This window comes from Garra rufa, chromosome 15 (genome assembly GCF_049309525.1).
Source record: "Garra rufa chromosome 15, GarRuf1.0, whole genome shotgun sequence".
NCBI lineage: Eukaryota > Metazoa > Chordata > Actinopteri > Cypriniformes > Cyprinidae > Garra > Garra rufa.
In genome coordinates, this window is record NC_133375.1 from 43,822,852 (window position 1) to 43,894,940 (window position 72,089).

Consider the following 72,089-nt stretch of genomic DNA (forward strand, 5'->3'; position numbering starts at 1 on the left):
TTGGATATTGCTACAAAAATAACCATGCTACTTACGACATGTTTTGTGTATATTAAATAAATAAATATATCTCAAAGGACTATTTAAAATGAAATAGGCAAAGCAAAAAGGTGATTAGTAATGGTGATCAATCAAACCACTGAAAATATTCACACGCTTGCTTATACTTTCATATACACACACAGTCCAAAATTTTGAATAACTGCAATTTAATATTTTTGAAGTCTCTTCCGCTCACCAAAGCTGCATGTATTTGATCAAAAATAATGTAAAAATTGTGACATATTATCAGAATAAAAAATAGCTGTTTTCTATGTGAACATCTGTTAAAATAAAATTTATTCCTGTGATCAAAGCTGAATTTTCAGCATCATTTACTCCAGTCTCACATGACTCTGAAGACAAGTAATGCTGAAAATTCAGTTTTGATCTCAAAAATAAGTTACATTTAACAGATATTCACATAGAAAACAGCTGTTTTAAACAGTATTAATATTTCACTTTTTTTCTTTATTTTTGATCAAATACATGCAGCCTTGGTGAGTAAAACCACAAACTTACCACAAACTTTTAAATATTTGTTTATCACCATTTCATATGAACATTTCTTTATAACTTTTGACCTCAAGGTGGCATTTAATGAAATTAGGGTTAGGGTTAGGCCAAACCATTGAGAAGTTATAAGCAAAAAAAAAGCCATTTTTCATATCTCCTGGCCACTAGGTGGCACTGTACCAAAACACTGCAGGTAGCCTCAGGTCATGCTTATTATAACACACACCAAGTTTGGTCTCAATACACCAAACCGTTGCAGAGATATAGCCTCACATGCATTTTTGCGTGCTTTTCGTAGAATTCGTTTGCGCGTTATTCGAGAATGGTTTGACTAATCAACTTGAATTCTATAACTTTTTGCCAGCATGGTCTGAAGATGATCTGAGCCAATTTTGTTGAAAATCAGACAAACCATCTAGGACAAGTTTGAAAAAGTAGGTTAGAAATAGAAAACAACAACCACGATTTTTGAATTTTTTAGCATTAAGAAAGTGAAATTTGGACAAGTGGTGGCGCTACAGAGTTTGAGTTAGAGACTCCAAACTGGCTATGGTTAATATCGAGACTGTCCTCTATTAGTGTGCCAAATTTCACAACTTTACGGCATAGACTCAAGAGCGGAAGAAGAATAATAAGAACACTAATGGATACAATCGTTGCCGTCACACCTGCGGTGCTTGGCCCCTAATTCTAATAATACTGAAATTTTTAATGCTATTTCAAAAACAGTACTCAGATTTAGTTGGGACGTTTGGGAAACATGAAGCACTACATCTTTACGGAGTAATGCTTGTGTGTTTTCATGGTTGAAAAGCAGCCACATTCCCAGGAACTCTGAATAAATTCAAAAGAGTTTGAATAGGAGCAGATTAGAGGAAACTGTACGCCACCTTATTAAAACGCCATAAACACACAGGCACACTATGTGAATATAATTTGTAACATTATAGATGTCTTTACTGTCACTTTTGATTATGTTAATGTATCCTTGATGAGTAAAAAGTTTTTTTTTTACTTTTTAAAAATGTTCGCACTGAAGACTGTAGTAATGATGCTGAAAATTCAGATTTGATCACAGAAATAAATTACATTTTAACAGATATTCACATAGAAAACAGCTATTTTAAATAGTAATGTTTCACAATTTTTCCTGTATTTTTTATTAAAAACATGTAGCCTTGGTGAGTAAAACCACAAACTTACCACAAACTTTTAAATATTTGTTTATCACCGTGTCATATGAACATTTCCTTATAACTTTTGACCACAAGGTAGCGCTTAATGAATTTTTTGGCCAAACCATTGAGAAGTTATAAGCAAAAATAGCAATTTTTCATATCTTCTGGCCACTAGGTGGCACTGTGCCAAAACACTGCAGGTAGACTCAAGGCATGCTTATTATAACACACACCAAGTTTGGTCTCAATACACCAAACCGTTGCGCAGATATAGCCTCACATCCATTGTTGCGTGCTCTTCGTAGAATTCGTTTACGCGTTATTCGAGAACGGTTTGACTAATCAACTTGAATTCTATAAATTTTTGCCAGCATGAGCTGAAGATGATCTGAGCCAATTTTGGAGAAAATTTAACAAACCATCTAGGACAAGTTTGAAAAAGTAAGTTAGAAATAGAAAAAAGCAACAACTAAATTACGATTTTTGAATTTTTTAACATAAAGAAGGTGAAACTTTGAACAAGTGGTGGCGCTAGAGAGTTTGAGTTAGAGACTCCAAACTTGCTATGGTTAATGTTGAGACTGTCCTCTATCAGTGTGCCAAATTTTACAACTTTCCCGCAAGCTGTTCTATGGGCTGCCATAGACTCAAGAGTGGAAGAAGAATAATAAGAACGCTAACGGATACAATCGGTGCTATCGCAGCTACGGTGCTTGGCCCCTAATTATAATAGTACTGAAGTTTTGAATGCTATTTCAAAAAAAGTACTCAGATTTAGTTGGGACGTTTGGGAAACATGAAGCACAACATCTTTACGGAGTAATGCTTGTGTGTTTTCATGGTTGAAAAGCAGCTACATTCCCAGGAACTCTGAATAAATTCAAAAGAGTTTGAATAGGAGCAGATTAGAGGAAACTGTACGCCACCTTATTAAAACGCCATAAACACACAGGCACACTATGTGAATATAATTTGTAACATTATAGATGTCTTTACTGTCACTTTTGATTGTTAATGTATCCTTGATGAGTAAAAAGTTTTTTTTTTTTACTTTTTAAAAATGTTCTCACTGAAGACTGTAGTAATGATGCTGAAAATTCAGATTTGATCACAGAAATAAATTACATTTTAACAGATATTCACATAGAAAACAGCTATTTTAAATAGTAATATTTCACAATTTTTCCTGTATTTTTTATTAAAAACATGCAGCCTTGGTGAGTAAAACCACAAACTTTCAAATATTTGTTTATCAGCGTGTCATATGAACATTTCTTTATAACTTTTGACCACAAGGTAGCGCTTAATGAATTTTTTGGCCAAACCATTGAGAAGTTATAAGCAAAAATAGCAATTTTTCATATCTTCTGGCCACTAGGTGGCACTGTGCCAAAACACTGCAGGTAGACTCAAGGCATGCTTATTATAACACACACCAAGTTTGGTCTCAATACACCAAACCGTTGCGCAGATATAGCCTCACATCCATTGTTGCGTGCTCTTCGTAGAATTCGTTTACGCGTTATTCGAGAACGGTTTGACTAATCAACTTGAATTCTATAAATTTTTGCCAGCATGAGCTGAAGATGATCTGAGCCAATTTTGGAGAAAATTTAACAAACCATCTAGGACAAGTTTGAAAAAGTAAGTTAGAAATAGAAAAAAGCAACAACTAAATTACGATTTTTGAATTTTTTAACATAAAGAAGGTGAAACTTTGAACAAGTGGTGGCGCTAGAGAGTTTGAGTTAGAGACTCCAAACTTGCTATGGTTAATGTTGAGACTGTCCTCTATCAGTGTGCCAAATTTTACAACTTTCCCGCAAGCTGTTCTATGGGCTGCCATAGACTCAAGAGTGGAAGAAGAATAATAAGAACGCTAACGGATACAATCGGTGCTATCGCAGCTACGGTGCTTGGCCCCTAATTATAATAGTACTGAAGTTTTGAATGCTATTTCAAAAAAAGTACTCAGATTTAGTTGGGACGTTTGGGAAACATGAAGCACAACATCTTTACGGAGTAATGCTTGTGTGTTTTCATGGTTGAAAAGCAGCCACATTCCCAGGAACTCTGAATAAATTCAAAAGAGTTTGAATAGGAGCAGATTAGAGGAAACTGTACGCCACCTTATTAAAACGCCATAAACACACAGGCACACTATGTGAATATAATTTGTAACATTATAGATGTCTTTACTGTCACTTTTGATTGTTAATGTATCCTTGATGAGTAAAAAGTTTTTTTTTTTACTTTTTAAAAATGTTCTCACTGAAGACTGTAGTAATGATGCTGAAAATTCAGATTTGATCACAGAAATAAATTACATTTTAACAGATATTCACATAGAAAACAGCTATTTTAAATAGTAATATTTCACAATTTTTCCTGTATTTTTTATTAAAAACATGCAGCCTTGGTGAGTAAAACCACAAACTTACCACAGACTTTTAAATATTTGTTTATCACCGTGTCATATGAACATTTCTTTATAACTTTTGACCACGAGGTGGCACTTAATGAAATTTTTGGCAAAACCATTGAGAAGTTATAAGCAAAAATAGCCAATTTTCATATCTTCTGGCCACTAAGTGACACTGTGCTAAAACACTGCAGGTAGCCTCAGGTCATGCTTATTATAACACACACCAAGTTTGGTCTCAATACACCAAACCATTGCGCAGATATAGCCTCACATCCATTTTTGCGTGCTTTTTGTAGAATTTGTTTACGCGTTATTCGAGAACGTTTTGACTAATCAACTTGAATTCTATAACTTTTTGTCAGCATGAGCTGAAGATGATCTGAGCCAATTTTGGTGAAAATCAAACAAACCATCTAGGACAAGTTTGAAAAAGTAAGTTAGAAATAGAAAAAAACAACAACCACGATTTTTGAATTTTTTAGCATTAAGAAAGTGAAATTTGGACAAGAGACTCCAAACTTGCTATGGTTAATGTTGAGACTGTCCTCTATCAGTGTGCCAAATTTTACAACTTTCCCGCAAGCTGTTCTATGGGCTGTCATAGACTCAAGAGTGGAAGAAGAATAATAAGAACGCTAACGGATACAATCGGTGCCATCGCAGCTACGGTGCTTGGCCCCTAATTATAATAGTACTGAAGTTTTGAATGCTATTTCAAAAAAAGTACTCAGATTTAGTTGGGACGTTTGGGAAACATGAAGCACAACATCTTTACGGAGTAATGCTTGTGTGTTTTCATGGTTGAAAAGCAGCCACATTCCCAGGAACTCTGAATGAATGCAAGAGTTTGAATAGGAGCAGATTAGAGGAAATTGTGCGGCACCTTATTAAAACGCCATAAACACATACACATTATTACCCATATGCTGATTTACAGGAAAAAAACATGCTGATATCACACCCATTTGATTGCTTATTTTTAGTAGCAGGGCATGAATCTCTTCAAAATTCACTGGAAAATGACATATTTCTTAACAACTGCTCCAAATTCCTGATTTTGGGCCTTTTGACACAATCTCCAGACAAGCAGCAACATTTACACAATGTGTTTTGTCTTGTGGGATTGTAGGATTGTGAGGCCGCAGGCAGAGGAAAGGAAACGCCGATGTAGTGAAGAAACGCTCCACATAAAGGTGCATAATGATAGCAGACGGGCGGTTTGTTTGAGCTGGAAGCGGATCGATAACTGTTGTGTAATTCGTGAGATGAAACAAAGACACATTGATTTGCTGCTCAAGAAACATTTATGATTATCATCAATGTTGAAAACAGTTGTGCTGCCCAGTATTTTTGTGGAAACTGTGATGCATTTTAGTTTCCAGGATTCACAGATGAATAGAAAGTTCGAAAGAACAGCATTTGTTTTAAATAGAAATCTTTTGTAACATCATGTTTTTACTGTCACTTATGATCAATTTAATGCATCCTTAATGAATAAAAGTTATCAAGCTATATCTAAACTATTTTCAACAATTTTCTTGAGCAGCAAATCAGCATATTATGATTTCTGAAGGATCATGTGACACTGAAGACTGCAGTAATGATGCTGAAAATCCAGCTTTGATCACAGAAATAAATTATATTTTAACAGATATTCACACAGAAACAGCTATTTTGAATTAAAATAATATTTCAGTATTTTTACTGTATTTTAGTTTAAATAAAAAAAGCTTAGGTGAGCAGAAGACAAAGACACAGCCAAAAAAAAGATTTCACATGATCTTTCAGAAATTATCCTAATATGCTGATTTGTTGCTCAAGAAACATCTCTGATTATTATCAATGTTGAAAACAGTTGTGCTGCCCAATATTTTTGAGGAAACTGATGCTTTTTATTTCTCAGGATTTACAGATGAATAGAAAGAACAGCATTTATTCGAAAAAGAAATCTTTTTTTAAACATTATAAACACTTTTGATCAATTTAATGCATCCTTAATGAATTTCTTCTTTTAAAAAACAATTTCAGAAAATCAGTTTGTTTAGCAGCAAATCAGCATATTAGAATGCTTTCTGAAGGATCCTGTTGAAAACAGCCACCCAATGTTTTTGTGTTGATTTATAGATGAACAGAAAGTTCAAAAGAATAGCATTTATTGGAAATAGAAATCTTTTTGAACATTATAAATGCTTTACTGTCACTTTTTATCAATTTAACGCATCCTTGATGAATAAAACTATTAATTCCTTTTTAATCAACTGTATTTAACATTAATAATAATCAGAAATGTTTCTTAAGCAGCAAAGCAGCATATTACATTTATTTAAAGGATCATGTGACACTAAAGACTAAAGTAATGATGCTGAAAATTCAGCATTTCATTGCAGAAATAAATTAAATTTGTACAGATATTCACACAGAAACAGCTATTTGAATTCTAATAATATTTCAGTATTTTTACCGTATTTTTGATTAAAAAAAAAAGCAGCCTTGGTAAGCAGACAAGACTTCCAGACTGATAGTGTAAATCCTTTTATTCCACTACATACAGTAAGAAAGGACTGAGACTAAATATAAGAGTATTTTCACTGTTTATTTATACTGTTCAGATTTACAGGGCGTTGAAAAAGAATCCAAATAATATTAACACACAAACCTTTATCTCAATGGACCCAACCAAAGACAATAAACATGACAAACAATGCTCTCCTTCTGGAGGATGGCTGTCACTGGGCCGCACTGACCGACTGTTTGTTCAGACGCTCCTTCTGGTTTTTCTCCTTCGTCTCTCTTTCTCTCTGAATGAGCTGCTGGCGTTCGGCCTCCCAGTCGCTCACCTTTTTCTGATATTCAGAGATATCTGCGTCTTCACAGGTCACCAGCGTCTGCTGTGTAAGAGCGGATACGAGAGACTCCAGACTCCTCGAGTCGATCTTCTCCTGGGACACGAGTCGCTCCTTCAGCTCCTACCAAAACATTGAGTTTACACATTAATCGTAAAATGCCTTTCTATGATTTAATTCTGATGCTTGTGATGTAAATCACTGAGATCTTTATTACAGTACAGCAGATACTTAAATATAATGATGTAAATATCAGTGGTCGCTCTATATCTCCAATAATACATCTTAGTAAAATGAGATTGAAATGATCCAAACATATAATCCAATGCAATCCACTGATGATTCAAAGATGAACAAATAAACGTTCCTCAAAAGATGTGAGGCATGGAAATTTCCAATCTGAATAAAATAATTTGTGATCCACGCTCCTAATTTTCATTCTAAATCAAACGATTCATGGTCCATGCTCCAAATTTCCAAACTGAATCAAATGATTCACAATCTGCACTCCGAATTTCCAATCTAAATCAAATGATTCACAATCTGCACTCCAAATTTCCAATCTGAATCTAACGATTCATGGTCCATGCTCCGAATTACCAATCTGAATCAAATGATTGGCGGTCCATGCTCCAAATTTCCTATCTGAATCAAATGATTTACAATCCGCGCTGCGAATATCCAATCTAAATCACATAATTCACAATCAACGCTTCAAATTTCCAAACTGAATCAAATGATTCACAATCTGCACTCCGAATTTCAGATCTAAATCAAATGATTCAATCAATGCTCCAAATTTCCAAACTGAATCAAATGATTCACAATCCGCACTGCGAATTTCAGATCTAAATCACATAATTCACAATCAACGCTTCAAATTTCCAAACTGAATCAAATGATTCACAATCCGCACTGCGAATTTCCAATCTAAATCACATAATTCACAATCAACGTTTCAAATTTCCAAACTGAATCAAATGATTCACAATCTGCACTCCGAATTTCAGATCTAAATCAAATGATTCATAATCAATGCTCCAAATTTCCAAACTGAATCAAATGATTCACAATCTGCACTCCGAATTTCAGATCTAAATCAAATGATTCATAATCAATGCTCCAAATTTCCAAACTGAATCAAATGATTCACAATCTGCACTCCGAATTTCAGATCTAAATCAAATGATTCATAATCAATGCTCCAAATTTCCAAACTGAATCAAATGATTCACAATCCGCACTGCAAATTTCCAATCTAAATCACATAATTCACAATCAACGCTTCAAAATTCCTATCTGAATCAAATGATTCACAATCCGCACTGCGAATTTCCAATCTAAATCACATAATTCACAATCAACGCTTCAAAATTCCAAACTGAATCAAATGATTCACAATCTGCACTCAGAATTTCAGATCTAAATCAAATGATTCGCAATCAATGCTCCAAATTTCCAAACTGAATCAAATGATTCACAATCCGCACTGCAAATTTCCAATCTAAATCACATAATTCACAATCAACGCTTCAAAATTCCAAACTGAATCAAATGATTCACAATCTGCACTCCGAATTTTAGATCTAAATCAAATGATCCACAATCAATGCTCCGAATTTCCAAACTGAATCAAATGATTTGTGATCCACGCTCCTAATTTTCATTCTAAATCAAATGGTTCATGGTCCATGGTCCATGCTCCAAATTTTCAATCTGAATCAAATGATTCGCGATCCACTCTCCGAATATTCATCCTAAATCAAATGATTCAAGGTCCATGCTTTGAATTTTTAATCTGAATCTAACAATTCATGGTCCATGCTCCGAATTACCAATCTGAATCAAATGATTGGCGGTCCATGCTCCGAATTTCAGATCTAAATCAAATGATCCACAATCAGTGCTCCAAATTTCCAAACTGAATCAAATGATTCACAATCTGCACTCCGAATTTCCAATCTAAATCAAATGATTCACAATCTGCACTCCAAATTTTCAATCTGAATCAAATGATTCGCGATCCACTCTCCGAATATTCATCCTAAATCAAATGATTCAAGGTCCATTCTTTGAATTTCCAATCTGAATCTAACGATTCATGGTCCATGCTCCGAATTACCAATCTGAATCAAATGATTGGCGGTCCATGCTCCAAATTTCCTATCTGAATCAAATGATTTACAATCCGCGCTGCGAATATCCAATCTAAATCACATAATTCACAATCAACGCTTCAAATTTCCAAACTGAATCAAATGATTCACAATCTGCACTCCGAATTTCAGATCTAAATCAAATGATTCAATCAATGCTCAAAATTTCCAAACTGAATCAAATGATTCACAATCCGCACTGTGAATTTCCAATCTAAATCACATAATTCACAATCAACGCTTCAAAATTCCAAACTGAATCAAATGATTCACAATCCGCACTGCGAATTTCAGATCTAAATCAAATGATTCATAATCAATGCTCCAAATTTCCAAACTGAATCAAATGATTCACAATCCGCACTGCAAATTTCCAATCTAAATCACATAATTCACAATCAACGCTTCAAAATTCCAAACTGAATCAAATGATTCACAATCTGCACTCCGAATTTCAGATCTAAATCAAATGATCCACAATCAATGCTCCGAATTTCCAAACTGAATCAAATGATTTGTGATCCACGCTCCTAATTTTCATTCTAAATCAAATGGTTCATGGTCCATGCTCCATGCTCCAAATTTTCAATCTGAATCAAATGATTCGCGATCCACTCTCCGAATATTCATCCTAAATCAAATGATTCAAGGTCCATGCTTTGAATTTCCAATCTGAATCTAACAATTCATGGTCCATGCTCCGAATTACCAATCTGAATCAAATGATTGGCGGTCCATGCTCCAAATTTCCTATCTGAATCAAATGATTTACAATCCGCGCTGCGAATATCCAATCTAAATCACATAATTCACAATCAACGCTTCAAATTTCCAAACTGAATCAAATGATTCACAATCTGCACTCCGAATTTCAGATCTAAATCAAATGATTCAATCAATGCTCAAAATTTCCAAACTGAATCAAATGATTCACAATCCGCACTGCGAATTTCCAATCTAAATCACATAATTCACAATCAACGCTTTAAAATTCCAAACTGAATCAAATGATTCACAATCTGCACTCCGATTTTCAGATCTAAATCAAATGATCCACAATCAATGCTCCGAATTTCCAAACTGAATCAAATGATTCGTGATCCACGCTCCTAATTTTCATTCTAAATCAAATGGTTCATAGTCCATGCTCCAAATTTCCAATCTGAATCAAATGATTCGCGATCCACTCTCCGAATATTCATCCTAAATCAAATGATTCAAGGTCCATGCTTTGAATTTCCAATCTGAATCTAACAATTCATGGTCCATGCTCCGAATTACCAATCTGAATCAAATGATTGGCGGTCCATGCTCCGAATTTCAGATCTAAATCAAATGATCCACAATCGGTGCTCCAAATTTCCAAACTGAATCAAATGATTCACAATCTGCACTCCGAATTTCCAATCTAAATCAAATGATTCACAATCCACACTCCAAATTTTCAAACTGAATCAAATTATTTGCGATCTGCATTCCAAATTTCTGGTCATGAATTAAAAGTACAAAGGCAGGATTCGTAAAGAAAAATGTGTGAGGATTTCGACATAAGCCAAGAGGAGACTGGTTTTCCTTTGCTCCTGTAAACAAAACATTGGTTGTCACAAGACTTAAAGGCACATCTTACCTCATCTGCCTGGAGCTGCTTGGGTGTACGACAGTTTGCGCAAGCTAAATTAAAGTGATTATTACATTTTAAATATGGATATTTTTCTTACAAAAATGCATCGATTCGCAACTAGGAGGCCTTTATTCACCCCCCGGAGCTGAGTGAGGCACTTTTTATTATGGATGGATGCACTTTATTGGACTTGATTTGGACTGCTAAAGAGAAACACCCACCAATGCTATTCTAAAGCTTGGAAATGCCAGGATAATCTTTAATGTAACTCTAGTTGCATTCGTCTGAAAGAAGGAAGTCATATACACCTGATACCTAAAGGGTAAATAAATCATGGACTGATTTTCATTTTTGGTTGAACTAATCCTTTAATATATGAGAATACTAACCTTAAAGCGGTTCATGTACTCTGACAGTTTCTGTCTCTCCAGCTCATCTTCCTCATCCAGCATCGTGTCAGTGTCGTTCTGTCCATCAGAGATCACTGAGAGCTCCTGCAATATCTTCTCTACATGATCCAGCTGAAAGCCACAGAGATGCTTTAACCCTCAACAATTCAATTACACTGCATTACACTTTTTTCTTTTACAAATCCACTTAAAGCCATTGTCAGAGCATTCAAGGTATAAATTTATCAGTAGCTACATGTGCTTGCTGGGAATTAGAATTTATGACTTGCAAGTAGCAACATGTTTTGCCAGTTCTCAAAAATTAAAATGTGCTGAAAATCTACTCATCCTCAGGCCATCCAAGATTTGGATGAGGTTGTTTGTTCATCAGATTTGTATAAATGTGTCATTCCATCACTGTCTCACTAATGGATCCTCTGCAGTGAATGGGTGCCGTCAGAATGAGATTCCAAACAGCTGTTAAAACATTACAATAATCCACAAGTAATCCACACCACTCCAGTCCATCAGTTAACATCTTGAGAAGACAAAGCTGAAATGAATCCATTATTAAGTCTATAATAAATAATAAAAATCCATCTCCTGTTGTCTCTCACATCAAAATCCTGCCACATATTTCTTTAGAGCTGTTTTGGACTGGTTTGGTTTGTAAACGGTGCTTGATCTGTGCAGATTTCTCTCCTGATTCAGACCAGACCTTTTTTTTTATACTAGGGGAAGCGTTATTATGGACTTGTATTTCAGTTAAAATGTCTTAATTATGAATTTGTTTCAGCTTTTGTCTTCTCAAGACGTTAACTGCAGGGTTCGTACAGATATTGTAAAATGAAATTCCCATTCCAATCTGAATCAAATGATCAAATGATGAAATCATTCAATCATTCAATTTGAATCATTCAATTCATGAAATGATTCACGACATTTCCAATCTGAATCAAATGATTTGCAATCCGCACTCAGAAGTTCTGATCTAAATCAAATGATTCACGATCCACGCTCCGAATTTAAGATCTAAATCAAATGATTTGCAATCCTCGCTCCGAAGTTCCAATCTGAATCAAATTATTCGCACTCCAAATTTACAATCTAAATCAAATGATTTGCAATCCTCGCTCCGAATTTACAATCTGAATCAAATAATTTGGGCTCCGAATTTCCAATCTGAATCATATGATTTGCGCTCCGAATTTCCAATCTGAATCAAATTATTTGCACTCCGAATTTCCAATTTAAATCAAATGATTTGCAATCCTCGCTCCGAATTTCCAATCTGAATCAAATTATTCGCACTCCAAATTTACAATCTAAATCAAATGATTTGCAATCCTCGCTCCGAATTTCCAATCTGAATCAAATAATTTGGGCTCCGAATTTCCAATCTGAATCATAGGATTTGCGCTCCGAATTTCCAATCTGAATCATATGATTTGCGCTCCGAATTTCCAATCTGAATCAAATGATTCGTGATCCACACTCCGAATTTCCAATCTGAATCAAATGATTCTCGATCCACACTCCGAATTTCCAATCTGAATCAAATGATTCGCGATCCACACTCCGAATTTCCAATCTGAATCATATGATTTGCGCTCCGAATTTCCAATCTGAATCAAATGATTCGTGATCCACACTCCGAATTTCCAATCTGAATCAAATGAATTGTGCTCCACACTCTGAATTTCCAATCTGAATCAAATGTTTCGTGATCCACACTCCGAATTTCCAATCTGAATCAAATGATTCGCGATCCACACTCCGAATTTCCAATCTGAATCAAATGATTCGCGATCCACACTCCGAATTTCCAATCTGAATCAAATGATTCGCGATCCACACTCCGAATTTCCAATCTGAATCAAATGATTCGCGATCCACACTCCGAATTTCCAATCTGAATATGATTTGCGCTCCGAATTTCCAATCTGAATCAAATGATTCGTGATCCACACTCTGAATTTCCAATCTGAATCAAATGATTCGCACTCCAAATTTACAATCTGAATCAAATGATTCACGATCCGCGCTCTGAATCCTGATCTGAATAAAGATTTGCGAACCATCATTTCAGATTAGGACTCGAAACGTGAATTATTTGATTTAGATCAGAACTTTGCGTATCACAAATCGCGTATTGTGAATCATATGATTTTAATTAATTAAATTTGCAAAATGATTCACAACCCCTTTTTGATCTAAAACAAATGATTTGTGATTCGTGATCCGATTAGAGCGCTTCGAAACGGTGAATCATGTTGTGACGCAATGGTTTAATTGATTCAGAGTTTAGAAAAGCTCAGTTTTACTCATTATTACATTATTACTTGCTTTTTAAAATCTTTACAAGTGACGTTGAAATTCGAAATTGATCTGGTTTTTGCTAGTGAATCGCTTGAAATGAATGATCAACACTGAATCAAATTGAATGGTGTGAAAAGATATGCGCTTATTTATTAAAACACTTATTTCATAGATGCATTGTCTTTTAATAATTCAAGCATTTCAAATATCTGTTTAGGAATATTGCTTTTTTCAAGGCCTTAAATTTCAAAAAGTCAAATTCAAGTAATTCACTTTAAACACCTTGTATGAACCCTGTTAACTGATGGACTGGAGTGGTGTGGATTATTGTGATGTTTTTATCAGCTGTTTGGACTCTCATTCTGCAGAGCATCCATTAATGAGACAGTGATGGAATAACGCATCTCTACAAACCTGATGAAGAAACAAACTCATGCTAACTTTGGATGACCTGAGGATGAGCACATTTTTATTTTGGGGTGAATTATTTATTTATTTATTGTGCTCAGTGATCTCAAAGATTTACTTCAAAAACATTATTCATGTTGTTTCTCTTTAAACGAATCCCTTTGGTAAGACCTCATTATAGTCAATTAGTTATCTCTATAAATACTCACAACTTCCGCAGATAACTTCACATCTCTGTAGTCACACACAGCGTTCATGACGGCAAGGGCTCGCCCAAGATAACCGGGGGCCCAGATCAGGGGCATCTCGTGAAAAACGGCGTGAATTCCTCTGGACAGCTCCACTTTACCTGAAGACACGATCAGGAGATGAGACTAATGTTCAGATAAAGCAGATTAAAGACGAATTCAAGAATCTGACAACGTGCAAAACGACTTGTTTGCAAAATAACAACTAGTTAACAAATTGGAATACTATTATAGTTTTTAAATATTCTGAATCAGGTTTTTTTTTTTCATTTGTATCTTCTTTTTAATTGTTTTCCATTAGAATTTTAGTTTAAGTAATTTCGCTATGTGTTTTTGTCATTTTAGTAGTAATTCAGTTTCAGTTTACTACAAAAACCCTTACGCAGACACTTCATATTTAATAGTTTTTGATAATTGATTTATTTTATTTAATGATTATTTATTAATTGCAATTAACACATTTTCAAAAAAAAAAAAAAAAAATTCCAACTGATTTGTTAAAGGATTAGTTCACTTCCAGAACTAAAAATTTACATATAATTTACCCTCTTGTCATCCAAGATGTTCATGTCTTTCTTTCTTTAGTTGATAAGAAATTATGTTTTTTTTTTTGTTGAGGAAAACATTCCAGAAATGTGTCTCTATATAATGGACTTCTTTGGTGTCTGTGAGTTTGAACTTCCAAAATGCAGTTTAAATGCAGCTTCAAAGAGATCTAAACTATCCCAGCTGAGGAAGACGGGTCTTATCTAGCAAAACCATCAGTTACTTTCTAAAAAAAAATTACAATTTATTAACCTTAAATGCTCCTCTTGTCTAGCTCTGCGATGCGCACTCTTTCGACCCCGATTTTCTATTTAAGAACTACAATTGAGAGCATATACAAACAAAAATCGTATTTTTTTTTTAATGCAAAAAAAATTTATTGACATAATATGTAACCCTGGACCACAAAACCAGTCATAAGGTTAAATTTGACAAAACTGAGATTTATACAATAAATAAGCTTTCTATTGATGTATGGTTTGTTAGGATAGGACAATATTTGGCCGAGATACATCTATTTAAAAATCTGGAATCTGAGGATGCAAAAAAATCAAAAAGACTGAGAAAATCACCTTTAAAGTTTCAAATTAGGTTCTTAACAATGCATATTACAAATCAAAAATTACATTTTGATATGTTTACAGTAGGAATTTTACAAAAATTCTTCATGGAACATGATCTTTACTTAATTTCTTAATGTTTTTTGGCATAAAAGAAAAATCAAAAATTTTGACCCATGCAATGTATTTTTGGCTATTGCTACAAATATACCCCAGCGAATTCCCCCAATCTTGACTAAGTTACAGATACTCTCTATAAATGCATTTCCACTGCAAAATTTCAAATGCCTAAATAATTTGATCAAATTAATGTTTTAAATATGTTTTAAACATGCACAAAAAAAAAGTTGGGGAAAATGCAGTGACGTATTTAAATATGAAACCAAACAACCAGTAGGGGGCTGGCAAATGGCTCTTTTGTGAATGGGTTTTTGAATCATTGACTTCATTCACATGGATAAATTCAGTAACGAAACACATGGAGACACACAGCACTTCTGCTATGGCTTTGACTGAAACTATTTTCATCAGCAAAATTATAAGTCACTTCCGTTTAACTTCTTGTTTATTGAACTACTATTTAGGGGTGTGCGATATGACGATTTTTGATCGTGAACGATTAAAATGTTTCCACGATCTGCTTTTGAAAAAAGCACTGTTCTGTAATGCGCTTCATGAGCTAAAAAGCCAGCCAAAAAGGGCACGATTACTGGACTAAGCTGTCTTTCGAGTCTGGTTTGCTAACACTGTCAAAAACACACAAGGATTACATATAAACACAATTGGTTGTGTCTTAAGTGAAAGCAAACAGTTAAGAGAAAAATGGATGCGCGCCTGTATATTAGAAGTGTGCAGCTCTTAAAGCGACAGAACTAAACATGCTGCCGATTGTCATTATAAGGACATTAAAAAGTTCACCCAAAAACATTTAACTTTATGCATTTTTGTGTATTTCTTTATTGTATTTAAACGATCAGTTATTTTTGTTGTAAGAAAATAGTTAAACCGGTTATACTGTATTATGCAAATGAATTTTTAATATCTCGACAATACCGTATTCCGTAATAAAAGCTGTTTTTTTATTTTTATATAAAATTATGGCATGCAGTTGCTTCAACAAATGGTGTAAAGCTATTTAAAACATCAATCAATATAAATTGTGATAATTGCAATTACAGTTTCAAGGGAATAATCAACAATTATGATTTTTGTCATAATCGTGCAGCCCTATGATATATATAATTTAAAATTTTTTTTTTTTTTTTACAAAATAACCAAACCTTATTCCTTGTCTGGGATCGTTTAAAGCCCTTTGAAGCTGCACTGAAACTGCATTTTGGAAGTTCAAACCACTATATGGAGAGAAATCCTAAAATGTTCTTTTCTGAAAAAACTGACTGAAAACAACTTCTTTGTTCTGGAGGTGAAATAATCCTTTAAGGTGTTTTTATGCAATAGGCGTTTTGAGCACTCTGAAAAAGTGAATAAATGTTACAAATAGGGCTGGGACACGATTAATCGCATCCAAAATAAAAGTTTATGTTAACATACTAAATGTGTGTTTACTGTGTATATTTATTATGTATATATAAATACACACACATACATGTAAAGCCTTTAAAAAATACTTATATGTGTGGATAGTTATTTTTGTATTTAATTTAGATTATATATAGAATTATAAATATTTTATTTATTTTAATTTAATTTTTATTTTCAGTTTTCTTTAATATACATGTTTGTGTGTGTATTTATACATACATTATATATACACACAGTACACACACATACAGTATGCAATCATAAACTTTTATTTTGGATGCGATTAATCGCGATTAATCGTTTCCCAGCCCTAGTTACAAAGCAACAAGCTTATTTTATTCAAAGTCAAAAAGCTTAGTTTCGCCCATCACTAAAGCATACACACCAATAAGAGCGAATCCCAAAAGCTGAGCGCTGAAGCCGACAGAGTTCTCCTGCTTCAGTCCAGCCAACATCAGAGACGCTCCCATGTTCCTCTCTTCCTGCCACTGAACATACAGTACAACACAAACACTCAACATTTTACTATTTCAACACAGACTTGATCCGGCTGATTTCAGACCTTACACGCTGATCTACTTACACTGAGTTCAGGTTTGGTTGCCAGATATTTGCTGAGAGCATAAAGTGATAGTATCTGTGTGGAGATTCGCTCAAACGATTCCTGAAGCATCACTTCCTCCACCACCGAACAAGCTCCTGGATTGAACACATAACAGGGGATTTATGTGAAAAATAAAAGACTTTTTATGACTGTGTTTGTCTTATCCAAACACAGTGCCTTTTTTCGTTTTTTTCACATTTTGTTTTGTTGCAGCATTATGTTAAACTGCTTCAACTGCATCAATTTACACTCCATACACCATAATAATGACAAAGCAAAAACCAGATTTGCTAATTTTACAAATTAATTAAAAATAAAACACTGAAATAAGTAGATTGCATAAGTATTCATACCCTTAACTCAGTCCATAGTTGAAGCACCTTTACAGCCTCAAGTGTTTTTGGGTCTGATGTGAGCATCTTTGCACATCTGCATTTGGCAATTATCTGCCATTCTTTGCCTCACCTTCTCACCTCTCAAGCTCTGACAGCTTGGACATTTTCTAGAGTCCTAGTTGTTCCAATCGTCTTCCATTATGGAGAATGCTTCTGTCAACCTTCAATGCAGCAGATTTGTTTCTGAACTCTTCTCTAGATCATCGCCTTAACGCAAGTCTGTCACTGAGCTCTACAGGCAGTTATCTTGGTTTTTGCTCTGATCTGCATTTTCAGCTGTTAGACCTTTTCTGAGAGGTGTGTGTCTTTCTTAATCAGACTCATTCAAATGAATTTGCCACAGTTTAACTCCACTCCAAGTCTACAGTCGTGGCCAAAAGTTTTGAGAATGACACAAATATTAGTTTTCACAAAGTTTGCTGCTCAACTGCTTTTAGATCTTTGTTTCAGTTGTTTCTGTGATGTACTGAAATATAATCACAAGCACTTCATACGTTTCAAAGGCTTTTATCGGCAATTACATGACATTTATGCAAAGAGTCAGTATTTGCAGTGTTGGCTCTTCTTTTTCAGGACCTCTGCAATTGGACTGGGCATGCTCTCATTCAACTTCTGGGCCAAATCCTGACTGATAGCAACCCATTCTTTCATAATCACTTAATTAGTGGGGTTTTGTTTGTCCACCCGCCTCTTGAGGATTGACCACAAGTTCTCAATGGGATTAAGATCTGGGGAGTTTCCAGGCCATGGACCCAAAACTTCAACGTTTTGGTCCCCGAGCCACTTAGTTATCACTTTTGCCTTATGGCATGGTGCTCCATCGTGCTGGAAAATGCATTGTTCTTCACCAAACTGTTGTTGGATTGTTGGAAGAAGTTGCTGTTGGAGGGTGTTTTGGAACCATTCTTTATTCATGGCTGTGTTTTTGGGCAAAATTGTGAGTGAGCCCACTCCCTTGGATGAGAAGCAAACCCCACACATGAATGGTCTCAGGATGCTTTACTGTTGGCATGACACAGGACTGATGGTAGCGCTCACCTTTTCTTCTCCGGACAAGCCTTTTTCCAGATGCCCCAAACAATCGGAAAGAGGCTTCATCGGAGAATATGACTTTGCCCCAGTCCTCAGCAGTCCATTCGCCATACTTTTAGCAGAAGATCAATATGTCCCTGATGTTTTTTTTGGAGAGAAGTGGCTTCTTTGCTGCCCTTCTTGACACCAGGCCATCTTCCAAAAGTCTTGTCCTCACTGTGTGTTCAGATGCAGATTCAATCCTCTTTAGGAGACCATCCTGGCGCTTGCTGGACTTTCTTGGACGCCCTGAAGCCTTCTTAACAAGAATTGAACCTCTTTCCTTGAAGTTCTTGATGATCCTATAAATTGTTGATTTAGGTGCAATCTTAGTAGCCACAATATCCTTGCCTGTGAAGCCATTTTTATGCAACGCAACGATGGCTGCACGCATTTCTTTGCAGGTCCCCATGGTTAACAATGGAAGAACAATGATTTCAAGCATCAGCCTCCTTTTAACATGTCAAGTCTGCCATTCTAACCCAATCAGCCTGATATAATGATCTCCAGCCTTGTGCTCGTCAACATTCTCACCTGAGTTAACAAGACGATTACTGAAATGATCTCAGCAGGTCCTTTAATGACAGCAATGAAATGCAGTGGGATTAAGTTAATTTTCATGGCAAAGAAGGACTATGCAATTCATCTGATCACTCTTCATGACATTCTGGAGTATAGGCAAATTGCTATTATAAAAACTTAAGCAGCAACTTTTCCAATTTCCGATATTTATGTAATTCTCAAAACTTTTGGCCACGACTGTAGTAACATCTAGAAGCAATATGAATGCTCCGAGCTAAATTTCCAGTGTCCCAGAAAAGGGTACGAATACTTATGCAACGGGATCTTTTCAGTTTTTTATTTCTAATAAATTTGCAAAGTTGTTGCAAACCTGTTTTGTGCTTTGTCATTATGGAGTATGAGATGTAGAAAAAAAGTAATTTAAAGCAGTTTAACATAATTCTGCAACAAAACGTGAAAAAAATGAATACTTTTGCAAGGCACTGTATCTAGTTGGTCATTGGATGATGAACAGCATTACAAACCTTTGAAGTCTTTGTCTTTTATAAAGGAGTCAATCAGAAGATTTAAGGTGAAGTCATCAGGAAACATGCCGAACTGAACCTACACAACAATAAAATATTTTTGTGAAACCAGTCTAGTAAAAACGCCTGAAACTGCTAGAAATAAATGTGTTTTTTTTTTAAGTTTGCATGCCTGTAACTCAAGAAGTATTAAAGATATTTGAATGTCCTTTTAGATATTGGGTCTTAACCAACTTTTCTTATGCCATTTTTATTTTTAATGCACTGTGAGTTTCGGTTCTAGAGATATTGGAACTTCAATATGGCTCCGGGAGTAAATCGTTAAAATGCTCATTTCCAATGGTCAAAAACTAAATGTGGGTCAGTTAAAAAAAAAAAATACGATAGCACTTTTATTTTAAAGAGAAATGTCTGAAGAACAAATAAGATTAAAACTGGAGATGTATCTCGTTTCTTTCTGTCAAGACAACTGCATTGAACATACCAGTCTGAGTGCCATAAATATTCTTTTGCCAAAGTTTGCGTGCTTATAACTCAGGAAGTATTAAAGATATCACAATATGATTTTAGATTGTACTTGTTAATAAACTTTTCTTGTGGAATATTAATTTTCAAGGTCCTACATCATTCTCTCATGTTGGTGACGTTGTATACAGCTGACAATTATTTCATTTAAAGAATAACATCTAAAAAACAAATACTGCTGAGATTATAATTGTATCTTGTTTATTTCGATCAAAACAATTGCATAGAACATCTCTGTCTGAGTGTTAAAAGAGCACTGAAATGGTCAAGTTGAGGCAGATTACCTTGCTCTCTGTAGTGCATTTATTTAGTTTCAGGCATATTTGGAAGAAGGAATTTTATTCATTTTAACAGTTTCTGAAGCTACCAAGAGTTTAAACACGCAGTGTTTAAAACAAATCCCACGCCTCAGACAAAAGTGTGGTTGCTTTCAAACTTGAAAAGTGCTGTTTCCCCATTTTTAAATGGTCACCATTGGCACATAATGCAACAAAGACTGCTAACGTCAACATATTTTACTAATAGAGCTACTAATCTCTGTGTATAAATAACAATATGACACTGCCATCTTTCTGAAGTCATTTTTACCCCCTTGTAACTTGACTCTGAATCTCAGGTGTAAATTGGCATTTTGACCTCCCTCTACAAAACAGTGGATCACTCAGTAAATATTCATCCATGACATTTAATAATTTGGCTTTCATCACTATACATGTCTATCTTTCCTCAGAATAAATATTAGCAAAATATAAAATTTGAGGCGGGGAAGTTTTTGAAATTTGGTTGATTTGACACAGAATGAGCCAGATGCTCTCATTTACAGTTAATGATTAAGATTTTAATGTTTTTAAAAGAAGTCTCTCCTGCTCACCAAGGCTGCATTTAATTGATTAAAAATACTGTAAAAATGTGAAATATTATTAGAATTTAAAATAGCTGTTTTCTAAGTGAATATCTGTTAAAATGTAATTTATTTCTGTGATCAAAGCTGAATTTTCAGCATCATTACTGCAGTCTTCAGTGTCACATGATCCTTCAGAAATCATTCTAATATACTGATTTGCTGCTCAACAAACATTTCTGATTATTAGCAATGTTGAAAACAGTATTGCTGCACAGCATTTTTGCGGAAACCCTCATACATTTTATTTTTCAAGATTCACAAATGAATAGAAAGTACAAAATAACAGCATTTATTTGAAATAGAAAACTTTTGAAACATTATAAATGTCTTTACTGTCACTTTTGATTATTTTAATGCATCCTTGATGAGTTTAAGTATTAATTTCTTTTTTTTTTCTCTCTTTTAATAATCAGAAATATTTCTTGAGCAGCAAATCAGCATATTAGAATGATTTCTGAAGGATCATGTGACACTGAAGACTGCAGTAATGATGCTGAAAATGCAGCTTTGATCACAGAAATAAATTACATTTTAACAGATATTCATATAGAAGACAGCTATTTTAAATTCTAATAATATTTCACATTTTTACAGTATTTTTAATTAATTAGTGTCACATGATCCTTCAGAAATCATTGTAATATGCCGATTTGCTGCTCAAGAAATATTTCTGATTATTAAAAGTAAGAAATTAGTACTTAATCTCATCAAGGATGCATTCAAATAATGAAATGTGACATTAAAGACATTTTTAATGTTCCAAAAGATTACTATTTCAATTAAACGCTGTTCTTTTGTACTTTCTGTTCATTTGTGAATCCTGAAAAACAAAATCTATGAGGGTTTCCACAAAAATACAATCAGAAATGTTTCTTAAGCAGCAAATCAGCATTAGAATGATTTCTGAAGGATCATGTGACAATGAAGACTAAATTAATTTAGCTTTAACACATATTTTAACAGATATTCACTTAGAACACAAGCTATTTTTAAATTGCAAGAATATTTTACAGTATTTTTGATCAAATAAATGCATTTCAAAAACAACAAAAATTGTACTTATTTAATCTGACATCTTCCAAACCTTGTTCTTGAGCGAGTAAAGGGCTTTATCTCTGGCTCCGTATTTAAGACAGTGCCGGATCCAGCTGTGAATGGTCCAGTCCCGAAGATACCAGCAATTTGGACTATGACGAAACCTGAGGAGATCAACACTTGAACTAAACCACTTTATTTACACTTGAACTCATCCAACAGAACTGCATGTGAGTCAATGCTATAACGTGACATATTTATAGACTCATAGTTATACTTACTTATACAGGTAATATTGTGCTTGATCGACTTCCTCTTTTGAGGATAAATTATCTATGAACTAAACAAAATGTGCAAATGTTAAAACATTCAATTTATTCACAGTCTCACAAATTAATACCAGGTTTATGTGAAATAACACATGAAAACTCGCCAGAAAAATGCAGGAGCAGATTGATTAAGCTATTGCATTGTTATAAAATATACGTCCCTGGAACACAAAACCAGTCATAAGAGTCCATTTTTTTTCAAAACTGAGATTTATACATCTAAATGAACTGAATAAATAAGCTTACTATTAATCATTCATGTATGGTTTGTTAGGATAGGACAATATTTGGTCGAAATACAACTATTTGAAAATCTGAAATCTGAGGACGCAAAAAAATCTAAACATCGCCTTTTAAGTTATTTTTAGCAATGCATTTTACTAATCAAAAATTACGTTTTGATATACACTGCTGCTCAAAAGTTTGGGATCAGTACGACTTGTAATGTTTGTTTAAAGAAGTCTCTTCTGCTCATCAATGCTGCATTTATTTGATCAAAAATACAGAAAAAAAAATGTTATTACAATCTAAAATAATGAAAAAATATGATTTATTTCTGTGATGCAAAGCTGAATTTTTATCAGCTGTTACTCCAGTCTTCAGTGTCACATGATCCTTCAGAAATTATTCTAATATACTGATTTATTATTAGCATTATCAATGTTGGAAACTGTTTTTTTTTTTTGGAACCTGTGATTCTTTTTTTTTAGGATTCTTTGATTAATAACAAGTCAAAATGAACAACATTTATTTAAAATATAAATCTTTTCTAATAATGTAAATCTATGCTATCACGTTTTGTTCATTTCCAAAAAAAATACTAATACTAAAAAAAAAAAAAATAATAATAAAAATGTACTGACCCTAAACTTTTGGGCCCAGTTTCACAGACGGGGCTTAGACTAAGCCAGGTTTAGGCCATAGTTCAATTAGGACATTTAAGTCATTTTTATAAACATGCTTAGAAAAAAACATTACTGGTGTGCATCTTGAGACAAAACAAAGGCACTGATATATTTTAAGATCAATCAGTGCAATTTTGTTTCAGTTGAAACAGCTCAGACTTACATTTTAGTCTAGGACTAGGCTTAAGCCTTGTCTGTGAAACCGGGGGTTGGAGTATATTGTTAGAAAACCTTTATATTTTAAATAAATGCTGTTCTTTTTAACCTTTTATTGATCAAAGAATCCTGAAAAAAATTATCACAGGTTCCAAAAAAATATTAAGCAGCACAACTGTTTCCAACATTGAGAATTTGTAATAATAAATCAGCATAATAGAATCTTTGACTAGAGTAATGATGCTGAAAATTCAGCTTTGATCACAGAAATAAACTACATTTTAAATATATGTTTACAAAGAAAAACATTTATTTTAAATTAAAATAATATTTCAGAATATTACAGTTTTTTCTGTATTTTTGATCAAATATATGCAACCTTGATGGGCATAAGAAATCACCCCTAAACTTTTGAACAGTAGTGTGTATATTAGAAAACCATTTTTATTTTAAATAAATTCTGTTATTTTTAACCTTTTATTGACCAAACAATCCTGAAAAAAGGATCCCAAAAAATAACACTGATAATAAATCAGTATATTAGAATGATTTCTGAAGGATCATGTGACACTGCAGACTGGAGTAATGATGCTGAAAATTCAGCTTTGAAATCACAGGAATAAGTAAAATTTTAAAATATATTCACATAGAGAACAGTTATTTTAAATTGAAACAATACTACACAATATTACAGTTTTTTTCTGTATTTTTGATCAAATAAATGCAGCCTTGATGAGCAGAAGAAACGTCTTACTGATCCCAAACTTTTGAGCGGCAGAGTGTTTTCTTGATATCCTAATGATTATTGGCATGAAAAGAAAAAGTTATCATTTTGAGTGCGACTTAAGACTGGTTTTGTGCTCCAGGGTCACATATAATAAATTCATATGCACTTGCATACAGAAGCAACAGAGCACTTCATGTGGATGGATTTTAAATACAGTGTACAATAATACATTTATATAATCTCTCACCCTGGCGATGACCAAAGAGCTGACAGGAAACTTTCTCTCATATGTTCTGTCCATCAGAGACGCCAGTTGACCTGCAGAAGAAAATGGGAAGAAACAAACATGTAGGCACCAAAGACACAAGCAGGCTTTGAAATAAAGGCAGAATTAAAACAGACAGAATTCACTGCGGTTTCAGAGCAATGCTGCCCCCTGGACAAACACTGCAGCTTCATCTCACCCAGGTCTTGTGGATCTTTCTGTCTCTGCTCCCATACTGCAGGATCTGTGTACGCCGATGACAGCAAACATCGTCTGGCTGAAAGAAAACAAACTGATATCGATGCTGTTTTCTGTTTATGCATGAACAGAATTTCACCAAATATTATTTGTAGCTACTGCCATCCACTTTTGATATCAAATCGCTTTCAAGTTCTATAAACAGCTTGTAAACAATGTCACAACTTTTTGATTCAACTTGAAAAATAGCTTTTTTTACAGCAAAATCTTGAAATATTTTTACTATCTAAAATAACTGTTTTCTATTTGAATATATTTTAAAATATAATTTATTTCTGTGATCAAAGCTGAATTTTCAGCACCATTACTGCAGTCTTCAGTGTCACATGATGCTTCAGAAATCATTCTAATATGCTGATTTGCATCTCAACAAACATTTCTGATTATTATCATTATTATTAGCAATATTCAAAACAGTTGAGTACATGTTTTTCAGAAAGATCCTAAGATCAGCATTCATCTGAAATAAAACGCTTTAGTAACATTTTATTTAGCAATGCTTTAAATTGTTCAAAAGTGTTCATAAAGACGTTTATAAGATTACAAAAATATATATTTTATCAATTCATCAAAGAAACCTGAAAAAAAAAATCTACTCAGCTGTTTTCAACATAATAATTATAATAATAAATGTTTTTGAGCAGCAATTCAGAACATTAGAATGATTTCTAAAGGATAATGTGACACTGAAGACTGGAATAATAATGCTAAAGATTCAGCTTTGAAATCACAGGAATAAATTTAAAAAAAAAAATAATATATATATATATATATATATATATATATATATATATATATATATATATATAATTTTTTTTTTTTTTTTTATATAATTTAAAAATATATTCAAATAAAAAAAACAGTTATTTTACATAGTAAAAATATTTTAAAATGTTACTGTTTTTGCTGTATTTTTGTATTACCTACCCTGAAGAAATCTGTCACGGAAATAATTTATATTACAGTTTTTATTAATTTATTATTATGTATAGATTTATTTTCTACAGTGATTAAATGTTTATATATTTTAAAAATTGCATTGGAGTTGAAATATCACTAAAAAGTTGATATAAAACGTCCTTATTTGTCACTTAAATGTTTAGAAATCAGTGTTGATTATTATATCTAAAATTAATAGAAATTGAATTTGGACTTTGCTGTTAATATTAACCTTTAATATTGCAGACAGTAACGTAAAAAATGGCAAGGTATTGAAACTGACATCTAATGTAGATCATCATATATTTCCATATATCGATATGGAATCAAATCGAAATCGATTAAGAATGATTATATGCATACGCAGAAATATAATTACAAACCATTTTAGTGAAGCACCTAACTATAAACATGAATTACTAAACTATGTTTAAGTAAATATAGCGAATATTTTTTTTTTCCAAAGTACTGGTTAAAAAGAAAGCTGATTAGTAAAAACCAACTGTGTTTAATTTTAATTAAAAACTCGTCAAACTCAGACCATCGTGAACGCGCGTCATTCACCTCTCATTCACCTCCTCGCGCGGCTACATTACAGATCACAGCTATTCGCTTCTGTATTGATCCTGATATGATTTCAGCATGACAGCGTTATTATCATCAATAAATATTGACACTTACCGATCGATCTGTAACTGACACATTTGGAAAAGGTTTGTACAGGAGACAAACAGCGCTGCAGTATGGAGGCCGCCATCTTGAGACTGAACCATCCAGCGCGAGGAGGGGGGAGTTTCACAAAGAATCACTACCTTTTGGAATCGCTTGGATTATGAAATATATCCAAGTTATATCCAGTTAATATTAGAATTTCAAATAAGATAGACAAGATTTGTTAGCTATATAGAAAACATATCGTCTATATTGTAATACAGTATAGAGTTACAAACCCTGTGAGTCTACAATGGTACAGTCTGAGCTTGACCTGTTAAGTGAGTTTAATAGCGACGCTCAAAATATTTTTTTAATATAAATTAACGACTAAATTAACGAATATTTGCGCTTAAATACTGCAAAAAGTGAAATGCCTCATGGTTCACATGGTGTGATTGTAGGTAAGTCCGATAGATGGCGCTCTGATCTCATAAACAAATGATTGACAGCTACTGATTTCAGTGTTTACAGAAATTAATTGAGAATTAATTGAAATACACTTAAAAAATTAATTTTAATTTTTTAATTTAAATAATAAATCTCTTAAAACAGACCATATGAAGTAAATATAGGCTAGATCTGAAGTGCATGTGGGAAAAGTAGACAAAGTAAACAAAAAAAGGGTAAAAAATGACTTATAAAAAAAATCTCATGCTGGAAATGAAGTAGTGTTTCTGCAGACATTTGGTCTAAACATCCTCAGAGGAACTGACTGCTTTTACAAACGACAGAAACCAAAGACACACAATTTACATGACCTGACCGTCCGGAAAGCTCTGTGTATTAAAATCGAGCCCGAATTAACCATTTACAGAAGGTTTTCCCTTCACAGTGACAATGAAAGTCTGCAGTCATTCATATAAACAGTTTTAGAGACCTGAAAGATGTCAGATGACTGAAGAAACCCAAAATATACTTTACATACGGCCTATATATATTTTAAATCTATGCTAAATGTATGTTGCAAACAGTGAAGCTCAATAAAATATATGTAGTTTGAACCCTCATACACACACAAAATAAATAAATAATAATAAAAAAATAATAATAATTATAAAAAGTCCTGAATTATTTTAGTATATTTTTTGTGAATATTTTTAATTTGAATATATTTATATATTATTTGCTTCCTTTATGTTAATTGTAGTTAAAATATGTTTAAGTTTTTTATTTATTTATTTTTTTTATTTAACATTTATTTTATTTCAAGTGATTTTTTAAAATTGGTTTTAGTTGTAGTTAACGATAATATTCCTGATGTAATAAATGAAGGGATGTGCATTTTTTTTGTGAATTTTATCAGAATTTTTTTTTATATTTTCTGTTTTCATGTTAATTTTAGTTAAAGTTTTAGGAATTTTGTTGCCTTTTTTATTAATTTTTAGTACTTTCTATTGGTTTTAAATATGTCTTTACAGTTTTTATTATTTTAGTACATGAAAATGAGGAATGTTGCCTTTGAACTAGCTGAAATTAAGTTTTTTATTTATATTTATTGTAGTTTAACATTTATTTTATTTCAAGTGATTTTTTTAAATTGGTTTTAGTTGTAGTTAACGATAATATCCCTGATGTAATAAATGAAGGGATGTGAATTTTTTTTGTGAATTTTATCAGAATTTTTTTTATATATTTTCTGTTTTCATGTTAATTTTAGTTAAAGTTTTAGGAATTTTGTTGCCTTTTTTTAATTAATTTTTAGTACTTTCTATTGGTTTTAATACAGCTTTTATTATTTTAGTACATGAAAATGAGGAATGTTGCCTTTGAACTAGCTGAAATTAAGTTTTTTATTTATATTTAATTTAGTTTAACATTTATTTTATTTCAAGTGATTTTTTTATTGGTTTTAGTTTTAGTTTTATTATTTAGCCAAAAATATATTGCTAGAAAATATATTTAGGTAAATGTATTTTCAAAATGTATTTGAAAATATATCTTTTTTGCTGCATTTAGGAAATGTGCTTTTGTGTTTAACAGTGCAAAGCAAATGAAAGGCCACTTGAGTTTGTTATCAAGTGTTTTTGAAGTGTAAATGTGGCAGGAACGGATGTGATTCGGCACACGGGTCATTAACCGTTGGCTCTGGTGACACAGAAGTGGAAGTGAACGGACGGTGGTTTTTTATTTTTCACCGTGGTACAGTTTTCTCAGCATAGCACTGTGTTTACAGAAGCCCCTTTGTCCTGATTCATCCAGGACTTTCACTTCAGCAGAGACGTTTCACAGTACCTGATTCTGTGTGTTTTCATAGGCTTCAAACGAAACATTGAGGTGATTGGAAGACAGGAAGAGGATCTGAGAACTTCCTCTTTGCTCTCAGAGTTTCATCAGGACAAATACCCAGAAGGTGTGGTGCCAAAAAAAGAGAGAGTTCTGAGAGTTCAATATTCCTGCACAAAGATTTGAAATAGACTTTTTTTCATTACAAGTGCAGCAAACGTTACACTACCAGTCAAATGTTTGGAATAATTGTGTTTTTTTAACCTTTTTTAAATCTTTTCTGCTCATTTATTTGATCAAAAATACAGTAAAAATGTGAAATATTATTGGTATTTGAAATAACTGTTTTCTAAGTGAATATTTTATGAAATGTAACTTATTCTTGTGCTCAAAGCTGCATTTATCAGTAAGTCAAAAGTTTTTGAACAGTAAGATTTTTAATGTTTTTAAAGAAGCCTCTTCTGCGCACCAAGCCTGCATTTATTTGATCCAAAATACAGCAAAAAAATTAATATTTTGATCAAACTGTATATTCAACTGTATATTTATTTGATCAAAAATACTGTAAAAAACATGAAATATTATTACAATTTAAAATAGCTGTTTTCTAAGTGAATATTTTATGAAACGTAATTTATTCATGTGCTCAAAGCTACATTTTTTAAGGCAAAGACTTTGTTTTTTTAAAGCCTGCATTTATTTGATCCAAAGTAAAGCAAAAAGCTGTAAATATTTAAAAATGTTTTTACCATTTAAAATAACTGTTTTCTATTTGAATGTATTTAAAAATGTCATTTATTCCGGTGATCAACACTGCATTTTTCAGTAAGTCAAAAGTTTTTGAACAGTAAGATTTTTACAGTTTGTTTTTTTTTACAAAATGCTGCATTTATTTGATCCAAAATGCAAAAACGGTAATATTTTGAAATATTTTTACTATTTAGAATAACTGTTTTCTATTTGAATCTTTTTAAAAATGTAATTTATTCCTGTGATCAAGGAATTTTCAGCATCATTGATAGAAAATCCAAAGATTTAAATTATGTTTTTTTAATCTCTTCTGCTCACCAAGGCTGCATTTATTTGATCAAAAATACAGTACAAATGTGAAATATTATTACAATTTGAAATAGCTGTTTGCTATGTGAATATTTTATGAAATGTAAATTATTCCTGTATTCAAAGACTGAATTTATTTGATCCAAAATACAGCAAAAAAAAACCCCGTTAATATTTATTTTATATTTTTAACAATTTTTTTCTATTAAAAAAATGTTTTCTATTTGATTCATTTTAAAAATGTAATTCATTTCCGTGATCAAAGATGATTTTTTATCACCGTTGATAGAAAAAAAAAAAGAAAAAAAAAAAATATATATATATATATATATATATATATATATATATATATATTATGTTTTGTGCTCAGCAAGGCTGCATATATTTAATCAGAAATACAGTAAAAATTTGAAATATTATTAAAATTTAAAATAGCTGTTTTAAATGTGAATCTTTTATGAAATGTAATTTATTTCTGTGCTCAAAGCTGTATTTTCAGCATCATTACTCCAGTCTTAATTGTCACATGATCCTTCAGAAATCATTCTAAATCTTAATATATTTCACTATATTACTGTTTTTACTATTTTTTAATCAAATGAATGTATCAGACATCATTCAACAACAATAAAAAAGCCATAATTATTCCAAACCGGTAGTGTATGTGTGCAGGTTGAATTGGTGGATGCTGCCCAAGTCCCTTTCTCTCGGTTTCCATTTGTGAACTGGAATTGTGCAACCGCATTTTTTTGTTCTAAAAATCAGATTAGTTTTTTGTTCTTTTTCTGCAACCAAACTGGGAAACAATAGGCATGGACAATGAGAAGTGCGTTATCTTGTGCAAAGGGCTCGGACTCCCACAGCGAGGAGAGACGCGCGTTTGATCAGTGCTGCGGCTCATTCTCCAATACTTCCTTTTCTTTGCTGAGGAAGTGTGTTACGCTTTTTAAGGAAGAAAACCTGTCCAAAAGGTTGTAGAGTAAAAATAGACTACATTTAAGTTTACTTAAGAATACATTTTCTTTGCAGGTTGATATACAATGCAAAAAAAGGTTCATCTTACCTGGTATTTTTGTCTTGTTTCCAGCCAAATCTTAAATCAAGAAGGATTTTCTAGACGAGTAAAATTATTTTCTTTTTTCCGAAAAAACAAGCCAAAATTAAGTGATTTTTTTCTTAGAACAAGCAAAATAATCAAACAGAAAACAAGATTATTTTTCTTACCCCATTGGCAGATTATTTTGCTCGTTTCAAGCAAAAACACCCTTAATTTTGACTTGTTTTTTCTGAAAACAAGACATTAATTTTTACTCGTCTAGAAAATCCTTCTTGATTTAAGAATTTTTAGATATTTTGGCTGGAAACAAGACAAAAAATGTAAGTAAAAAAAGCATTTTTTGCAGTGCATTTAGATAAGCAAATGATGTAAGATATTGAGTCTTGTTTTAAGCAAAATGGGCTTATTTTTTAATTTTAATTTTTTCTTCTGGAAACATTTAAATTTATCTGTTAAATATTCTTAAAACAAGAGTATTTTACTTACTGGCAGATAATTATTTGAAGAATGCACTTAATTTACACTACATTTAAGTTTACTTAAGAATACATTTTTTTTTGCAGGTTGATATACAATTCAAAAAAAGGTTCATCTTACCTGGTATTTTTGTCTTGTTTCCAGTCAAAATATCTAAAAATTCTTAAATCAAGAAGGATTTTCTAGACGAGTAAAATTATTTTATTTTTTACGGAAAAAAACAAGCCAAAATGAAGTGATTTTTTTCTTAGAACAAGCAAAATAATCTGCCAATGGGGTAAGAAAAAAAATCTCATTTCAAACAGAAAACAAGATTATTTTTCTTACCCCATTGGCAGATTATTTTGCTCGTTTCAAGCAAAAACACCCTTTTTCTGAAAAAAAAAAAAAATCTTCAAACGAGTATTTTGCTTACTGGCAGATAATTATTTGAAGAATGGACTTAATTTACACTGCCACTCAAAAGTTGGGATCAGTAAAATTTGTAATGGTTTTAAGTTTCTTATGCTCATCAAGGCTGCGTTTATTTGATCAAAAATACAGGGAAAAAAAACTGTAATATTGTAAAATATTATTTCAATTTGATGAATTTATTTGTATATATATTTTATCCTGTGATACTTTTTTTAGGATTCTTTGATCAGTAAAATGTTAAAAAAGAACAGCATTTATTTAAAATATAAATACTTTGGGGTCAGTCATTTCTTTTTTTTTAACGAAATTAATACTTTCGGATGTGTTAAATTATTAAAAATTATTATTTAAAAAAATATTTTTTTATATAAATTCTGTTCTTTTTAACTTGTTATTCATCAAAGAATCATTAAAAAAGAATCACATGTTCTAAAAAAAATATTTGGCAGCACAACTATTTTTCTACAACATTGAAAACATTGAACATTGATAATTCTAATAATAAATCAGCATATGATGAATGATTTCTGAAGGATTGTGTGACACTTAAGACTGGAGTAATGAAAATTCAGCTTTGCATCCCAGAAATAAATTATATTTTAAAGTACATTAAAATAAAAAAACATTATTTTATTTTACAAAAACATTTTGTGATATTACCGTTTACAGTTCGGGACTTTAGAGGGACTGAATCATTTGATTCAGTTCAGGACTTAATAGGGAGTTTGTGAATCATTTGATTCAGTTCAGTACTTTAGAGGGAGTTCACAAATCATTTGATTCAGTTCGGGACTTTATAGGGAGTTTGTGAATCATTTGATTCAGTTCAGTACTTTAGAGGGAGTTCACAAATCATTTGATTCAGTTCAGTACTTTAGAGGGAGTTTGTGAATCATTTGATTCAGTTCAGTACTTTAGAGGGAGTTCACAAATCATTTGATTCAGTTCGGGACTTTATAGGGAGTTTGTGAATCATTTGATTCAGTTCAGTACTTTAGAGGGAGTTCACAAACCATTTGATTCAGTTCGGGACTTTATAGGGAGTTTGTGAATCATTTGATTCAGTTCAGTACTTTAGAGGGAGTTCACAAATTATTTGATTCAGTTCAGTACTTTATAGGGAGTTCGCAAATCATTTGATTCAGTTCGGGACTTTATAGGGAGTTTGTGAATCATTTGATTCAGTTTGGGACTTTATAGGGAGTTCGCAAATTATTTGATTCAGTTCAGTACTTTAGAGGGAGTTCACAAATCATTTGATTCAGTTCGGGACTTTAGAGGGAGTTTGTGAATCATTTGATTCAGTTTGGGACTTTATAGGGAGTTCGCAAATCATTTGATTCAGTTCGGGACTTTAGAGGGAGTTCACAAATCATTTGATTCAGTTCGGGACTTTAGAGGGAGTTTGTGAATCATTTGATTCAGTTTGGGACTTTATAGGGAGTTCGCAAATCATTTGATTCAGTTCAGTACTTTAGAGGGAGTTCACAAATCATTTGATTCAGTTCGGGACTTTAGAGGGAGTTTGTGAATCATTTGATTCAGTTTGGGACTTTATAGGGAGTTCGCAAATCATTTGATTCAGTTCAGTACTTTAGAGGGAGTTCGCGAATCATTTGATTCAGTTCGGGACTTTAGAGGGAGTTCGTGAATCATTTGATACAGTTCAGTACTTTAGACGGAGTTTGTGAATCATTTGATACAGTTCAGTACTTTAGAGGGAGTTTGTGAATCATTTGATACAGTTCAGTACTTTAGAGGGAGTTTGTGAATCATTTGATTCAGTTCAGTACTTTAGAGGGAGTTTGTGAATCATTTGATTCAGTTCAGTACTTTAGAGGGAGTTTGTGAATCATTTGATTCAGTTCAGTACTTTAGAGGGAGTTTGTGAATCATTTGATTCAGTTCAGTACTTTAGAGGGAGTTCGCGAATCATTTGATTCAGTTCGGGACTTTATAGGGAGTTTGCAAATCATTTGATTCAGTTCAGTACTTTAGAGGGAGTTCGCGAATCATTTGATTCAGTTCGGGACTTTAGAGGGAGTTTGTGAATCATTTGATACAGTTCAGTACTTTAGAGGGAGTTTGTGAATCATTTGATTCAGTTCAGTACTTTAGAGGGAGTTTGTGAATCATTTGATTCAGTTCAGTACTTTAGAGGGAGTTCGCGAATCATTTGATTCAGTTCGGGACTTTATAGGGAGTTTGCAAATCATTTGATTCAGTTCAGTACTTTAGAGGGAGTTTGTGAATCATTTGATTCAGTTCAGTACTTTAGAGGGAGTTCGCGAATCATTTGATTCAGTTCAGTACTTTATAGGGAGTTTGCAAATCATTTGATTCAGTTCAGTACTTTAGAGGGAGTTTGTGTAATAATAATAGAGAATCTTCAGGACAATTGTTTTATAATATATATTATGTTGTTTTCAGTGTATATAAAAGTCAAAAGTTGAATCTTTAAGAGAATTTATTGTACATAAATATTGATCAGCGTTCACAATGCAGTTGATTCACAGGCAAATAAAATCATCCATGCATTTACAAAAATACAAAACTATCAAAAATCATAAAGCTGTCAGTACTGCATCCACCCATTCATCATTAATTTATCAAAGTCAGAACATTTTAGAGCAAGAACACCTCCATTGAAGGCAATTAGCATTAATGGTCAGAAATATATCAGTTTTCCTCTCTCAATTATATTAATTTCATCGAACATTACATAATATTACCAAGTAGACTAAACATGCTACACTTCTTCTGAAAATCAAAATACTTTCACTGCAAAAAAAATATTTTCTTACTTAGCATTTTTTAAATTGTTTTCCAGAATATATAAAATATTTTCTTAAATTAAAATACATTTACTAAGTCAAAATAAGTAAATATATTCATTGAAAAAAAATGCTTTTCTTACTTTTTTTGTCTTGTTTCCAGCCAAAATATCTAAAAATTCTTAAATCAAGAAGGATTTTCTAAACAAGTAAAAATTGTTGTCTTGTTTTCCGAAAAAAATAAGTTAAAATTAAGTGAGTTTTTGCTTAAAACAAGCAAAATAATCTGCCAATGGGGTAAGAAAAATAATCTTATTTCAAGCCGAGAACTAGATTATTTTGCTTACTTAATTTTTACTTCTTTTTCTGAAAACAAGACAATAATATTTACAAAAATATTTTTTTTAATCCTTCTTGATTTAAGATTTTTTAGATATTTTGGCTGGAAACAAGACAAAAACCCTAAGTAAGAAAAGCATTTTTTGCAGTTGCGAAAACATTTTTTTTACTTACCACATTGGCAGATTATTTACCTTGTTTTAAGCAAAGACTCATTTAATTTTATCTTATTTTTTCTGAAAACAAGACAATATTTTTCACTTGTCTAGAAAATCCTTCTTGATTTTTAGATATTTTGGCAAAAGTACAAACACTGCAAAAAAAAAAAAAAAGCTTGTTTCCAGCCAAAATAGCAAAAAAATTCTTAAATCAAGAAGGATTTTTTAGATGAGTAAAAATTATTGTCTTGTTTTCAGAAAAAAAAGAAATTTTTTTTAAATATTTTTAGCATATTAGAAAAGCATTTTTGCAGTGTTATTATTTGAAAAATAATTTATTTGCTCTTCTTTTAAGCATAAATTTCTTTAATTTCAATACTTTTTTCAGAAAACAAGATTTAATTCTAATCTAAATCCTAAGTAATTTTGCTTTTCAAGAAAATGTATCTTGATTTAAGAATGTTTAGATATTTGTTCTGGAAAACGACAAAAATACAGATGCCGAAAATCATTTTCTACAGTGCTCATAGATATCTGTACATTTTTGCACATCAAAATATCTGAAACCTCATCATTCACAGCGTGTTTGTCAGTCTCTGTCTTGTTGTCCTTCAGAAATCGTCATCTTTATCACTGTAGAACTGCGTGTCGTCTGGTTTCTTCTTCTCCTCCTCGTCGTTGGCCTCCTCCTCTTCCTCCTCTCTCTCCTCGTCCTCCTCCTCCTCTCTGGCCTTGTAGAGATCAGGACTGTACTGGCTCATTCGGTACAGACTGTCCTCATCTTCTTCTCGACTGGAGCTCCCGCCGCGGACGCTCTCGCCGTCAGACTGAGACAGACGCAGCTGGTTCTTCTGGGACAGATCGAAGGGCTCTTCCTGGCCGATGCGGGACAGGATCCGCAGAGGACCGGAGAGACACATCCGTCCACGTCGCCTGAAGACTGAGAGCATCCAGAGATGTCATTATGATCATACAAGTCTAACATAAAAGATAAAAGCTTGAGTAGACAAATATATAAGGCTTCTTACCACGAGCATCCAGGCCTTGGTCCATGATGCCGTGTTTGACCTTCATGTGGCGGGTCAGGTTCCCCTTCAGCGTGAATTTGCTGGCACAGTAAAGACATTTGAAGGGTTTGCTGTCAGAATGCAAGTGCATGTGGCCCATCAGATTATGCATTCTGTTAAACTCCTTTCCACACAGCTGTAAAGAGAGTAACTATTCAGAAATCTTTGACCTGATCAAGCACTATTAAAGCTATGTCAGACTCACAAATGGAAGCTTGTTTTCACTATTGAATCAAAAAATTTAAAATCGAATTGCAATTTTAGGTCCTTGCACACTAAGTCCCAACTTTTTGTCAAAGTTAGTCACACTCAGAAACTCAAAATAAGAAAAGTAAAAATAACCGGTAACACTTTATAATAACGTTCAGTTGTAAGTCTTTTATACGTGATTAGTTAATGATGAAATAATCAATTACAAAACATTCACAAGTGATTAATAATTGATATGCTAACAATTTGTGTATGTTTTGTTCATTTGTCATTTACAAATTAATTTACAAGTAATTAGTTAATGATGAACTCATTATTTACAAAACATGACTATGTGTTTATAAATTATGAATAAGTGATATGTTCATTTTATTGTTAATACTTTGCTAACGATTTACCCATCTGTCGTAAATTATCTAAAAAATGGCATATCGTGAAATAATCAAACAGATCCTTAGTAAATGGTTAAAAATGACTAGTTAACCCCTTAAATGTCACCCCCATTTTTTAAGTTTGTCCAAACTTAAATTGTGATTCATGAAAACTTTGGATCTAAGGTAGGTCTCTTTTTAAAGAAAACAATCAGCAGATTAATGCAGAAGCGAAAAACAAAGTATTAACAATTTACAGAAGTTAAAATTTACTGTAAAGATAATACACTGTACAATTTTTCTTATATTTTATATAAAATAAATATTGCATATAACAGGTTTTGTCCTAAATTTGATATCAATTTGAAGTCTTACATCTAAATAAGTTATTCCAAATTTGAAGTTGATATGAAAACAAATTTGAAGTTCCTGTGAAAGTTTGTTCAGGGCGTTATAAAATACTAAATAACCTTATATAATTCATACACTACATGGTGCTTAGTGCATAAGTACATAGTGAATAAGTGCAGAGTGTATAGTGCGTCATTTGGGGCGCAGATCATGTTTGCCAAAGAAAACATCTTTACCCTCACCAGTCAGCCCTTACATTGCAGTACACACTACAAAGTATTCAAAAGCTGTTGATGAATAAATAATGAATAAATAATTTACAAATATTTCTGCATCCCCTAATCTAAAGTGTAAACTACTCATCAGTTGTAAATGTTTTACAAACCTGCCGTTTCCAGGTTGTGCGGGCATCAGGTGGGTATACACACTGGGGGAAAGACCTTTGAAAAATGAGTAAAACATTTACAACTGATGAATTGTTTACACTTTAGATTAGGGGATGCAGAAAGATTCGTAAATGATTTATTCATGATGCGATCTTCAGTCAAGGATAAACATTTAAATGATTGATATTTTAATTATTTTTAAGTGACACATCATATATTAATTAGTAACAGATTAACCACTTACTAAGGATCTGTTTGATTATTTCATGATGCTATTTTTTTAAGATAAAATTCGACAGACCACAGACTTGGCAACATATTCTGAGACATCTATAAAAAACTTGCGGCAACAGTGTAAAAGTGGCCCAATTCCGTGTGAAAACCACAGACTTGGCAACATATTCAGAGAGACTGATTAAAAAACTTGGGGCAACAGTGTAAAAGTAGCCCGATTCCGTGTGAAAACTGCAGACTTGGCAACATATTCCCAGACATCTATAAAAAAAACTTGCGGCAACAGTGTAAAAGTAGCCCAATTCCATGTGAAAACCACAGACTTGGCAACATATTCAGAGAGACTGATTAAAAAACTTGTGGCAACAGTGTAAAAGTAGCCCGATTCTGAATGAAAACCACAGACTTGGTAACATATTCAGAGAGACTGATGAAAAAACGTGTGGCAACAGTGTAAAAGTAGCCCAATTCCGCATGAAAACCACAGACTTGGCAACATATTCAGAGAGACTGATTAAAAAACTTGTGGCAACAGTGTAAAAGTAGCCCGATTCCGCATGAAAACCACAGACTTGGCAACATATTCAGAGAGACTGATGAAAAAATGTGTGGCAACAGTGTAAAAGTACCCCAATTCCGCATGAAAACCACAGACTTGGCAACATATTCAGAGAGACTGATTAAAAAACTTGCGGCAAAAGTGTAAAAGTAGCCTAATTCCGCGTGAAAACCACAGACTTGGCAAAATATTCAGAGAGACTGATTAAAAAACGTGTGGCAAAAGTGTAAAAGTAGCCTAATTCCGCGTGAAAACCACAGACTTGGCAACATATTCAGAGAGACTGATTAAAAAACTTGCGGCAAAAGTGTAAAAGTAGCCTAATTCCGCGTGAAAACCACAGACTTGGCAACATATTCAGAGAGACTGATTAAAAAACTTGGGGCAACAGTGTAAAAGTAGCCCGATTCCGTGTGAAAACTGCAGACTTGGCAACATATTCCCAGACATCTATAAAAAAAACTTGCGGCAACAGTGTAAAAGTAGCCCAATTCCATGTGAAAACCACAGACTTGGCAACATATTCAGAGAGACTGATTAAAAAACTTGTGGCAACAGTGTAAAAGTAGCCCGATTCTGAATGAAAACCACAGACTTGGTAACATATTCAGAGAGACTGATGAAAAAACGTGTGGCAACAGTGTAAAAGTAGCCCAATTCCGCATGAAAACCACAGACTTGGCAACATATTCAGAGAGACTGATTAAAAAACTTGTGGCAACAGTGTAAAAGTAGCCCGATTCCGCATGAAAACCACAGACTTGGCAACATATTCAGAGAGACTGATGAAAAAATGTGTGGCAACAGTGTAAAAGTACCCCAATTCCGCATGAAAACCACAGACTTGGCAACATATTCAGAGAGACTGATTAAAAAACTTGCGGCAAAAGTGTAAAAGTAGCCTAATTCCGCGTGAAAACCACAGACTTGGCAAAATATTCAGAGAGACTGATTAAAAAACGTGTGGCAAAAGTGTAAAAGTAGCCTAATTCCGCGTGAAAACCACAGACTTGGCAACATATTCAGAGAGACTGATTAAAAAACTTGCGGCAAAAGTGTAAAAGTAGCCTAATTCCGCGTGAAAACCACAGACTTGGCAAAATATTCAGAGAGACTGATTAAAAAACGTGTGGCAAAAGTGTAAAAGTAGCCTAATTCCGCGTGAAAACCACAGACTTGGCAACATATTCAGAGAGACTGATGAAAAAACGTGTGGCAACAGTGTAAAAGTAGCCCAATTCCGCATGAAAACCACAGACTTGGCAACATATTCAGAGAGACTGATTAAAAAACTTGCGGCAACAGTGTAAAAGTAGCCCAATTCCGCATGAAAACCACAGACTTGGCAACATATTCAGAAAGACTGATGAAAAAACATGTGGCAACAGTGTAAAAGTAGCCAAATTCCGCATGAAAACCACAGACTTGGCAACATATTCAGAGAGACTGATTAAAAAACTTGCGGCAAAAGTGTAAAAGTAGCCTAATTCCGTGTGAAAACCACAGACTTGGCAACATATTCAGAGACATCTATAAAAAAAAAAACTTGCGGCAACAGTGTAAAAGTAGCCCAATTCCATATGAAAACCATGGACATTGCAACATCTTCCAAGAGACCGATTTAAAAAAAAAAAAACTAGCAACAGTGTAAAAATAGCCCGATTCAATGTGAAAACCGTAGATTTAGCAACATATTCTGAGAGATTGATAAAAAAAACTCGAAACAACAGTGTAAAAGGAGCCCTATTCTGTTTGAAAAATGCAGACTTGGCAACATATTCTGAAAGATTGATTAAACCAGCAGAAAGCTCGAAATTTCACTAATGCTACAATAGCTTTACTCAGTATTTTATTACTCAAATATCTAAGTGTTCTTAAGATTTTCTTGATTTAAGTGATTTAATATCACTTAATATCATTTGCTCATTTTGATTCTCAAGTAGATGTATCTTGATTTAAAAATATTTAGATGTTTTCACTAAAAAACAAGTCAAAAACAGAGGAAGGACACGACTTTACATTACACTTCAGAGTGTAAACAAGAAGTTAGTTTTTTTGAATAACTGACTTTCTTATATAATAGGGCCAGATATTTTGTTTATTTTTGCTCTGCCAGCAAAATTAATTGGGTTACAACTGTAGAATTTTGTGATTGGTGTCTTGAATTGGTTGCAACTGTATTATAAAACAGCCCTTACTAAAGGTGACTGTAACAAGCTCTCGTGGCATAAATCTGAAAGCATTTTGAAGACAAAAGGGGGAGTTACAGAAAACTGAATCATGACAGCTGAGAGTTTCTCACAGGAATATGAAGGAGTTTACAGGAGCCGGCAGAGGGCTGGACCGTTTCTCTTCTGCTGTCCTTCCTCTGCGTTCTTTTTTTTTATTATTAGGGTGGTCCTTTCCTTTCCTTCAGGAGGATAGAGGGACTGTAAACTGTCCGAACGGACCGTGAGAAAACAGGAAGTGCTCCTGAGCACAAGAGAAAGCGAGATGAAATCTATTTGCGGGGCCTGTTCTCGGGGGACGAGAGAGCCATTGTTACACAGTCAGTTTGTGCAGCGATATCCTTCCTATAGATGAGGAGACACTCAACTGCCAAGAACGTATCTGGTCATCGTTTGGACCAGCCCAAGGTCACACACATTCCAAAACAACCAAGAATCCATGAAGGGCTGGATGTATTTGCATCCTATTGCACTGTACGTTCACTTTAATTTATTAATCTGATTTGTTTATGAACACAGCTTTGCGTTATATTACCCAACTCTGGTTCTAGTTATTCAGTACAACAGCGTTTTAGTGTTAAAAAAAGATTATGAGAACAAAGTCGAAATATTATGAGAATAAAGTAGAAACATTACGAGAATAAAATCAAAATTATGAGAATAAAGTTGAAATACTACAAAAATTAAGTCGAAATACTATGAGAATAAACTCAAAATACTACGAGAACGAGTGAAGTCGAAATACTGCAAGAACGAAGTCGAAATACTATGTGAACGAAGTCGAAATACTACGAGAACGAAGTCGGAATACTACGAGAATAAATTCTGAATATTACGAGAATATACTACGAGAATTAAGTCGAAATACTATGAGAATAAAGTCGAAATACTATGTGAACGAAGTCGAAATACTACGAGAACGAAGTCGGAATACTACGAGAATAAATTCTGAATATTACGAGAATATACTACGAGAATTAAGTCGAAATACTATGAGAATAAAGTCGAAATACTATGTGAACGAAGTCGAAATACTACGAGAACGAAGTCGGAATACTACGAGAATAAATTCTGAATACTACGAGAATATACTACGAGAATTAAGTCGAAATACTATGAGAATAAAGTCGAAATACTACGAGAATGAACAAAGTTTAAATACTACGAGAACTAATTCTAAATACTACAAGAATGAACGAAGTTGAAATACTACAAGAACGGAGTCGAAACACTACGAGAACAAAGTCGAAATACTACAAGAACGAAGTCGAAATGCTACGAGAACGAAGTCGAAAAACTACGAGAATAAAGTCGAAATACTACGAGAATGAATGAAGTTGAAATACTACGAGAACAAAGTCGAAATACTACAAGAACGAAGTCGATATACTATGTGAACAAAGTCAAAATACTACAAGAATTAAGTCGGAATAGTACGAGGATAAAGTCAAAATACTACGAAAATATACAACGAGAATTAAGTCAAAGTACTACGAGAATTAAGTCGAAATACTACGATAATGAAGATAAATGAACATGCAAATTGCAGTCGCATTTTCTAAAATTAGAACAAAACTGAGTGAGTTTATACTTAAAACAAAAACTAATATCTGTCAATAGGGCATTAAAACCTTGTTATTTGCTATTTGTATATATTTGTTCTTTTTTATCATAATAATAAACTTTTTATCAGTTTCTCAAAACAAGACTTATTTTGCTTCTCCAGTAGAGAATTAAGTCGAAATACTACGAGAATAAAGTCTAAATACTACGAGAATGAACAAAGTTGAAATACTACGAGAATTAAGTCGAAATACTACGAAAATATACTACGAGAATTAAGTCGAAATACAACGAGAATAAAGTCAAAATACTACAAGAACGAACAAAGTTGAAATACTACAAGAATGAAGTCGGAATACTACGAGAATTAAGTTGGAATACTACGAGAATTAAGTCGAAATACTACGAGAATTAAGTCAAAATACTACAAGAACGAACAAAGTTGAAATACTACAAGAATGAAGTCGGAATACTATGAGAATTAAGTCGAAATACTACGAGAATAAAGTCGAAATGCTATGAGAACGAACAAAGTTGAAATACTATGAGAACGAAGTCGGAATACTATGAGAATTAAGTCGGAATACTACGAGAATTAAGTCGAAATACTACGAGAATAAAGTCGAAATGCTATGAGAACGAACAAAGTTGAAATACTATGAGAACGAAGTCGGAATACTATGAGAATTAAGTCGGAATACTACGAGAATATACTACGAGAAAAAAGTCGAAATACTACGAGAACGAACAAAGTTGAAATACTACGAGAACGAAGTCGAAATACTATGAGAATCAAGTCGAAATTCTACGAGAATTAAGTCAAACTGTTGTAAAGCAGCTGTACAAAAAATGTATGTTACTACAATATATTTAGTAGCTTACTAGTGGTGACTACTGTATGTCAAGTCGATGTACATATGGAATAGATGTATGTTAAAATCAGTAATGGTGTAATCAAACATACAATGAACACTATTAATAGTAATGATTGTGTGTTGGAAATATTATGAAATATTATGACTTTAATCTTGTAATCTTAGATTTATTTTATTTTTTAAACATAACACTAAAACAATGTCACTATTCAGTTAACAGAGTTTCTGCAGCTCTTAAAAAGCTCTTAAAAGATCTTAAAAAGTAAGTAAGACCTTAAATCTGTGCAGAAAGTCTTAAATTCATAAAGTCATGGCGTTAAAAGTTGCATGCACTGCAAAACATGAATATCTTCCTCAGTATTTCTGTCTTGTTTTCCAGTTTAAATCAAGATAAATGAACATGCAAATTGAAGTCGCGTTTTCTAAAATTAGAACAAAACTGAGTGAGTTTATACTTAAAACAAAAACTAATATCTGTCAATAGGGCATTTAAACCTTGTTATTTGCTACTTGTAAATATTTGTTCTTTTTTATCATAATAATAAACTTGTTGCAATTTTATCAGTTTCTCAAAACAAGACTTATTTTGCTTCTCCACTAGAGATCAGTAGACAGAACATGACTTTTTGTGTCTGTATGAATGGCGTTGAGTGTCAGCACCTTGCATTTGTAGGGCTTGATGTCGGAGTGGACGATCATGTGAGCCTTGAGCGTCTGTTTCTGGACGAAGCTCTTGTAGCACAGGTGGCACTGATACGCTCGGATGTTGGTGTGAATCAGAACGTGCCGCTTCATGTTGGCCAGCAACGTGAACTCACGGCCACAGATACGACACTTGTGCTCCTTCACTCCCTAAAACACACGGATGAGGATGAACAGTCCATCAGAAACCAAGTCTGATCAATGCTCTTATAGATCAGATTTACAGCAATGCATTTGGCAGGTGCTTTCATCCAAAGCAACTGAGATTGCATTTAAGGTTTACATTTGATCAGTTCATGCATTCCCTGGGAATTGAACTTATGACCCAATGTGCGCTTCTCAATAGGTTTTGCTTGCAGATTTCTTCCTGGACATCTAGCAATAACAAAATATTCTTAATATTAAACACTGAAATTGCTTTAATGGTCTCCTCTAAAACGTGACTTACAATTCAACTTTGACTGATGCTCGACATTTGACATTAGTAATGAAAGAAATGGGAAGTGTTTTCTTCTTCCTTTTCAGAGTAAGTCTGCTTTTCCTAATTTATGGTTAGTTGCATTGTATGATTTGTCTTTGCATTGTTTTGCTTTTCATTTGTGGTTTATGGAGTTGGGAACCTCTGATATAAACTATTCACTATTGTTCCTCAGTTTTTTTTGTCTTGTTCTTCAGTCCAAATATCTAAATGTTCTTAAATCAATATTTATTTACATTTACATTTATTCTTTTAGCAGATGCTTTTATCCAAAGCAACTGGCAAAAGAACAATAGCAATTTGTCAACAACAGTAATACACAAAGTCAAGTTTATTAGACTTTTTCATTAACTTAAGTAGCAAAATGACATAAGTCTTGTTTTCTGAGAAATTGATCAAAATGAAGTGTTGATAATTAAAACAAGAACAAATATCTCTGAATGGGCTCAAAAAGATCAACTTACTGTAATTGAAAGTAGATTTTTCTGAATCCTATGGTTGATTTTTGAAAACGAGTCATTTTGATGTCAAATAAAAGCATTTGATTTAAGAATGTTTAGATATTTTGTTACAAACATTTTGCAGTATAGTTTGAAACAATTTTTCTGTTCTCATTTGTTACATTTTTAGTGTTTTTGTTGTTTGTTTTTTTGTGTGTTTGTTTTTTGTTCTTTTTAAATATTACAAACTTTACTTTCTTGTAATATGTACTGCAATAATCTTTGAAAAATATTTCTGTGTAGGTTTTATTTTTATATTTTCTGTTCTCATTTTAATTTTAGTTAAAGTTTTAGTCATTTTGTTGTGTTTTTGCCATTTTTATTAGTTTTTTTTGTTACTTATCAACGTTTTATTGTGTTTTTGCTGTTTTTATTCTTTTTAACTATTAAAGATTGAAATAGATTTTTTCTACTGCAATAATCTTTGAAAAATCTATTTTTACAGTGTAGGCTTTATTTTTCTGTTTTCTGTTCTTATTTTAATTTAAGCTAAGTTAAAGTTTTAGTGATTTTGTTGTGTATGTGCCATTTTTTTAGTTTGTGTTTTTATATATATATTTAAGACTTAATTTCTATTTTCTACTGCAATAATCTTCAAAAAATCTATTTTCTCAGTGTAGGTTTTATTTTTTTATTTTTTGTTGTTATGTTAATTTAAGTTAAAATTTTACTAATTTTGTTGTGTTTTTGGCATTTTTATTATTTTTTTGTTCTTTTTAAATATTAAAGATTGAAACCGTATTTTCTACTGGAATATTCGTAAAAAAAATCAATGTTTACAGTGTAGGTTTTATTTTTTATTTTCTGTTCTTATGTTCATTTAAGTTAAAGTTTTACTAATTTTGTTGTGTTTTTGCCATTTTTATTAGTTTGTGTTCTTTTTAAATATTTAAGACTTAATTTGTATTTTCTGCTGCAGTAATCATTTGCTTGTTCTTATGCTAATTTACGTAAAAAGTTTTAGTAATTCTCTTGTCTTTTTGCCATTTTTATTAGTTTGTGTTCTTTTTAAATATTAAAGATTGAAGCCATATTTTCTACTGTAGTTTATTTTATAGGTTTTATTTTTATATTTTCTGTTCTCATTTTAATTGTAAAGTTTTTAAAGATTGAAACCATATTTTCTAATTCTATTTTCTACTGTAATGATCTTTGAAAAAAATCTCTGTTTACGGTATTTTTATATTTTACATTCTTTAGCTGTTTTTATAAGTTTTTGTTGTTTTGTAAATATTACAGACTGTATTTTCTTGTAAAATGCAATAATCTTCGAAGAAATTACTATTGTGTACTGTGTTGTACTTTTTATTTTTATATTTTCTGTTCTCATGTTAATTTAAGTTTTACTAATTTTGTTGTGTTTTTGCCGTTTTTATAAGTTTTTTTTTTAAATATTAAAGATTAAAACTGTATTTTCTAGTGCAATAATCAATTTTTAGGTTTTATTTTTCCATTTTCCATTTAAAAATTAAAGATTGATATTGTTTTTCCAATGCAATAATCTCCGAAAAATCAATTTTCTCAGTGTATGTTTTATTTTTATATTTTCCATTCTCATGTTAATTTACATAAAAGTTTTACTAATTTTGTTATGTTCTTGCCATTTTTATTACTTTATGTTCTTTTTAAATATCAAAGACTGAAACAGCATTTTCTAACTTGACAGCATACGCCCCATTGGTACCTTGTGTGTGAGCGTGTGCTGCTTGAGATGATGTGACTGGACAAACTCCATCCCGCACTCGCTGCAGATGAACGGCCGGATGTCCTTGTGCTTCATCATGTGATTCTGCAGCTGACTAGGATACTGAAATCTCTTGCCGCATTCGCCACAGTCATACTGCACGGGCCCGCGGTGCGCCGTCAGGTGCCTTTTGAGCTGCGCCAGCGTGGGGAAGTCGAGTCCGCACTCCACACAGACGTTCTCCTGGCCTCTTTCGTGTTTAAGCTCATGCGCCCTCAGTTCGCTGGGATACGCAAATCCCCGTCCGCAAACGCCACAGCTGTAAGGCTTGACATCGCTGTGTTGCATCATATGCCTCTTCAGATGGCTGGTCTGCGTGAAGGCTTTGTTGCAAACCTGGCACTTATGCGGCCGTGCGCCTTGGTGCGTCAGCATATGCGTGTGCAAATGGCTCAGTTGCTTGAAGAGTTTCCCACATAGGTTGCATTCATGTGGCTTAATGCCGCTGTGGCCCAGGATGTGTGTGATCAGGTTGTATTTGGACGTGTAGGACTTCTCACACATACGGCATTTCCACCGCTTCTGATCTCCGCCGACATCGACGTAGTAGCTTTCGTCCACGTGCACGTTCAGCTTTTCCGATTTGCTTGCTTCTTGGCTCCTGCGGCGAAACCGCACGGCCTCGCCGGGGTAGAAGTGACTCGGAGAGAGATGCGGGACGGAGCCGGGCAGGAGGAACGGGAATGGAACCAGACTGGGGTGGAAGGGAGGGAAGTAGGGCGCGGGAGAGCGCAGGAGCAACGGCGACGGAGGCCACAGCGGCAGCGGCTTCACCGTCTCCTGCTTGACCTGGACCACGCGATGGAGCCGCAGCCGGTTGAGGTCGATCATGTCCGGGACGTATCGGTGCGGCTGAGGCATCATGGGGTGAGGAAGAGGATAGGGAAGAAGGGAAAGGTCGACGTGTCTGCTGGCAAACTCCTCTGGACGCTTGCTTTCGCTCTCGATCGAATCCATGATGGAGGTTTCTACAGGTTTAGACCATGAGCGTGAAAATCGTCCATCACCTGTCTGAGAAAAACATGCGGAATTAGTTATTGCATTCATGCATTTGGCAGATGCATTTACCCAAAGTGATATGCATTGCATTCATGTTTGATCAGTTCATGCATTTACTGGGAATCGAACCCATGACCTTGGCATTGCAAGCGCAACTGCAAAAAAAGTATTGTTTTGTTTTTCCAGTACAGATATCTAAACATCTTTAAATCAAGATACATACTTAAGAAGCAAAATGACTTAAGTCTTGTTTTCTGAAGAATGCATCAAAATTAAATGAGTTTATGCTTAAAACATTAACACACGGGGGTAATAAATATAATCTTGTTTTGACTTTGAATTAAGCTGCAGATGAATTGATCTTCACTGGCTTTGTTGCATTCATGCATTTGGCAGATGCATTCATCCAAAGTGATATGCATTGCATTCATGCTTGATCAGTTCATGCATTTACTGGGAATCGAACCCATGACCTTGGTGTTGCAAGCGCTACTGCAAAAAGTGATGCTCTTCATCAGTATTTTTGCCTTGTTTTCAAGTGCAAATATCTAAGCATTCTTAAATCAAGAAACATTTACTTGAGAAGCAAAATTACTTAAGTAATGTTTTCTGAAAAATGCATCAAAATTAAGTGAGTTTATGCTTAAAACAAGAAAAAATGGGGTTAGGAATATAATCGTTTTCACTTAGAATTATGTTGCAGATGAATTGATCTTCGCTGGCTTTGTTGCATTAATGCATTTGGCAGATACATTTATCCAAAGTGTTAGGCATTGCATTCATGTTTGATCAGTTCATGCATTTACTGGGAATCGAACCCATGACCTTGGCGTTGCAAGCGCAACTGGAAAAAAAAATGATTTTCCTCAATCATGGGTTTGATTCCCAGTGATACATTTACTTGAGAAGCAAAATTACTTAAGTGTTTGTGTTCTGAAGAATCCATCAAAATTCAGTGAGTTTATGCTGAAAACAAGAAAAAAAATGGGGTAATAAATATAATCATTTTCGAATTGATCTTCGCTGGCTTTGTTGCATTCATGCAATTGACAGATGCATTTATCCAAAGTGATATGCACTACATTTATTTTTGATCAGGTCATGCATTTACTGGGAATTGAACCCATGACCTTGGCATTGCAAGCGCAACTGCAAAAAAAGTATTGTTTTGTTTTTCCAGTACAGATATCTAAACATCTTTAAATCAAGATACATACTTAAGAAGCAAAATGACTTAAGTCTTGTTTTCTGAAGAATGCATCAAAATTAAGTGAGTTTATGTTTAAAACATTAACACACGGGGGTAATAAATATAATCTTGTTTTGACTTTGAATTAAGTTGCAGATGAACTGATCTTCTCTGGCTTTGTTGCATTCATGCATTTGGCAGATGCATTCATCCAAAGTGATATGCATTGCATTCATGCTTGATCAGTTCATGCATTTACTGGGAATCGAACCTATGACCTTGGTGTTGCAAGCGCTACTGCAAAAAGTGATGCTCTTCCTCAGTATTTTTGCCTGGTTTTCAAGTTCAAATATCTAAGCATTCTTAAATCAAGATACATTTACTTGAGAAGCAAAATTACTTAAGTAATGTTTTCTGAAAAATGCATCAAAATTAAGTGAGTTTATGCTTAAAACAAGAAAAAATGGGGTTAGGAATATAATCGTTTTCACTTAGAATTAAGTTTCAGATGAATTGATCTTCGCTGGCTTTGTTGCATTAATGCATTTGGCAGATACATTTATCCAAAGTGTTAGGCATTGCCTTCATGTTTGATCAGTTCATGCATTTACTGGGAATCGAACCCATGACCTTGGCGTTACAAGCGCAACTGGAAAAAAAATGATTTTCCTCAATCATGGGTTTGATTCCCAGTGATACATCTACTTGAGAAGCAAAATTACTTAAGTGTTTGTGTTCTGAAGAATGCATCAAAATTAAGTGAGTTTATACTGAAAACAAGAAAAAAATGGGGTAATAAATATAATCGTTTTCGAATTGATCTTCGCTGGCTTTGTTGCATTCATGCATTTGACAGATGCATTTATCCAAAGTGATATGCATTGCATTTATTTTTGATCAGTTCATGCATTCACTGGGAATCGAACCCATGACCTTGGTGTTGCAAGTGCAACTGGAAAAAATCATGCTCTTCCTCAGTATTTTTGTCTTGTTTTCCAGTGCAAATATCTAAACATCCTTGAATGAAGATACATTTACTTGAGAAGCAAAATTAGTTGAGTCTTGTTTTCTAAAAATCAAGCAAGTTTATGCTTAAAACATGAACAAATGGGGTAATAAATATTATCTTTTTTCACTTTGAATTAAGTTGATTTTTCTGATCCCATTGGAAGATATTTTCCTTTTTTGACTTGCTCCTCAAGTAAATGTATCTTGGTTTAAAGAGGATTTTGCATTGGAAAACACCAAGTAAGATGATCATTTTTGCAGATACATGAAGGCATTGCTGATAAAATGATCTTCACTGGCATTCATGCATTCATGCATTTGACAGATGTATTTATCCAAAGTGATATGCATTGCATTCACATTAGATCCATTAATGCATTCACTTGAAATCAAACCCATGACCTTGGTGTTGCGAGCGCAACTGCAAAAAAATGATGCTCTTTTTCAGTACTTTTGTCTTGCTTTCCAGTGCAAACATCTAAACATCCTTAAATCAAAATACATTTACTTGTGAAGTAAAATGACTTAATTAAGTCTTGTTTTCTGAAAAAATGATGCTCTCCTTCAGTATTTTGCCTTGTTTTTAAGGGCAAATAAATAAACTTCCGTACATCAAGATACATTTGCTTGAGAAGCAATATTACTTTTTGAGTTTACACTTAAAACAATAACAAATCGAGTAATATATACAATCTTTTCCCTTTGAATTAAGTAGATTTGATCCTGCATTGGAAAACACCAAGTAAAATTATCATCAAACACATGAAGGCATTGCTGATAAATTGATCTTCACTGGCTTTGTTGCATTCATGCATTTGGCAAATGCTGTAATCCAATGTGATATGCATTGCATTCATGTTTGATCAGTTCATGCATTCCTTCAAAATCAAACCCATGACCTTGGCGCTGCAAGCGCAACTGCTAAAGAATGATTTTGTTTTGTTTTCCAGTACAGATATCTAAACATCTTTAAATTGAGATACATTCTTCACTGTAAAAAAAACTATTTGTTGAGTCAACTTAAAATAATTTGTTACCTGGCTGCCTTAAAACTTTATGTTTAGTCAACTTAAAATGTTAAGTTGTACAAAGTGACAACTTTAAATTTTAAGTTGAATCAACTTGAATATCTAAGGCAGCAGGATAACACATTATTTTAAGTTGACTCAACAAATTGAGTTTTTTTAGTTTTTTTTACAGTGTTGAGAAGCAAAATAGCTTAATTAATTATTGTTGATTTTTTAGATCTCATTGGCAGATATTTTTTTCTTTTTAAGCGTAAATGTATTCTCAGGTAAATGTATCTTGGTTTAAGAATGTTTTTTGCATTGGAAAACACTAAGTAAGATGATCATTTTTTGCAACTACAAGAAGGCATTGCTGATAAATTGATCTTTACTGCCTTTGTTGTATTCGTGCATTTGGCAGATGCTTTAAACCAAAGTGATTTGCATCACGTTCACATTTGATCAGTTCATGCACACCCTTGGAATCGAACCCATGACCTTGCTCTGCAGCAGTTTATCTAAACATCAAGAAGCAAAATGACTTGATTAAGTCTTGTTTTCTGTCTGTGTTTGTTGGAATGGCATCAAATGGATCAGTCAGACAGACGTGGCGCTCTCTTCCTCTCTGCTGTTCCTCTGTGTTTCATTTTCACTGCTTTACGACTGGAACTTCTCTTTTTCATTACAAGCCATTATCCGGTGCTATCATTCGAGTAGTATACAGTCAAACTATCATAGTGGGGAAATATGGTCCGACTCACAAAAAAAAGGGGCCAACTAATGCAAACAACACCAAATACTTCTGCTTTAAACAGATGAATGACATCCTAATGACACACACTGCAAAAAAAAAAAAATGATTTTCTTACTTAATATTTTTCTCTTGTTTTCTAGTATAAATATGTCAAAATATTTAAATTACTAATATAAGTAAAATTACTAAAACAACTAATTTTTACTAATATAAGTAAAATAAGTAAAATTATGTCCTATTTTCTGAAAAAAGAAATAGTTAATTTTTGCTTAAAACAAGCTAAAATATCTGCCAATGGGGCAAGAAAAATAATCTTGTTTAGCCCTTGAATTAAGATTATTTTTCTTACCCCATTGGCATATATTTTTGCTTGTTTTAGGCAAAAACCAACACAATTTAGATTTTTGTTTTTAGAAAACAAGACATAATATCTTAAGTCATTTTACTTTTTTTTAACAAGACAAAAACATTAAGTAAAAAAATATTTTTTTTACATGCACTAAACACAGAAATCACTGTTTTAGAGTCTAAATGTTTTCCTTTTTGCACAAAACATAATGATCAAATATGCATTTTCAACATTAGATCATATCAACATGCAGTTTAATATAAAGCCAAAAGCTGCACTGCAAAAAAATATTTTCTTAGTATTTCTGTCGTGTTTTCTAATGCAAGTATCCCTAAATTAAGATACGTTTACTTAAGAAGCAAGTACCTGTTTTCAGAAAAAAATATAGCAGTTATAGAGTTTATGCTTAAAACAAAACAAAACAAAAAAATCACTTTGAATTAAGTGTGATCTTCACTGGATTCGTTGCATTCATGCATTTGGCTGATGCATTTATCCAAAGTGATATGCACTACATTCATGTTTGATGCATTTACTGGGAATCGAACCCATGACCTTGGTGTTGCGAGCGCAACTAAAAAAAAATCAAGCTCTTCCTCAGAATTTTTGCCTTGTTTTTTAAGTGCAAATATATAAACATTCTTAAATCAAGATACATTTGTTTGAGAAGCAAAATTAATTAAGTCCTGTTTGAAAATACTTAAATACTTAAAATTTCTTAAATTAGGATGAATTTACTTTACGAGTAAAATGATAAGTAAAATTATGTCTTGTTTTCAAACAAAACAAAAAAAATCATTTTTGCTTAAAACAAGCAAAAATATCTGCCAAAAGGGCAAAAAAAACAATCTTGTTTAGTCTTTGAATTAAGATTATTTTGCTCCAGTTTTGATTTAGAATTTAGATATTTGCACTGGAAAATGACAAAAATACCAAAAAAGAAAATATTTTTTTTCCAGTTTGTAGTGCACTGTTAACAAGACAAAAACATTAAGTAAGAAAATATTTTTTTGTGTAATTATTCATGCAAACTAAACACTGTATACACTACACACAACTCTAAATGTTTTCCTTTTGCACAAAACATGATGATCTAATATGCATTTTGCATATTAGATTATATTTTAATTAATAAAACATGCAGTTTAATATAAAGCCAAAAGTTGCACTGCAAAAAAAAAATATATATATATATATTTTCTTAGTATTTTAAATTTATTTTCTTAGTATCTTAGTATAAAACGTGATGATCTAATATGCATTTTGCATATTAGATAATATTTGAATTAATAAAACATGCCGTTTAATATAAAGCCAAAAGCTGCACTGCAAAAAATTATGCAAGGATCCTTAAATTAGATATTTGCACTGGAAAATGACAAAAATACAGAAGAAAATCATTTTTGCAGTTTATAGTGCATATACACTAAAAATGGAGGTAAAACTGAAAATATAAAATATAAATATATTTTATATATGTCTACTAATAACTATATCTACTGAAAAATGCATTGATTTAATTTTTGGAGGAGATCAGAGGTACATTTTTGAATGCATACAATGTTTTAAAGTCATTTTGCAAATTCTATCATGTTTTTGATTGGAAATGTTTTCCTTTTGCACAAAATGCATTTAGCATATTAGATCATATTTGCACTAATAAAACATGCTGTTTAATATAAAGCCAAAAGCTGCACTGCAAAAAAAGTATTTTCTTATCATTTCTCTTAGAAATCACTGTTTTAGAGTCTAAATGTTTTCCTTTTGCACAAAACATGATGATCTAATATGCATTTTGCATATTAGATAATATTTGAATGAATAAAACATGCCGTTTAATATAAAGCCAAAAGCTGCACTGCAAAAAATGATGCAAGTATCCTTAAATTAGATATTTGCGCTGGAAAATGACAAAGAATAGTGCATATACACTAAAAATGGAGGAAAATCTGAAAATATAAAATATAAATATATTTTACATATGTCTACTAATAACTATATCTACTGAAAAATACATTGATTCAATGTTTGTAGGAGCTCAGAGGTACATTTTTGAATGCATGCATGTTTTAAAGTCAATCATACAAACATTTGGTCATTCCAGAAAGCATATTGATCCGTAAGTGATCAGCTGCACCTGTAAAGCGCATGGGTGAGCGGCGTGTGTGTGTCTCTTACCTGTCTCCTGCTCGTTCCTCCTCACAATGAGCTCCAGCCGCACAAACAGCATTTGAAGTGACTTAAGAAAGAGAACAGGAACAATCACTTTGTTCTCATTTTTCAGATGAGTACCTTCGCAGAGAAGGAAGGAAGGGAGGGAGAGGAAGTCAACAAGCCTGTGCTTTCCTGCTCAAAAATAAGGAAACACTAGATACACATCTCCATTCCTCTTCGAAACGCTGCGGAGGATTGAAGCCACCGAGATCGGACTCAAAGGACAAGATCCGAGCCGCCCAGCCTCTGATTTCTCCATCACTGCACTGATTTAAGGTGTGATGTTACATGGAAAACACCCTGGCTGATGACCTTTGACCCCTACCCAGAATTTTACTGTCTTGTCTTGTTTAAAAGTCATTGTGTTTTATATCTATTCATTTATACATGAATAAAACATTCAATCAAACACTCGTATGGCAAAAAGCTGTATTTTTTATTTATTTATTTATTTTTCTTCTGGCCAAAGTATATTTTAAGTTGAAAAAATGCACAAAAATAAATATAAATAACCCCCAAAATATATGAGTAATATATATATATATATATATATATATATATATATATATATATATATATATATATATATATATATATATAAGTAACTAAAACTTATATTTAAGTTATATATATGTAAATAAATATTATTTTAGAGCAATATACAAATATTTAGACTGAATATACTGATGTAAATAATTTAGAATATATATATATATATATTAGCAATGGATTTTTTGTCTATTTTCAATATATATTTTAATATATATATATATGAAAAATATTTTTTTTCTGAGATATAAATGTATGAAATGTATAAATAAAATGCAAACTCAGCAGAATCAGATCAGTGACTGAATAAACGTAAAAAAAAATGTAATAAATGCCCCAAAAAATAATTATTATATACTAAAACTAATATAAATATAATATAATATAATAATGTAAATTTAAATAAACAAATAATAAATAAATAAATAAATAAATATGCAAATAATTTAGAATATATTTCAGCTGAGACATTTTAAAAGAATTTTAAATATATTTTAGCTTTATTTTAACATTTCGCTGAAGATTAAGTAAATAAAATGCAAACTCAGCAATGGATTGAGAAGATCAGTAACTAAACAAACCTGTTAATCGTTTAATAAATGGCCCAAAAAATAGGAAATATAAATTACTAAAACTTATAAAAAACATTTATATTTATGTAAATAAATGTATATATATATATATATATATATATATATATATATGTATGTATTATAAGTATTAGTATTATATATATGTATAATATATAATACAATATAAACATATTTAGACTGAAAAAATAAATATTTATGCAAATAATTTAGAATATATTTTAGCTGAGATATAAATGTATGTAACTAAATAAACTAGTTGATTTTTTGTTTTTAAATTGCCCCCAAATAATGTGTAGGACTTTTATATAACTAAAATTTAAAATATAAAATAATTATATTTCTGTAAATAAATATTGCCCTAGTAATAGTTCAATAACATAAAGAAATAAATATTTTTGCAAATAATTTAGCTGACATATCAATGTATGAAACATGTTGCTGAGTTGATTGAGTAAATAAAATGCAAGCTCAGATACAGAAATACAGAATCAGCAATGGATTGAGAAGATTTCATTCACTAAATAAACCAGTTAATTTTGATGCTTGTGCAACTTCAGCAGTGCGCTATATTATGCTCATGTAAAGCTCATGTAAAGATGTGTGACTATAATCACCATTAATAAAGGTGTAAAACAATAGTTACCCTTTAGTTTGTGGATTGAGGGAGAGAAGAAGAGCAGCTTTAGCCTCCAGTGACCTTTAGTGTTCCTCTTTCACATCATGACCCCAGTTCATCTGTGCCAATGTGTCCGATCATTAGATATATGTGACCAAATCACACACTGATTAATTAGTCTGATTAGTGTTAAGCAGTACAGATGAAGGCATGCATCAGGTGAGAATATAAAACCTCTGATCTGCTGATACTGACACATCTGCTCATGGCCGTAGCCAGCTATGAGGTCACCAAGGTCATTTTTTATATTCAAAAATAAAATGTCAAGCTCTTTGAATGATTATTTAGCCGTTTAAACCACCTCATATCACAGGAGTGTTTGCAATTCATGTTGCTGCGAGAAGCTAGCGCAGTGAACGGGGCTTGAGAGCGCAGGTTCAGCCTCCGTTTGTTGCCAGATCCACTTATTATACGTTTTTTTTGACTCGTTTGTCCAATTAAGTGTGACACTTTGGGACGTTTATAAAGTGGAAAGTTTAACGTTAGTGTTAGAGATATATTCATCTTATTTACAAAACGCAAGCTTTGAACTTATTTCGGATACTGTTTTCTTTCTTTTTGTAATTGCTTGTTTTTCGTAGCAATATCTGGCAACATTCCACATTCATAAAAAAAGCTTATAGACAATCTGTAACTTAATTGCTGAGTTCCTGCTATATCTCCTAGTGTCCTGTAGGGGCAAACAAACCCTCAGCTCTGGCCTGCGAGGCAAGAAACTGAATAAAGATAAAGACATGAGTCATTTAAATGATGCATTCATTGTTAAATCACTAAAGAATAAAGACATTTAATTAAATACATAATTAAAGCTAAAACCATTAAAAACATTTCCGTTACATTTGATTTGTAATAAATCAAAAAAACATAATAATTTAATTAAATAAAAGTTGATAAAAACTTTTAGACACTAAAAAGTATAAATCCAATAACAAAAACACACAAAAAATATCTGGATAAAATATGCAAAATGTAAAATAAAAACAAATTTAAAATATACTGTGCATTTTTTTTTTTTTTTTTACATTTTGTTTTGTTGCAGCATTATGTTAAACTGCTTTAAATTACCTTTTTTCCACATCAATCTACATTTCATACACCATAATGACAGCACAAAACAGGTTTGTAACAACTTTGCAAATTTATTAGAAATAAAAAACTGAAAAGATCCAGTTGCATAAGTATTCATACCCTTTTCTGGGACACACAACATTTAGCTCAGGAGCATTCATATTGCTTCTAGATGTTACTACACTTCCAGTCAGGGCCGCTGCCCTTCCCCAAATATTACGGAAGTAAAAATAAAATAATTTAAAAAAAAACACCTACTATAGGGGACAAAATAGAACTTTATTCAAATAAAAGTAAATACATAAATAAATTGTCTCATTTATAAATTACAATTGTAGCTCTACAGCAAAAAAAAAAAAAAAAAAAAAAAAAAAAAAAACTAAAATTACACTTTAAATAAAACATTTAAAAATGTGAAATCTTAATAAAATAAACAATAATAAATTGAAATAAAACAACACTATCATCTGCTGGAGCTTTCCAAAGTTCAAAATTTACAAAGGCACACTTCTACTTTTTCTTGAGGCAAAGTCGTAAAACCATAAAACCGTGGTTATCTGCCTTTTTATCTATTTATCTATCATATCCATGCTTTTAAATTGTGTTTTATAGAATATATAATATTTGTATTTGTCTGTATTTTTTAAATATATTTTTATTCTGTGTTTTTACCTGTTTGCACCAAGGGTGTGAGAGAAACGAAACTTCAAAACTCTTGTATGCATTGTACCTGTGGCAGTTTTGACAATAAAGCAGACAAGGGTTATGATGGCCACATATTTTTGTTGAGGAAATGATAGGAAAGACTATGTGGATATTTTAATTAAATGTTTGGTCAATATTAAACAAAGGAATTTGATCATCATGTAAGTGTAACAACTGCATTTACTAGGCCTTTGGTGCCCTTTTCAGGCATTTCTATTAAAATTGTAATGTAAACTGTTAATTTAGTATTAGATTATGTATTTTAACACTGTTATTTAATGACACCATATGGTCATTATTAATCAATAATCAAAATTGCCTCTGTGTTTTAATATAATGCATTTTAAGTCATTTTGTTTACTTAGATCTGCTTGTATTCATTTTAAGAAGGAGGCGTTAGTCGTGAGATTATTACGGACATTAAAACACATTATTCGACAAGACAGAATATAATAAAGTTTCACAGGATTATGAACGCACCGGAAAGTTATGCACGGGCTTCATCTTGGGCTTTTTTTTTCTTTCGTTTCTCGGTGCTGGACTGTTGATGTCTCTTACCAGGACCAGGCATCTTGTTCATCAATTATTATATTATCCTCATTTTTGGCCAAATTGGCAGCCGTAAACAGAGGTGAGGGCGTGTGCTTACTAGCCTACTCTGCGTTCACCGTAAAATGCAGTATATACGTTTATATTTTTATTTGTAAAATTTGCAAATCTGTTTTTTGTTTTGTCATTATTATGCTGTATGGAGTGTAAATTGATGTGGGGGAAAACTAATTTAACGCAGTTTAACATAATGCTGCAACAAAACAAAATGTGAAAAAAAATGAAGGGGTATGAATACTTTTGGAAGGCACTGTAGCTGCAAGCAGTGATGACGGGCCCGAGCCATTGGCGCAATCTCCATCCTGATAGCAACTTTGGCCATTTTGAATTCGTAATGTCTTGAGATCATGTTGACCGAGTTTGGTGGCTAATTCTTTAGCGATTTTCAAAAAACCTTGAATAACCAACTTCCTGTTGGGCGAAGCACGGACTGTGAGAACAAAAGTTGTTCTGCCTAATGAGGTCTATATGTGTATGAACTCACCCATAACACACACAAACCCCCACATACACATAGAAGCAGAGTAAATTAGATGTCTAATCGTTTTTAAATTTTCTTTTATTCAAGGAGCTTTGTATATTGATGAAACTATCCATATTTCCTCGGAAAGACTTGTTCTCTGTATGTAAAAAGATTTGAAGCGTTTGGAAGCTGCACTTTAAAGATATAACAAAATTACTCATTATATAAATAAATATAAATAAAAACTACTAAAATAGCATTGATTTACAATCTATTTTCTTTTCTTCTTCTTTTTGTTTTTTTACAGTTGTACATCTGTTCACAACACTAAATGCTAAATTATTATGTCACAATGTAGAATTATAGGTCAAAGAACATCAAAGGCCACATTGTGTCCTAAACTGGGTTAAACTAAACTAAAAACCTAGGGCTGCCCCCTAATAGTTGACTAATTGTTAGTCGATGAAAAGAGGCTTGTTTGACCAAAATTGCATTAGTCATCTTAGTTGCAAAAAAAAAAAAAAAATACAAGTGGTGAATGCATTTTTCTTGATGTTTTCCCTGACTTTTTTCATATGCACTTGAGCGCTTATTAGACTATGTGGGCAATTAAAGTCTCATTCTAATGATCTACAGGGTTTATTAATAACTAATAGTCGACTAATGCTTAAAATGAATGACTACTAGTTGACCAGAAAAAAAATCTTTAGTCGAGGGCAGCCCTACTAAAACCATTAAAACATTTTTATTGCTTAAAATAAGGGTTAACTGAAAAATAAGTATTTTGGTTCAGAAATATTTCTTATATTTGTACTAAAGTAACTAAAACTGGAAAAAGTAGAGATCAAAGGTCACCAAGGTGGTTTGGCTGATACACTGTATCCTAAATGTGTTACACTGTTACAGAATATCCTACTATTGTTAACTACAAAACAATCTTGTTACTTTTTACAATTGTAAAACAAATGTGAACTGTAATTTAAAACTTTAACTGAAAAAAACAAAAACAAATACAATTAAAGCATCAAATATAAAAATGCGACTAAGGTGAGAACAGAAGCGGTTTATGGCGTCTTTGATACTGCAACTCATTATCTGATGAGACTTTCACTCATTATGCTGTAATGTGATTGTGATGATGATGATGATGATGATGATGAACAGACAGCTGTTTGGCTGAAGAACAGAACAGTGACAGAAACATTCTGTTTTGTGTATCAACACTGTCTGAGTTCATTAATACTCAGTCAATAAACCAAATTGACTTACATTTGGCTGCTTGACATCACTGATGTTTACAGTTTTTTACAGACGCTATAGGACACATTTCTCAATACTTAGGTCACTTTTGCAAAACTCTTGACACAGTGAGCACAACAGAAGTCTATGTGGGCTAAACTGAGGATCAATTATCATTGTTTTGGCACAAAATGCATTCAATGACTACATCTCTCAAATATCATGAATTCTTTTCTCACTCAGACACAACAACTGCAAAAATCTTTGTACGTACAGGACATTTTGCACGTGCTTAAATACTGTTTTCAAAACTGTTAAACTTATGTTTTCAAAACAATAACATAATTCAAAACTAAATAAAACAGCAAAATTCAACAGCAATATTTTATTGAAACATATTTCAAATCTAAAAATGCAGTAGATTAGCATTACTATTGTATCTGTATCAGTGGATGGTGTGTTTACAAATTCTTGTATTTTGGAATTACTTAGTGCAAAAAAATAAAAATAAAAATAAATAACATAAAATGTTGACGAATTCTGCATCATGTCTCTCTTTAAACTTGAGCATGAAACGTCAAAAAGAAAACAAATATTCTCAGATTATGCAATCCTTATGAAACATGCATACTGTGAAGATAATAAAAGCAATCATTTGTTTATTAATGATACTAAAATAACCGAGATTTAATATTTATTTTAAAAAAATCGTATTTCTCCGTTTTATTTTTTTTATTAAAAAACTGGCAAAAACAACAATATATATATATATATATATATATATATATATATATATATATATATATATTTATTTATTTATTTATTTATTTCAGTTAGTTGCCTAAACTAAAATAAATTATTTAAAAAAAAAATGATTTCACCGTTATATTTTTTATATATATATAAAACTGGCAAAAACAACAAAAATTAACTGCAGTAAAATAAATTAATTAAAAAAACCTGAAATAAAATGAAACTTTAAACCGAAGTAATAAAGTAGCAAAATAAACTAAAACTAATAAATTATAAAAAATATAGACAAAAAAAAGAAATACAAAATTTGTAAAAATAAAATAAAAATGTAATTTAAAAAAAAAAAAAATCTCTAAAATTATCTAAATTATCTCCTGCCACTAAATAAGACTAGTGATGATGCTATGCTGCTGAGGGCAAAGGTGAAGGCCGTGATCTGATCAGACTGAACTGAATTTGTTTATTAATGATACTAAAATAACCGAGATTTACCATCTTTTGTTTTTATTAATAGTGATAAAGTTCATCCGTTCACAGCACAAGCAGTAAATCAAGTATGTTACTATTTATAATTATAGGTAAGAGTCAAAGGTCAACAAAGTGACATGGATGCCACATCACATTCTAAGAAGAGTTATTATCATTAACTAAAACCAATAAAAACGTTCATTACTCAAAATAAAATGCACACTAAAAAAAGGATATTTCAAAGTTGACATCATAGTGGTTTCAAAAGATAAGCTGTGTAAAACACAGTCTGTGAAAGGGGGTTTATGGTTTTATTGTGAGCGTGCCGTTATCTGCATGGGTGTTTGAAGTGTTGTGCCACTCACACAGACGCTGATGAGAGTCAGAGCGTCCTGATAAAACACTGATAATCAATCAGCTCTGAAAGATGCAGTCCAGAGTACAGATCAACTGTGCTGAGTGCATCGTTCGTGATGCTGCTAATGAGACACACAGACCTCCAGAAATCACTTACACTGCTTAGAAATCAAGCTTACCATGCATTTGTTCTGCTCTATATTTCCTCTGATGTGGCATGAATTTTTTGTACCGTGGAAAACCCCACAATCCTGTTTTCTGATCTGTATCAAAGCCACTCAAAGACTGGTTTATGCTGCATAAATGAATTATTTGCATGATGTTTGTCATGCTGGTTATTTGTCAAAGCGGTCACAGAAATGCAACTCTCTCTATATAATGTTAGTGTGAAGGATGTGCTATTTATATTGGACTCATGACCTGATGAAAGAACAGATAATTACACATGAAGAGGACAGCAGTTTAAATGAATTGACTGAAACATCCGGAGCTGAAGATTACAACAGTTTCTATTTTTGTTGGGAGTGATGATCAGGGTTATTAGTTTAAAAATAAAACTATTAAAAAAAAAAAAATAAATTTGTCATTTGAAATGAAATAAATGTTAAAGTTAAACTAATCAAAAATTTAACAGACAAATGTTGCAAACTATCTGAAAAAAAGAAGAAGAAAAAAAAAAATATATATATATATATGAAAAAAAATATTTATTATGTTTTAGTTATTTTATTTTGGTTAACATTTATTTAATATTTGTTGTTTTTGTCAGTTTTATTATTTTAGTTGAATTGTTTTTTCTATTTTACTATTTTTATAGTTTTATTCATTTTTATTTGCTAAAATTAAAGTTTTAATTATTTATTTTAGTTCAGGTCACATTATTATTATTTTTTTTGCCAGTTTTATTAGTTTTAGTTTTGTCGTTTTATTCATTTTTATTTCAATTAATAAAATGTGCCTAACCCAAACTACACTAATAAACCAGCAAAAAAAAAAAAAAAAAAAAAAAAATACATTTAAAAAACTTTTTAAAACATTTCTTATTTTCATTTACTTAAACTGTAGTAATAAAATAGCTAAATAAACTTAAACTAATAATAAGACAAAAAACAGACAAAAAAATAATTAAATAAAACACATAAAAAACAATTAAACTAAAACTAATAAAACTTGCAAAAACAACAAAAATTAAATAAATGTTAACTATAAAAATAAAACATTTTATTTTAGCTAATAAAAATGAATAAAACTAGATATTAAAAAAATAATAAAATAAATAAAACTGGCGAAAACTATAAAAATTCAATTTTAACTAAACTAAAATAAATGATTTCAAAAACTATTTTATTTCAACAACTAAAAATTAATCAGACTATGGGCATTAAAAAATAACAATAAAACAAAAACAACAAAAATTAACAGCAGAAAAATAAATTATTTAAAAAAGTATTTCAGCTAGTTGCCAAGCCAACATTTTTTTATTTACATTTTTGATTAGTTTAACTTCAAGTACTAAAACAAGTAAAACTAAAACTGAAATAAAAATTAATTAAAACTATAGACATTTTTTAAAAAACAATTAAACTAAAACTAATAAAACTGGCAAAAACAACAAAAAATAAATAAATGTTAACTGAAATAAAATTATATAAAAACATTTTATTTCAACTAATAAAAATGAATAAAACTAGATAAAAAATAATAAAATTAATAAAACTTGCAAAAACAACAAAAATTAAATTTTAACTGAACTAAAATAAATTATTTTTAAAAACTGATTTTATTTACATAATTTACATAAAAATGAATAAAACTATAGGCATTAAAAATATTAATAAAACTATCAAAACTGGCAAAAACAAATCAAATTAATTGAAATAAAATAAATCATAAAAAAAACTTGAAATGAAATAAATGTTAAAGTTAAACTAATCAAAAATTTAACAGAAAAATTTTGCAAACTAGCTGAAAAAAGAAGAAGAAAAAAATATATATATATATATGAAAAAAAATATTTATTATGTTTTAGTTATTTTATTTTAGTTAACATTTATTTAATATTTGTTGTTTTTGCCAGTTTTATTATTTTAGTTGAATTGTTTTTACTATTTTATTATTTTTATAGTTTTATTTCATTTTTATTTGCTAAAATTAAAGTTTTAATTATTTATTTTAGTTCAGGTAACATTATTATTATTATTATTTTTTTTTTTTGCCAGTTTTATTAGCTTTAGTTTTGTCGTTTTATTCATTTTTATTTCAATTAATAAAATGTACCTAACCCAAACTAAACTAATAAACCAGCAAAAAAAAAAAAAAAAATACATTTAAAAAACTTTTTAAAACATTTCTCATTTTCATTTACTTAAACTGTAGTAATAAAATAGCAAAATAAACTTAAACTAATAATAAGACAAAAAACAGACAAAAAATAAAAATGTAATAAACACATAAAAAACAATTAAACTAAAACTAATAAAACTTGCAAAAACAACAAAAATTAAATAAATGTTAACTATAAAAATAAAACATTTTATTTTAGCTAATAAAAATGAATAAAACTAGATATTAAAAAATAATAAAATAAATAAAACTGGCGAAAACTATAAAAATTCAATTTTAACTAAACTAAAATAAATTATTTCAAAAACTATTTTATTTCAACAACTAAAAATTAATCAGACTATGGGCATTAAAAAATAACAATAAAACAAAAACAACAAAAATTAACAGCAGAAAAATAAATTATTTAAAAAAGTATTTCAGCTAGTTGCCAAGCCAACATTTGTTTATTTACATTTTTTATTAGTTTAACTTTAAGTACTAAAACAAGTAAAACTAAAACTGAAATAAAAATTAATTAAAACTATAGACATTTTTTAAAAAACAATTAAACTAAAACTAATAAAACTGGCAAAAACAACAAAAAATAAATAAATGTTAACTGAAATAAAATTATATAAAAACATTTTATTTCAGCTAATAAAAATTAATAAAACTAGATAAAAAATAATAAAATTAATAAAACTTGCAAAAACATCATAAAAAAAATCCTATAGTTTCCAAAATAAACATTTTATTTCAGCTAATAAAAACTGAATAAAACTATATACATTAAAGAAATAATGAAATTAATACAACTGGCAAAAACAACAAAAATTAAGTAAATGTTAACCAAACTAAAATAAATTATTTTAAAAAACTTATTTCTCTGTTTTATTTTTTTTATTAAAAAACTGGCAAAAACAACAAAAATTAACTGCAATAAAATATATATGTATATATATAAAAATATATATATATTTTTTTATTTATTTATTTATTTATTTATTTCAGTTAGTTGCCTAAACTAAAATAAATTATAAAAAAAAATATATATATTTCACCGTTATATTTTTTATATATATAAAACTGGCAAAAACAACAAAAATTTAATAAAAATTAAACTAAACAAAAGTAAAATAAATTAATTAAAAAACCTGAAACAAAATGAAACTTTAAACCGAAGTAATAAAGTAGCAAAATAAACTAAAGCTAATAAATTACAAAAAATACAGACCAAAAAAAAAAAAAATTTTTAATAAAATAAAAATGTATTTTTTTTTATAAAAAAAGCTCTACAATTAAAGCAAAAGCAGAAAATATATTTTTTAGCTAAAATAGTTACATATAGTGTACTCCTGCCACAAAATAAGACTAGTGATGATGTCATGCTGCTGAGGGCAAAGGTGAAGGCTGTGATCTGATCAGACTGAACTGATTTACCCCACGTGACATTTAACCTGATTTCGCAGTAATCAGCCAATCAGGATCATCCAGTCAGGTTAATAATTATTCATCTGCATGTTTTATGATATAAAAGAGTCTTTTAGACCCTCTGGAGTTACTCTGCATTCAGCGCTCATCATGTCGTTCAGTGGCAAATATCAGCTGGAGAGTCAGGAGGGATTCGTGGAGTTCATGAAGGCCGTCGGTGAGTCCAAATCTCAAACCAATGCATGGATCTGAATCAACTGCTGATAAACTGCATGCATTGCATTGCATTGCTCATCCCTTGATTACTATTTCAGGTCTTCCTGATGAATTGATTGAGAAAGGCAAAGACATCAAGAGCGTGTCTGAGATCGAGCAGAATGGAGATCAGTTCAAGGTGGTCATCACGACCGGAGCCAAAGTTTTGACCAACGTCTTCACCATCGGACAAGAGACTGAGATTGAAACCCTGACCGGAGACAAAGTCAAGGTGAGGCTGCGCTCATGCATTTGATCGCTTTGTATAATAAGTGCATTGATATTAATTATGCTGGTGTTTGTGTTTTAGGCTGTTGTGAATAAAGAAGGAAACAAGCTGAAGGTGGTTCTGAACACAATCACGTCAATCACAGAGCTGGTGGATGAAAACACGCTGGTCAATGTAAGTATATCAGCGTTTATCATCAGCACATGACAAATTAAATTCAATTAAGGCAAATTACAAAAATACACAACAAAATGACTAAAACTTGAACTAAAATTTAAATAAAAACAGAAAATGAATAAGTAAAATCTAAATAACTAAAATAATATAAGGGCAACATTCCCGATATTTTGTTTAGTTTAATTTGAAGTGGTAAAATAACTAAAACTAAATAAACTAAAACTAATAAATAACATTTAATAAATACTATTTAAAAATAAAAAAATATTAAAAAATGACAAACTAATACCATTGAATAAATAATATATAGATATTTAAAAGTGAGCAAAACTAGTAAAAATGACAAACACACAACAAAAGTACTAAAATTTAAAATTTAATTTTAAAAAATTAAACTGAAAACAGAAAATTACTAGTTTAAATCTAGTTTTTTGTTTAATTTAATGTAGTAAAATAACTAAAACTAAATAAACTAAAACTAATAAATAACATTTAATAAATACTATTTAAAAATAAAAAATATTTAAAAATGACCAAAACTAATACACACACTAATACCATTGAATAAATAATATATAGACATTTAAAAGTGAGCAAAACTAATAAAAATGACAAACACACAACAAAATTTAATTTTAAAAATTTAAATGAAAACAGAAAATTAATAGTTTAAATCTAGTATTTCCAGGTTTTGTTTAGTTTAATTTAATTTGAAGTAGTAAAATAACTAAAATTAAATAAACTAAAACTAATAAATACCATTGAATAAATAATAAATAAACATTTAAAAATGAGCAAAACTAATAAAAATGAAAAAATTACTAAAACTTTGACTAAAATTAAAATGAAAACAGAAAATGAATCATTTAAATATAAAACATTTTTTGCATTACAAGTTTTCTAAAATGTTCAATTTAATATGCAAATAAATAAAAGTGTTAATTTGCATATTGACATATTAGAGTCAAATGTTTTTCAGATTTTGTGCATCTCATTTTGTCTCTCCATAATTAAGAAAAAACTTAGAACAGTTGGAAAGCGATATATTTTTTACAATTTTTGGAGGAATAAAATGTTGTATAAAATCAAGCAAACTATATATGAACAAATCCCTCTGTAAAAACCTCCAGATTATAGACAGGAATAAAAATGTAAAGTGTGGTGTGTGTAAGTGCTACTGAAGTGGAGATTTATGGCTCAGTGTAGGAGAAAAAAACTTTTGGCCTTTAAAAATCTGTATTGTAATTGAAATCTATCGACACAAATAGATAAAGTGCTATAAAAGAAAGACTTAACAGTGTATTTTGGATGTTTTCTTTCCACTAGTCTGAAAAAACACTTTATGAAAGCCTTAAATCTCAAACTTGAAAAGTGCATGAAAAACATTTTTTTTTATCTGCAGTATTTCCTCTTAAACTGATTTGATTGATGTTGTGTTTCAGACTCTGACTCGTGGCAACCTCGTCTACAAGAGGATCAGCAAACGTGTGGCTTAAAACAGACCGCACTCGTAATGATCTGAGAAGAACAACAACATGATAGTTTTTTTTTTATTAAAGATTTTCAAAATCAGATCTGTGTATTTATTTGTATTATTTGAAAGAGGTTTGTGTTCTGCATGCATGTGTTCAGCTAAAACTAAAACCATCAGAATCTCACTTTCGTTACTTGAAATAAACATTAACTTAAAAGGTAAAAAAAAAAAACATTTTAACTACAATTATAATAAAAAAAGAAAATGAATCATTTTAATCAGAAATGTTGCCCTTACAATATTTTAAAGTATGAAAATAACTAAAACTGAATAAACTAAAACTAATAAATAACATTTAATAAATACCACACAAACATATTTAAGAAATGACCAAAACTAATAAAAATGACAAAAACACACAACAAAATTACTAAAACTTTAACTAAAATTGAAATGTAAATAAATGTAATAAATTATTCAAATCTAAAATATTTTAAGGGCAACTTTCCCATTTTTGTTTAACTTATTTGAAGTAGTAAAATAACAAGAAAAAAAAAAATAAAACTTATTATACCACAGGGCCGTTGAATGCTTGAATCTGATTGGCTGAGGAACGTTCTAGCGGTGTGCATTATTTTCAGGGAAACGCACGGCGAACGTAGTTCCAGGCAGCTTTTGACCTCTCTATATCACTTCGCCACACGGCGATACCACTTATTTTGTTTTCGATACGATACTGATACTTTTAAGGCCAGTAGCATCAATATCGATACCGATACGATACTTCTAAACTTAACTTTTAAATTATTACATTTATTAAATTAATAAGAGTAAAATATGTAAGTATACCCTTAACTTTATATTTGAAATGCATTTAAAAATTTAATATGCCTTAATTGCAACTAATTAACTTTTATTTTTTAAATGTGGTTAAAATATGTTTACTGTAGTGGTAACTACAAAACCTATAGTTTAAAATACATAGTTTCATAAGGGGCTGCCAGTGACAGGCTGTTGCACACATAAAATGCAACATTTTTATTCTGACAGTGTATAATTTATTTTAACATTACTACAAAACATTATCAATGAACTTTAATTGTTAATTTAAAGAAATGTAATTGCACAAATTATGTAGGCTACAATTTCAGTTTGTTTATTGTGAAATAGTTTTTATTTTCTGTCCTCTGATAAACATTGTTCTGGGCTGCCGTTCCCAAAAGCATCAATGCTTTCTTATGATACTTTTGGGAAACGCAGCCCTGTTCGAATGCACTGTCTGGAGTGAGTGAATGCTCTCTGTGATTGATTGGTTCTGTCTTGCAACGTTTGCGTGCGTACGGCTGAGTAGGAAAATTGTTATATCGTGCAGTTATTCCCTAACATAGGTTATATGTCCAATTCAATGCACATTGTATGCCTTGCTTTGGGGCAGATCAGACATTGTATGCCTAAGTTATAGCAACTTCCTGTTTCATGGCGAAACATCGAAATTTGTCAGGCCGCCACGGACACGCCCTCTGACGAAAACTCTAGATCTTAGCAATTTAACGTCACAAAGGGCTTTAGATTAGACTCACCAAATTTGCCGTTGATCTGAATAAATCTCTAGGAGGAGTTTGTACAAGTACGACGCCTGAAAATGGCAAAAATGACACAAAATTTGCTGAGAAAATTAAAAATAACTGACTTCCTGTTGGGTTATGGATTTGGTACCAGGAGACTTTTTTGTAGGTATTAGTGTGTTACATGTGTGTACCGATTTTCGTGCATGCACGTAACATTATGTACTTAAGAAAAATCATCAAGTTAACTGAGTTGGAGCCCATAATGACTTGCTACAACACTGACTGAGAACTTTTTTTTTACTTTCTGAATTGACTCATTTGGGTGTATTTAGAAGAAAAACTGTGACAAAGTTGATCAGTTAATGAGTATAACTCATTCTTATGAGAACGGAAAGAGCAACGAGAAATTAGAGTCAAAGCACAAACATCATCCTTTAAACCTCATAAAATTTTAATTACAAAATCTTTACAATTCAAAATGACACTCAAAAACACAGAAGAGTCTAAAAAAATTGTATTAGTGTCATCACACAATCATCATGTAGAGAAATTAATCTAGAAAATGCATGAAGTTTCCTAATCTACAGTTCTAACTGTATATACTGCTGCTTTTGTTCCTCTTTCAGTATGAAAGCGTCCACTAAATGCACACAGTCGTTGTGTCTGTGAGTGTAGCGTTGACCTGAGCGTGTTGGTCACAGCGGATCGGTCACTTCCTGCGGAAGAGGTTCTTGATGCTGTCGGTGGCCGGTTCTGCCATCATCCTCATGGGCTGGTTCTTGAGCGCCGCCTCACGCATGGAGTGGTAGACGTACTCGTTCTGCTTGAACATGCGCAGCTCCATCTCTGTCTGCATGCGCATGGCCTGATGGGAAGAGACAGACACATTCAAACACTAACATACAAACACATACCCTTCTAAACACATATGTGACCCTGGATCATAAAACCAGTCATAAGAGGCAATTTATATGTCTAAAAGTTGAACAAATAAGCTTTTCTATTGATGTATGGTATGTTAGAATAGGACTTTTGGCTGAGATACAACTATTTGAAAATCTGCAATCTGAGGGTGCAAAAAATCCAAATATTGAGAAAATCGCCTTTAAAGTTGTCCAAATGCAGTTCTTAGCAATGCATATTACTAATCAAAAATTAAGTTTTGATATATTTACGGTAGGAAATTTACAGAATGTCTTCATGGAACATGATCTTTACTTTAAAAACCGATAATTTTGACCCATGCAATGTATTTTTTGCTATTGGTCACATTTTGGCATTTGAGCTCCAGGGTCACAAATGCTGTTATTTTTTTTGGTGACACGCTTAACAAGTCCTTTTCTTGAGCTTAAAAAAATCATGCATATTTTGTTTTGAAATGCACCTGGGATGCTTGAATTAGGTGTTTGTTATTTTGCCATATCATGCATTGGAATAAACTTTGCACCACATTTTATGGTTTATGTTTTATTAATTAAAAATACATTATATACCTAATATTATATTATTGTTATATATTTTTTACATTTCTGCATGGTATCTAAATGCATATATAAAGGATAGATTACAACATCATGAATTCAAGTTTAAAAATCTTTTTTTCCCCATTTTCCCATTATATTTTTTATTTTGTTATTAAACACAAATGTTTAACATTCTAATATTTTTATATAGTTTTCTCTTCTAATAAACAAAATGACAAAGGCACAACAAAATTGCAAAAAATAACTAAAATTTAACTAAAACTATTAATTAAAATCTTAATAAAAATATTAATAAAACTTAATAAAAATTGTAATAGTACACTACCAGTCAAAAGTTTTGAACAGTAAAATTTTTAATGTTTAAAGAAGTCTCTTCTGCTCACCAAGCCTGCAGATATTTGATATTTGAAAATAAGTAATATTGTGAAATATTTTTACTATTTCAAATGACTGCTTTCTGTTTGAATATATTTTAAAATGTAATTTATTTTATGTGATGCAAAGCTTAATTTTCAGCATCATTACTGCAGTCTTCAGTGTCACATGATCCTTCAGAAATCATTCTAATACTGCTGATATGCTGTTCAAGAAACATTTATTATTATTATAATTATTATTATAATTTTCCTGATTTTTCAGGATTCTTTGATGGATATAAATATCCAAAGCTCAGCATTTACTATCTGAAATAAAAAGCTTTTGAATTTTTTAATAGAAAAAAATGATAGAAATTAATACTTCTATTTAGCAAGGATGCTTTAAATTGATCAAAAGTGATGATAAAGACATTTCTAGTGTTACAAGAGATTTCTATTTCAAATAAATGCTGTTCTACTCAGCTGTTTTCAACATAATAATAATAAATGTTTCTTGAGCAGCAAATTAAAAATATTAGAATGATTTCTGAAGGATCGTGTGACACTGAAGACTGGAGCAATGATGCTGAAAATTCAGCTTTGAAATCACAAAAATAAATTACATTTTAAAATGTATTCAAATAGAAAACAGTTATTTTAAATAGTAAAAATATTTCAAAATTTTACCGTTTTAGCTGTACTTTGGATGAAATAAATGCAGGCTTGTAGAGCAGAAGAGACTTAAAACAACATTTAAAAACTTTTGACTGGTAGTGTATATTAATAACATTGTTCTAAACATTTCCGACTCCACTGCAGGCCAAATCAATTTAAAACAGGTTTGTTACTGACATGAGGGTGAGTAAATGAAGACAGGACTTTCACAGTCTTTAGTTAGAGTTAGTATCATGTTTACCTCCAGATCTTTGGTGATGGGGTGTATTGGGCCGTGGGTGATCATGAGGATGGCGTAGGCCTTGCAGATCATGCCGTGAGCGACCTCTATGTATCCGGCCTGCCAGTGCGTCACGCCCGCCCTCATCGTGGCCATTCCCAGCTGAGCGTTATTGGGACGGTACAGCTTCCTAATTCAACACACACACACACACACACACACACACATATATATGAAGGTGTTTTTTGTAAAAGGCATTTGATCTTCTTTGCACGTTCAGTTTGTAAACACTGGGTTTGTACTTCTGCAGCGATGTAGGACGAATAAATGAGATGGGAGTTTTTTGCTATGCCCTTACTGACTTGAACTAAAGGACCCAAAGTTGATGCAGAGCTAGACTAGATGAGCATTCGAGGTTAAAAAGGAAATAAATTGTCTTTTTTTTTTTTTTTTTTTTTTTAGA

The 72,089-nt window shown here is 31.7% G+C and overlaps 4 protein-coding genes across 4 annotated transcripts in view; 1 reads left to right on the forward strand and 3 right to left on the reverse strand.

The window, feature by feature from the left end:
* Positions 1–6,732: 6,732 nt before the first annotated feature.
* Positions 6,733–26,706, reverse strand: LOC141286735 (small ribosomal subunit protein mS27-like). The gene is made up of 11 exons (XM_073818838.1): positions 26,631–26,706; positions 24,952–25,029; positions 24,735–24,805; positions 22,652–22,710; positions 22,420–22,534; positions 19,907–19,985; positions 17,374–17,489; positions 17,176–17,278; positions 14,104–14,243; positions 11,168–11,299; positions 6,733–7,124 (listed from the first exon to the last, which is right to left on the reverse strand). Exons 1-11 carry the CDS (start codon positions 26,704–26,706, stop codon positions 6,885–6,887), a joined length of 1,209 nt encoding a protein of 402 aa, XP_073674939.1. The 3' UTR covers positions 6,733–6,884.
* Positions 26,707–35,443: 8,737 nt separating this feature from the next.
* Positions 35,444–54,044, reverse strand: LOC141286730 (uncharacterized). The gene is made up of 5 exons (XM_073818831.1): positions 53,917–54,044; positions 46,373–47,443; positions 43,669–43,860; positions 36,193–36,367; positions 35,444–36,104 (listed from the first exon to the last, which is right to left on the reverse strand). Exons 2-5 carry the CDS (start codon positions 47,387–47,389, stop codon positions 35,776–35,778), a joined length of 1,713 nt encoding a protein of 570 aa, XP_073674932.1. The 5' UTR covers positions 47,390–47,443; positions 53,917–54,044; the 3' UTR covers positions 35,444–35,775.
* Positions 54,045–65,313: 11,269 nt separating this feature from the next.
* On the forward strand, positions 65,314–67,421 carry LOC141286743 (fatty acid binding protein 1-B.1). The gene is made up of 4 exons (XM_073818845.1): positions 65,314–65,405; positions 65,503–65,675; positions 65,754–65,846; positions 67,292–67,421. Exons 1-4 carry the CDS (start codon positions 65,339–65,341, stop codon positions 67,343–67,345), a joined length of 387 nt encoding a protein of 128 aa, XP_073674946.1. The 5' UTR covers positions 65,314–65,338; the 3' UTR covers positions 67,346–67,421.
* Positions 67,422–69,321: 1,900 nt separating this feature from the next.
* LOC141287773 (histone-lysine N-methyltransferase SMYD1-like) overlaps positions 69,322–72,089 on the reverse strand; it is a 26,758-nt gene continuing 23,990 nt past the window's right edge. Inside the window, exons 7-9 of the mRNA XM_073819901.1 lie at positions 71,989–71,993; positions 71,648–71,816; positions 69,322–69,756 (exon numbers count right to left, since the gene is read on the reverse strand). Coding sequence (XP_073676002.1) covers positions 69,601–69,756; positions 71,648–71,816; positions 71,989–71,993 — 330 coding nt within the window. The 3' untranslated portion in view covers positions 69,322–69,600. The remainder of the gene's footprint in view (positions 69,757–71,647; positions 71,817–71,988; positions 71,994–72,089) is intronic.

Excerpts from the sequence above, each read along its gene's own strand:
- LOC141286735 (XM_073818838.1), bottom strand. The coding sequence starts at position 26,706 with ATGGCGGCCTCCATACTGCAGCGCTGTTTGTCTCCTGTACAAACCTTT. Across the intron at positions 22,535-22,651 it reads GCACAATATTACCTGTATAA|GTTTCGTCATAGTCCAAATT; the intron begins GTAAGTATAACT and ends TGATCTCCTCAG. Across the intron at positions 7,125-11,167 it reads AGTACATGAACCGCTTTAAG|GAGCTGAAGGAGCGACTCGT; the intron begins GTTAGTATTCTC and ends ATGTTTTGGTAG.
- LOC141286730 (XM_073818831.1), bottom strand. The coding sequence starts at position 47,389 with ATGGATTCGATCGAGAGCGAAAGCAAGCGTCCAGAGGAGTTTGCCAGC. Across the intron at positions 43,861-46,372 it reads AGCACACGCTCACACACAAG|GGAGTGAAGGAGCACAAGTG; the intron begins GTACCAATGGGG and ends CGTGTGTTTTAG. Across the intron at positions 36,105-36,192 it reads CCAAGGCCTGGATGCTCGTG|TCTTCAGGCGACGTGGACGG; the intron begins GTAAGAAGCCTT and ends GGATGCTCTCAG.
- LOC141286743 (XM_073818845.1), top strand. The coding sequence starts at position 65,339 with ATGTCGTTCAGTGGCAAATATCAGCTGGAGAGTCAGGAGGGATTCGTG. Across the intron at positions 65,676-65,753 it reads TGACCGGAGACAAAGTCAAG|GCTGTTGTGAATAAAGAAGG; the intron begins GTGAGGCTGCGC and ends TTTGTGTTTTAG. Across the intron at positions 65,847-67,291 it reads ATGAAAACACGCTGGTCAAT|ACTCTGACTCGTGGCAACCT; the intron begins GTAAGTATATCA and ends GTTGTGTTTCAG.